The sequence below is a fragment of the Pempheris klunzingeri genome, chromosome 3 (genome assembly GCF_042242105.1).
Source record: "Pempheris klunzingeri isolate RE-2024b chromosome 3, fPemKlu1.hap1, whole genome shotgun sequence".
NCBI lineage: Eukaryota > Metazoa > Chordata > Actinopteri > Acropomatiformes > Pempheridae > Pempheris > Pempheris klunzingeri.
This window is the reverse complement of record NC_092014.1, coordinates 28,567,585-28,639,673: the sequence shown is the minus strand read 5'-3', so window position 1 is coordinate 28,639,673 and position 72,089 is coordinate 28,567,585.

Below are 72,089 nucleotides of genomic sequence, written 5' to 3'. Positions count from 1 at the left end.
GTTGAAGACCTCCCGTACAGGGGCTTCCACCAGACCCTCCCAGCACACACTTACTACATGTTTGGGTTTATCAGGTCTGTCTGGCAGCCTCCCCTGATCCAACTCACCACCAGGTGGTGATCAGTTGACAGCTCTGCTCCTCTCTTCACCCGAGGTTCCAAGACATACGGCCACAGATCCGATAACACGACCACAAAGTCAATCATAGATCTTTGGCCTAAGGTGGTCAGGTACCATGTTCTCTTATGAACCACCCTGTGCTCAAACATGGTGTTCATTATGGCCAATCCATGCCTAGCACAGAAGTCCAGTAACAAAACACCACTCTGGTTCAGATCAGGCAGGCCGTTCCACCTAATCAGCCCCCTCCAGGTTTCTCCATCATTACACACGTGGGCTTGAAGTCTCCCAGCAGAACCATGGAGTCCTTAGACAGAGCCCCTTCCTGGATGCCATTCAGAGACTCCAAGAAGGCCGAATACTGCTGTTTGGTGCATACGCACATACAACAGTCAGAGCCTCCAGGAGTTTGGTTCCAGAGCTGACACTATGCGTAGAAGCGAGCCCAACTGTATCTAGCTGGTACCGCTCAGCCTCTCGCACCAGCTCCTGCTCCGTCCACACCAGAGAGGTGACGTTCCACGTCCCTAGAGCCAGTCTGCAGTTCTGGGGGTCTGCACAGCCAGGACCCTGCTTTGGCTTGCCATGTACCTGTAACGTCTCCCGCGGGTGGTGGGCCTCCAGGAGGGGGCCCTGCTTTCCCTTACCCAGGCAAGAGAACACTGGCTCCACTTCATACAGGGCTTTTTGCCAGCCCCAGAAACCACAAGTTAACAGCACCTCAAGTTAGAGCCTCATAAATGAACTCTTCGCAGAGTTCAAGAAGCAGAGACATCTCAGCATCAACGGTTCAGAAGAGACTGAGTGAATCAAACCACTACTGAGGAAGAACAACAAGAAGAGAATTGTTTGGGCCAAAAAACACAAGGAATGGACATTAGACCAGTGGAAATCTGTACTTTGGTCTGATGAGTCCAAATTTGAGATTTGTGGTTCCACCCCCTATGTCTTTGTGAAACACAGAATAGGTGAAAAGGGCAGAGCATGATTTATTCAAACACACCTCCATGCTGTGTGAGGGCTATTTGACCTAGAAGGAGAGTGATGGAGAGCTGCATTAGCTGACCTGGCCTCCACTATCACCCGACCTAAACCCAGCTAAAATGGTTTGGGAGGAGTTGGACCACAGAGTTAAGGAAAAGCAGCCGACAAGTGCTCAGCACCTCTGGGAACTCTTTCAAGACTGTTGGAAAACCATTCAAGGTGACGACCTCACCGCCCCTAATGAACTTTTCATGATTGCAGTCCATCCCAGTCACACCTGGTAACAATTTTGATGAATATGTTTATTAAGTAGCATTTCCAATACATACAGTGAATGAGCCTATTTAAAGTCGGAGACGAGACTGATGTAGAAATTTGCAATCAAACATTTTAATGTAAGCAAATAGGAATTAAAGAAGGGGCACAGCATATGATATTGTAGTGTTTTGCCATGTGTGCTTGCATGCAGACAGTGGCTAGACCATGATGTGGAAATACATTTGGGAATCTGCAGGATTGAATGGACCGGTGAGAAGCAGTGGCAAGGGTCCCCCGTGCTCATTCATTCCGCTATGGACTCTATCTGCAATGCTCCTGTTATGTTTGAAAAAAGCCATTGTGACACAATTACACAAAGTTTGAATACCAGCAAGCCATTTCTTTAACAGACAGATAAGTCCAGCAATGTTTCTCATTCAATATCTGAGAAATTGGCTTTTACAATATATGTGCTGCAGATGTTACATAGCATAATATTGTGTATTCATCAAAACAGAAAATAAAAAGAAGTTAAGTAAAATGATATTTTCTTGTGGGTTTATCTCTCTTTCAGTCATGACCCCAGCAGTGCTCTTGAAGGGTAGCCAATGACAACATGTAATTTTCTTCCAGGGAGTGGATAAAAGACCATAGGCTTACGAGCATGGAAATCTGCTGAGTGGATATTTTTATGTGACATTTGGACATAATTTACATTTAGAATTTATTTGGAAATTTGGATATTTTTATGTGATATTTGGACATAATTTACATTTAGAATTTATTTGGAAATTTTGATATTTTTATGTGATATTTGGACATAATTTACATTTAGAATTTATTTGGAAATTTTGATATTTTTATGTGATATTTGGACATGGTGGTGCAACCGGAAAATTAACATTATTTTCATTAACAAATTTTATGAGAATCACAATTTCTCTAGAACAACAAACACCTGCATTTTGTGATCTGCCTATTAGCAGGAGGAGTTTTAGCATGTGACAACATTATGGTTAGGGTTTGGTAATGATTAGGCACAGTGCTGGTTAGAGTTAGGAAAAGTAAAAAAAAGTATTTTAAAAATTGTTTAGGTTGGGGGACACTCACTGTCAGGTTGACAGTTTTCAAAAAATTGACAAACAAAGACTGCCAGCCGGGAACACAAAGCAAACAGTAGCCTCCCAAATTAAAGTCTAATATTTCCCTGACCCATCCCTCCACACACTGCCTTTTTTGGCAAAATTCGTTGCCTTTCACTGAAGCTCCTCAGCAGAAAGAACAGCAGAGAATACAACATGTCAAAAATCAAAAATGTTGTGCATCCATAAAGTGTGACAGTGGCCCGGCTGGTAGTTGCAGATCTCTCTGGTTCTGGACTTGAGCGTTGAAAGGACTGAGAGACATTCCCTGCCATTGTTACTGGGTTACACAGTGGTTAGTGTCTCAGCAGCAAACACAGTGATAATAGCAGCAGAACAAGCTGTAATGTTACAGGCTCAGTTCGCCTGCAGCCATGTGTCCAGCAGAAGAATTGCTGAGCTAGACACTAAACCTGCTACAGGCTCAACGGAAGCTGCTCCAGATGAGGAGATAAATGCTTGAAATGTCAAATGTAAATGGAAAAAGTAACACTGATGGCTAATGACTGGCTGGCAAGGAAAATACACATCAACAACAACATAACAGGACAAGGGCACAGTACAATTGTAACTGACAATCATGTCAAAAGGCAAAAATGTGTTTTACTGCAGAGTGGAGTGACGGAGACAAGGCCAACAAAGGACCTGAAAGATGAAACCATTTTTAGTTCTGCTTTGCCTGAACATTTGTCATTCGATTTACTTGTAAATGAAGAAATCAAATCTGAGGCTGCATGCTACCATAGAGTTTCTGTTTGAATTTAGCCAATAATGCCCATGCATGGCAGTGAGTAGAGCAGAGGGGCTGGATGAGTCCCAGGGGGATCACTCAGAAATGTTGCCCAGGGCACCAGCTGTACTAGGACCAGCCAGATAACAAATCACTAATGTTGGTTTGATGTCAAACATCAACTCAAAGCCAAATGGGAAGATGTCAAATAAGCAATGTTATATTGCAAGTAAAGCTATTTACAGATTGAGTTTGAACACCATATATCTAGATGCCTTAGTTTTAAAGTAGGCAGTAGTTTGATAAGATGGCTAGCGTCCACTGAGAATCAATACCCAACTCTGAGACTTTTGGCAGCTTTTAGCTCATGCAGTGCATTGATTTTCGCAATGGCTCAACAATTTCTGAATATAAAATTGTAGGCGGTCTCTACCAGTACACAAACTCAGGCAAAGAGTGTAGGGTCATTTTCACCAGACTGTGACTAAAAGGACAGTTTCATACAGGTGACCACAAATACAATGCCAGATGGATGCCCATGTTGCTCTGTTTCTGCTGGATTAACTGCTCGCTAACACATTGAACCCAATAAAGCGGCGGTTTATCAAGGCTCTGTTCCTGAGTGTTTGTTTGGGGGTCTTTCTGGCCTATACTGGTCAAGAATCAGCTAATGATTATTCAAAACAGAGCAGACTGGAAGAGAAAATGGAGGAGGAAGGGCTGTGGACTGAAAGAACGAATACTGCTTTCCTTTACATATTATAATAATGGTTCCAGAAGAAAACATGTCTCCTGCATCCTCAGTGGTCGCTGGGCCAAGCTGGCCCACATCATAGAGGCATAACTGAAAGACTGACAACCAACACGATTTGGGATGACAATAGGATTTTAGGGACGACATAACAAAACAATTTACAGCTGGCTAAACTGCAGGGTGCCATATCAAAAACCCAAAGTAAAGAGACATGCCCACATCAATACATGCTACCACGCAGAGAGGAGAGCCTGATTCATGCTCTGCACCGTTCTGTTCATTGGTATTTGCACAGAAATATTGTGCTCTTGCACGGGAAGAAGACGTGTGTCAGGGGCTTCTTTCACCAAATCCGGACTATACGAGCCAATGAATGAGCATGCTAGAGCCCCCAAGCAAATGTATCTGCAATTCGCAACTGATCGTCATTTGTGAAACATGACATTGTCACCAATTGGTGTGAAGCGAGCCCGAGGTTGTCCACCAGGGAGGGCTCCCGGACACATCCAGTCCCCTGATTGATAAATCGATTCACAGAGAAACTAATCAGCAGATTAATCTGTTATAAGAAAATAATCATTAGTTGCTGTGCAATACAAAATAGTTCAAAATGAGCCCCACCTCAACCAACTCGATACATGAGGAGTAATAATCTAATGATTGAATATATAATAATGGAATAAAAGTCACAGGGGACATAATTCTGTATCGAGTTCTTTTACTTTTAAAACTTACATTAATATTTTCCTAAAAATACTTACTTTGATTTGAGTAACATTTTTAATGCAATACTTATTAATGCAATGTTTTTACAGAGCGGTATTAGTACTTTTAATTAAGTTAAGACTCTGAATACTTGAATACTGATCACTCTGAATAAATCCAAATGTTTGTGTGAGGTTCCATGTTGTTCAGCTCAGGTAAAGATAAAGAGAGTTGAGAGAGAGAGAGAGAGAGAAAGCTGATGGGCTGGACACATCGTGGGCTTTTGAATATTCCCCCTGCAGCTGTGCTTTTTCTCATCTACTAAAATTCTTCTTCTCCACCGAGTGAGCGGGTACAGCAGTGTTTCCACGCTGCTTTACAGCTAATATTAAAAAATAACTGTGAGTATTTTATAGCATCTACAGTGAGATCTTGATCGCATCAGCTGGAAAGCTCTACAGTTACCTTTGTCCTCGTACACACTCAGACAGACGTGTGCTAAACAAGGGCAACTAGCTCCTGTTCCAGAAATTGTTGTTTGTGTGTAAAATGCACAGTATTTTCAGGATACTGCTGTCAGCTCAGATCTTTATGGTTAGATGTCAAAAACCGCATTGAAATGAGAAGTGCAGCTATCACTTTAAATCACAAACTATTAAGCAGGAATGTCAGCCTGATTGGATTAGCTGAAACATTTGTAATCCTTCTGGGCACACTGGGCAGCAGTATGGAAAATAAAATTACAGAGAGGGACAAGACAAATATAGAGCTTTGACGACAATAAATCAGACATTACAGCAATAAAATGTCCTGAAGTTTATGACTTTACTAGTGTGTTTTGAAAAAGCCATAACAGATATCTATGAGTTGATACTGCCGTTTAACTTCCATATTCAGTGTTGTTAAATGAGAGCATTTTAATGCAAATGAGTTTGAGCCAGCTGACGTAGCATACAGTTCCCATAATGTTTAGAGTCAATCATTTACAACGATGACAGAAGCTCATTGTTCACAACACTGCTCACAATTTGGGTCTTTTTGTCACACTTTATATTGTCTTAAAAGGGTTAATGAGACAGGCAGGGGAGCCAAAAGAACATTCTCTAAACTACAGTTTTGCATTGGGTATTGTTTTTCTGTAGGTTTGGCACTTTGAGCGATATGATTTAATGTTAGTACAAAAAAAGTGCATTGCTCAGTCCATAACCATGTCACCTTGTCACACATCACCACACATTTGTAAGCCGCGACACAACTGTGTATTCTACCCTTTATTTTGGACGTTTTCTAAATCATTTGCAAGGACAAATCATGTAAAAAAAAAAAGTCTAATCAGCCGTATTTTTCTCCTAATTTTCCTCCCAGTTGTTGGTAGATAGAGCACTTGGTATGGCAGTCTGTGACCTTCACTGAGACCTGGCTAATGTGAGCTGACGACCCCTCTAATCTATCAGTGTCTAGTCTTAAACAGAAGTTTGTATGTGAGGGTGTGTGTATTCCAAGGTTGTGTATATCTCCTATGTGAGTGTATTCAGCACCCTGTTGAGCACAGCTGGACTTTGAATTATCGCCTCTCACCTGAGTTTGGTTTTATTTGCACATGCACACATTTAAGTACCCCTGCCAGAGCCTGAGCAGGAAGACTTCCATCACGGTGACGCCTGGTCAGTTGATACCAAAGTCGATGTCTTACTGGGGAGAACACTTGCAAAATAAAGCATTTCTGTCAATGTGAACACTCAAACTAATTACACTGCAGCTACAGTGAGTTTTTTCAGACCGCACTGGATACATGCTTGAGTACATCACCATTGTGATGATCTCTAATGAGATCAAATCATCCGTGCAGAATCTCCCAGTTAATCAGCATTACTCCTGCCTCTATGAGCAGCAGCACTTCACCTTAGGGATTGAAGGACCACATATCTTTTTGAACTTGGTCCAAGGAGCACAAACTTCTTTCATCTGTCCTTACAGGTTACAGGTTATGTATATAGACACACACACACACACACACATACATACATATATACATACCTATACCGTTGCACCTTTGGCCACATATATATATAAAAAGTTACACTTTCTTGGAAGAAATAATCAGTGGTGGTGAAAGGAGATGCGTTCATATGCTTCTATTAATCTCTAACCACATGTTCCTCTGACTCCTTTACCCATTAGTCTACATGTCCAAACACGGCCCAATATCCAAGGTTACGTTTAAGCATTTTCTCTTCCTCACTTAGAGAACACATGTGCCATGAGCATCCCATGGGGTTGAAGGGAGCTCGGACTTGTTGGGAGTCTGGGCACACTTTTGGTTTTTGCTTCACATGAGCTAAAAGTAGGACATTGGACATCAGGGAATGCAGAGGATCATCGAGGTAATGCATGCCATCAGTTATCATCCCCTGTGGCCTACAATGGGTGACTGGCCTGTGTCTGTGATGCTGAAGGTGTTCCCTGGGGCCAGCACTTGGGCTTAGAGACCCCATATTATTATTATTACAACGGCAAGGTTTGCTGAGCACTGTCTTTTTCAGGAACACCCTGCTTTGCATGCAATGGATGCTCCAGCCCCACGTCTCCAGTATCTTTTAGACAGTACTGCTGCTGTATTCTCCTCTTTCACTGTATGAATGCAGTGCCACCTACTACCACCTAAACTCTTACACTCGGAGAGAAATTGGGGGCAATTCTATTGATATTCATCGGTTAAAGTTTCTACTAAAGTCTAACGTAATACAATACTCACATGACATATGTATAAGAGAATTATGGTCTCTGTAATCATTCCTGTCCATCTTGGCTCTGAAGCAAATCACAGGACGACTTCTCTGTAAGCAACAAACAAACACTAAAACACTCTTACCTGGCATTCAATAGTGGACATAATCTTTTTACTCAATGTCTAATACTCAAAACTTTAGTGAAATATGATACTGAATTAGACTGTATATTCATTCTGAAAGCCAAGTAAGGCTTCACAGACTATGCTCTGCATGGCCCTTGACTGACAAGTGTCTCAGCCTATCAGGGTCCATCAATGTGTTTGTGATTTTCTATCTTGTCAAAGCTTCCTTGCCTTTATTGCCATATTTAAGATGAAAGATATTAAAGAGAATGGTGCCTTTGTTTCCAAAGCGCCCAGTTTGCATCCCTTTTATTTCAGTTTAAAAAAGAATGATGTGAAATTGCTGTAGGTGACAATACCTTCTGATGAGGTTAAAAATGGTAGGCCCTTGTATTAATCTGTAATAATACATTACAATCTGCTCATTTTATTATATGACATGATCCTATTTAGATTCAACACCACTGAACAGAGATCTGAGTAGGTAGACACCCTGAGAGACAACAATAACAGTCATGAATATCATTCAGGATCATTTTCATTCTGCTGTGTTTTAGTATATTATGGTCTTGGCTGGCTGTTCAGCATGCTCCTGTTTAAGGTTCATTGCCATCCACCATAAGTGCTTCATATTAGGTGGAGCAGTAAGAGATTATTCAACACAGCAGTAGGATTCAATATTTTGATTTATAAAGATGAAACTACTCAATTTGATTTTTGCCATACATTGTATTTCTCCATGGTGAGCCTCTGAGATGTCTGCAAATATCTCAATGCAGGTATCGGTGTGAATGTGAATAGATTTTTGTTTGTGATGCGGTACTGTAAAAACGACAAACCCGACGGTCCTGGTTACTCTGAATAATCCACAGACATTGCTGTGAACAGTTTTCTTGGAATAGTGGATATAGCTACAGATAATACCTATGAAAACTGTCCAAGGTCTGTGGATTAAATCAAATTCTTTTAAGCTCTACAAGCAACATTCCATTCAGCTCTGTTGTATTGGCTTGGCAGAAAATGTAAGATAAAACCAGAACTGTCTGCATTGCTGTAAATGGATAAAGTAAGGAAATATATTTGATTAATAATATATTATATATTTGATTAGGATGACCTGACCATTCAAAAATGTGGGGCACAAACAGAATCATGAATGAAATAGTTGTCATTCAGTTTGATAGTACATTTTTTGTGGCACAATGTTCAGGAAACTGGTCACATCGTGACATGACGTGACTTCAGGCGTCCAGATGTGTCTACTGCCAAAACTACTGCTGAAATGCAACACATTCTCACTCCAAACTCATCAAACACAGCAGCTGGTTGCCTTCGTTGGCATTTTAACAAAATAAACACATGATTAACACTGTGAAACTGCAGTTTTGTCAGGTTTAGTCACCAAAACTAGTAGTTAGAAGAAGATCGTGGTTTGGCTCAAAATATTAGTTATAGAAAAAGAACTCAGTGTTGACTACTGGTTTCACATAGGAAAATGCTGCATTTGAAACATCCAAGCACACTGGCCTCTGCAGACGTTTCTTGATTATGCTACGTCATATGTCTTCGGCAGTACATCAAAATACTACGCTAGAGATTGGCCATTGACCAAGCTACCGTATTTGACATGTTGGGAGTAATATGCATCTCACCTTCAGTACTGAAACTGCCCATAACTCTGGTAGTGACTTTCTCTAGAGAATAGAACTCATTACCCTTAAAGGGATAGTTTGGATTTTTTTAAAATGGAGTATTACCTACAGTAGATGGTGGTCTCCACACCCCACTGGTTTGGAGAAGCAGACAGGAGTCCTCGCACGGACGCTAAGCAATGTGTGCGTTTCACCTTGCAGAATGTGGGAGTTGCTGGTCTACCGCTGTCCTGATCAGTTAAGTTGAATTGTGTTATCGACCACAGCAGTATTGCTTAGCCTCCATGCCCACTCCTGCCTGCTTCTCCAAACTGGGGACATACCAACCGCTATCTACTGTAGGTACTACACTACCTCAGTTTAAGTACCTCATATAACCCAAATTCAAATAATCCAAACTAACCCTTTAACTAAAGTAAACCTTTAACGAAAAACCACCAGCAGAAAATGATATAAGAGCGTGTGAGTGTCCTATAACCTCTGGAGATTGTCAGAGAGATGAGTGTCAGACACATTGTTATCACCTCTCTTTATGGCATCACACCGGGGACAGCAGCTGCTTGTCTATGTATGTCTGTGTGTTGGAGGGAGTGTGTGTACAACCTCTTTAAATCAATGTCAAATCACGATGAAGGCTATATATGACTGTGAGGCAATTATCACATAGGAGGGACACCTATGTAGACATACAGAGGGACTGGGAGTCAATTATCGCTGTGTGACTGCTTAATTTTCACTCTTGGTCTGACCTAGCACCTGACATTCCACAATGTGGGAAGAAATGGAGAAAAAGGGAGCTACAGATTGTGGAAAGTTCTTTTATGTGCAAGAAAGGTGCAACATTTTTAGAGTGTGACTAGTGTGAATAGTGGTAGTTTGGGATGATTTCCAAAAGTTGTACAGGAACCATCACCAATTGAAAAAAAATCCAGAAATGTAATGTCAATTTATAGCGAACCAGTTAAAGAAATAGTTCGATCTATATTGCCACATGGTAGCCTACAAGATAACACTATTCATTTATTTATTATTAACGACCAAATACCTCAAATTAATATCCTTTTGGTTACAGCAAGGAAATGTATGACTGCAAAATTAGCTGTATGGACAATTAGATTATAGCAAGTGTATGTAATGGGGAAAAAGTATCTGCCGACGGTAAATTGGTAAATGTTGTTGCATTTGAACCATCAAAGACTTGCTATGAGATAACCTCATCCCATTAACATGGTCTAAACAGGGTGGATTTTCCTCATTTCTTGAATGCTGACAATCTGGCCACTGATAATACTGTATGTATACTAGCTGTAGTAAAGGTTGGAGTTCATTTCATGCGTTTCCCACCACTCACTAGGTGGGTTTCCAACTTTTCTTGCACACTATGACTATATATATATATACATAGATAGTATAGGCACAGAGGACAGGAGAATGAATGTAAGAATATGATGTACCTTTGCTTGTCTGTTCACTTGACTTGGTTGTGACAGGAGGCAGCTTAAACTTTTATTCTGGAGGGTTGAACATACAGGACAAAGAATGCAGTTCGTGTTATGCAACTTTCTTGTTGTGCAACTTTCTGTGTACATGAAAATGCACCATTCGTTTCAACATTATATTGCTGCTAGATGTATAAAGAAAGTATAAAGCAACATCACAATGTACACATTTGCTTTGTTTTTGTTCCTGCTCTGTGTGGAAATGGATGGGCATAAATGAGTATGGCGTGGTTGAAATGAATGACAATATATGATATATTTAATGAAGTATATACAGCCTCTCCCACCTCTGAAACTTCCCTCAAGATTGTGCAAAAACCATTCCAGGTGACGACCTCATGACGCTGACTGAAAGAAGCTGTCACCAAAGCAAAAGGTGGCTACTTTGAAGAATATAAAAAATAAAACATATTCTGGATTGTTTAACACCTTTTTGTTTATGTGTTCCTTCATAGTTTTGATGTCTTCAATATTAGTCTACAGTGTAGAAAATAATAAAAATAAAGAAAAACCGTAGAGGGTGTGTTCAAACTTTTGGCTGGTACTTTATTTCTGGGGTTACATTTTCAAAACTATGACAATTACATAAATGTATAATAAATATCTGCTGCCATAGACACCAGTATTATAATTTGGTCAATTTTAGTGCTTGTTCTTAATGGGTTTTTCAATTGATCAGTCAATCAATCTTTATTTAATTATTATTTAATCCATGGTCGATAAACTTGTGAGGCAAGAATCCATCTTGAACAAGCTCCAAGTTCTGTGGCTGAACCACAGTGGTTTAAACCAATCAATGTAAGCTGCAGGTGAGGTTTCAGGTGTGACAACGGTGAAAGGCAGCTGTTCGTGCGATGCAATGGCAGCTTCCAAAGAAGTTAACGTAGATTCTTGTAAAACATCAGTTATACCTGAAATGAAGAGTATTTAGGGGCAGCAACCCCACAGTCCAAAGACATGCAGGTTAAATGGTGACTCTAAACTGCCCGTAGGTGTGAGTGGTTGTCTGTCTCTATGTGTCAGCCCTGTGATTGACTGGTGACCAGTCCAGGGTGACCCCGCCTCTCGCCCAAAGTCAGCTGGGATTGGCTGCAGCCCCCCCTTGACCCTTAAGGACAAGCGATATAGACAATGGATGGACTGAAAGAAGAGCAAAGAACAGCACATCTCCTGATTTGCTTCAGGAAGATTTTTTAACTATGTTGCATAGTTCATTGAATGGTTGAAGTTACCCTTTGATAGACAGATGGCTCATGCGATCAACTGCAAAGCTTTTTTTACCTGTGCGCTTACAGTTTCCACGGACAACTTCCCAGATGGTTTTGTGTAACAAACCATCTGACGCATCAGATTAGAGCTTTTCGGAAGTTCTCATAATAAATAAAGAGTTCATGTTGTTGGAGTTAGGCAAACAGCTCCATCAGTCCATTCAGGTGTGAGTAAAACAGCAGACGGTTGCCAAACACTGGCTGGTCACACATTTCATCTAACACAGTTTGTATTATGTCAGTTAAACCTGGATATTCATCATCTGAACTCTCACTCTCTCACATTATGTCTCAGAGTCAGACGTAGCCATTTTAACAAACACCTTCTCACAGATTTTTGTTCTACTGTCTATCAGCTGCGCTTCACAGACTCTACAGTACTGTAGTCTATAATGACAATGCCCTGCAGACTGGTGGTGTAGAAGCTGGATGTTTGAGTTGGATAGCAATTTATTTTACACAACATACACACGCACACACACACACCATGACACAGCAAATAGAAAAATCTGTTGTTCATCCACACAAACAAACGAAACTACCGGAGACGCTTGGTTTCACCTATTTCACCTTAAGACCGTATAGGTATTATGTATCCTTGTGTGTGAGCATGTCAGTGTGTGTGTGTGTGTGTGTTCTTTTTGTATAGGAGAGAAAGAGTGAATCTATGGTAACTGTGTCTGTATGCTTGTGTGTGAGTGTCTATATGAACAATATGTACCACCATGACGCCGATACATACATACGGATACATAAAACATTCTGTCACATTTTGTTGTAGCACCAATCATTGTTTTTATGGCAATATTTTTAGCCATGTGGACATTGCTTTGGGTTGGTATGTGAATATTTTATTACAGAACAATTTGTGCCATGCCGTGATATTTATTGTTATCTGGATGAAATATGACCCATATTATATCATATATTATATTATTATATATGAGATTTTGGTTATATTGCACAGCCCTGCTTCAGCACACACACACACAGACCTTCAAATCGAAGGAAATACTAATAAATAATTAACTAACAATACTAATACTAATTCAAAAAAGCTCCTCACTTGACTGTATTCAATAAGTAACCATTGTCATTGTTTATGTAGGCGACCATTAGCGGCCGCAGTAATTACGATGGGAGCAAAGGGGGAAGTGAGGTGAAGAGTGACACAGTCCACGTAAGAATCAGGTCAAAGTGGATGGACGGATGAAACGCAGAACTAGGATCACAATGCATAGCGCTCACACCGCTCCCTCGTGCCTCCCTTTGCTATCTTGTAGCTTAAAACATCACACATCAGGTGGGACAATGGCAGGACACTGATAGGACCTCCACCACCTTCAGCTGCTTGAAGCAGCCGACCCAGTGCAGCTTTATGAAATGAACAAAAAAATATTTGAAAAAATTCCTGTGAGAAATCCAGCATAGAAACGTGGATGTGGAAATATCCTCCCCAACTGCTGTACAAACAATCAATTTCTCTCTGGTTAGGCATCCATAAAAAGATCAAAACTACTCCCTCAAGAGTTAAAAAATTCCATGTCTGTGGCACCTTTATAAATCCAGCACTGAGTAGAATCCTATAGTAGGCTTTTTTATAATTCTACCGAGGCCAGGAGAGAGAAGCAACACAATGAGGCCTGTCTGGTCAAAGACTGTTTGTTCTTCCACACACACACACACACACACACACACACACACACACACACGTAGCTGGTCAGCAGTGTTATGAGCAGGGTAACACAGTTATTGATTTCTGCCTCTTGTTGTCTGGAAGGCTAGCTTGTCATAGCTGCTCTCCAGATGATGTCCAGATAGACTGCACACAGCAACAACAAAAGTCATTTAATGTGGAAGGGATGAGGAGCTGATTTAAAGATAGACCACTCAAAGGCAACACTTTCAAAGGTTAAACCTACAGCTGGCTCCAGGGTAATCAAGGGGACAGCGCTGCTTGTTGTTGAGACGAAAAAAAATCCTTTCCAATAATGTCACGGTGCATGCTTTTTATTTATCTATTCTTAGTTTGTTCTACAATCACTTCTTAAAATAATGAGGTGTGTTAGTATAACAGCAGCTGGCTGGTGGGAAATCAGCATTTTAATACCCACACACATTCACATTATTTCATCTCCAAAGCTTTTTACCAGCACAATATACCATGAGTCTATATGTCCTAAATTTCAGCCAGTGTAAAATCTAAATCTATATATTACAAGAGGAGAAGCATAATGTGACTTAAAGTAGGTTTTAACATAACTACTTTGCACTTTTCTTACAATAGCTAGTTAAAGTGTCTGCAGTTCCTTATCAGTTTCCACACTGGAAGCATTCAGCCACAGGTTCACTGTGCACTGAGAAGCACTTTGGCAGCGCGGAGCAGTCTCTGCAGTTTTGTGGGCAGATCATAATTATAATGAAGATTATGGATCCGTGCATGTAAAGCATGACTGAAGCCTTTACGTGACCAGCAGCGTGCATGAGGTGGAAGACTGACATCAGATCAGCTGTAAACAATAGCGTAACGGCTGGTGCAACTGAACTGCATATTATTCAGTCATTCATTATATTTTCCCCCCAAATACATATTCAGTTATTATCTACTCACGCCCATGTCTGTCAGAAGCAAGTGACTGCCACCGTGGTTGAGAGCTGAAGTCACTGCAGTTCCACTAAGATGCTAAAAACGTCTGCTCAGAAAGTCTCCTTTTTTTTGGAACAGATTCTTTAACATTGCAGCAGTTTGCACCTGCACAGCAAATTTCTGGAGTGAAAAATCTGGTAGTGGTTAAATTATGTTTATTCTTTAACTCTAACTCTGGTTTGTGTTGAGGGATACTAATTGTCAGAGTAATATTTTGGAGTTCATTCAGTGGTGTTTTTTGCTTTTTCCTTTAACTTAACCATGACTCATATGTATGTGATGGGAGTGAAATTATTCATCTAATTTGCACATTATGACGTCACAAGGTGGCGGCCAAATTGAAAAATGTTCAATTTTGATATCAAGGTTTCAAAAGGCTATAACTTTAAAGTGGTTTGAGATAAAGGCATACTGTAAATGGGAAATATCTTTAGTATGAAACGAAATTTGGGATAGAAATAAATTCACTGATCCAATTTGTATAATCTTTTAGCACTGGTCGGCGGCCATATGGAATTGTATTATTTTTTCAAAGACCTTCAATGATCAAGATGGCACTGCTTGTAGTTTTTCAGTGTGTGATCAGATGTATCAACTCCTCCCATAAAGGAGTTGTAACCGTCCACACACACTGGTTTCATAATTTGACGGAACCCAGTCACATTTTCTTTTGTCCAGATCCGTTTTTGGGTGACTGTGTTGCCATGAATGGTGGACAGCAGAGTGAGACGCTTTGTGTCATGCCAAGCACAAGCCAGCAGTTTATCGTGCCGCATGAACACTGGGTCATCTCCCCTTCTCAGAGGCAACTGGGCTGGTTTCAGCCCCTTTGGCATCCCTCTCCTGTTGCAGTCCACTGTCCCGCACATTCTGGTGTCTTTAGCAGCTAACTCACTAGCTAAGGCTGGTGATGTGTAGTAGCTGTCCATGTACACGTCATGCCCTTTCCCAGTGTGCTGGGCAAGCAGCTGACGGACAATATGGTGTGTTGCCCCTAAATTGTCCTCATCGCTTGTATTTTTGCCATTGTAGATGCACCACTCTAATACATAACTTCACTCAAGACAAATGCTTTATAGCCATATTTGTCAGGTTTTTTGGGACTGGTGGACATATCTGTTTGTTTCATTGGTGATGAGGCTCCAGAATTCATCATTCAGGAAAAGAGAGATGAAATCAATGGGCTCAGAATTTGTCAGACCGTCTCCACAATAACCAACAGGCTCATCAAAATTTTGGATCCACTTTTGATACTCTTCCTCTTCTCTCAAGAACTGCCAGCCATCATCATCATCATCGCCGCTGTGATTTACGGTGCGGCAGTGAACGCCACCTCCGCCGCCATTAGCGGTGTGTTTTTTCCCCCTGCCACCTCGACCACGTCCCCTGCTTGGCGTTCACAGAATGCTTCTACCCCGGCCACGCCGAGGTGAAGCATCCGCTATACCATGTGCTGATTCTGGACTATGGCGCGCGGACTCACCGTCACTACTAACGTCAGTTTCTGCTTCACTGGACAACTGCATGTCTTCCTCCTCGGAATCGGAGTCAGCCAGTACCTGACGAAGTACTTCGTCGACGGTAAACCGACCTCTCGGCATCGTGAGTAAATGAAAAAACACTCTTTCGCTCTCGCTACGCTCTGCACTACTACTACTGCTTCGCCACCGCGTCTCTGAGCCGGAGGGTGTTTTACAAACTCTTTTTACTCTAAAACTTTGAATAGAACCACGCCCACAAATGCTGCTCAGATTACAGGCACACATGTCCACCATCTCCTGGTGAAAAGTAGTAACAAGATTCGGCACCACATTTATAGATGCAGCCTGTTTTATTCAGCAATGTTGCGACTTTGGTGCTTAGTGTTAACTATTATAAAATGTTCGGTAGCCTACACAGCATTTTTGTTGAAGCTGGTACACTAAACTATGTGTGCTTGTTTTGAATTTGGTATTGAACGGAGCCAGCTCTGTATTTCCTGTATTATTCAGAGTATGCTGCATTTGGTCTTTGGCTTTTTGCTCGCTCTGCTGTAAAGGAGATAAAGTTTAGGCAGCCATTTTGTCTGTTGAACCTTTCAGAAAAATACGTCTTCCCTCCAAACTACCGTGTGCACGCTGATGGTGAAGACACGGAGCTTCAGTAGCCAAAGGAGTGCTAATGCCCTACTGCTAACGCTAGAATTTAATAAACTAACTGTGGATTGTGACTTTATTTAGCAATGCAACTGTGTTTTTCAGTGTAACAGAGGAGAGTCAGGTTCATCAGGTTGCTGGTTGTACGCCACGGAGCTCTGGGGAAGTGAAGGCGGCAGTGTTTGGCGCTAACATAAGTAGCCGCTAACCTACATTAGCTAACAACTCAACAGCAATGTCACAGTGCTTGAGGACAGTGAATGAGCTGTAAACGCAGCACTGACTTATTATCCGTTATAAAGTTATTTTGATGAAAAGGTGAGCAAACAGTTGCCAAATTCCAGCAGACAGAGCAAAAAAAAAGTCCAGCATTTCCTCACTTTTTGGTCTCTACCAGCTCCTAAGGAGAATATCTGGCTACTTGGCTGCCTAATGTTACACTGTGTTCGGTAGCTTACACAGCATTTTTGTTGAAGTGTGCTTGTTTTGAATTTGGTATTGAACGGAGCCAGCTCTGTATTTCCTGTATTATTCAGAGTATGCTGCATTTGGTCTTTGGCTTTTTGCTCGCTCTGCTGTAAAGGAGATAAAGTTTAGGCAGCCATTTTGTCTGTTGAACCTTTCAGAAAAATAAGTTTTCCCTCCAAACTACCGTGTGCACGCTGATGGTGAAGACACGGAGCTTCAGTAGCCAAAGGAGTGCTAATGCTAACGCTAGAATTTAATAAACTAACTCTGGATTGTGACTTTATTTAGCAATGCAACTGTTGTTGAAGTGTTTTTCAGTGTAACAGAGGAGAGTCAGGTTCATCAGGTTGCTGGTTGTACGCCGCGGAGCTGTGGGGAAGTGAAGGCGGCAGTGTTTGGCGCTAATGTAAGTAGCCGCAAACCTACATTAGCTAACAACTCAACAGCAATGTCACAGTGCTTGAGGACAGTGAATGAGCTGTAAACGCAGCACTGACTTATTATCAGTTATAAAGTTATTTTGATGAAAAGGTGAGCAAACAGTTGCCAAATTCCAGCAGACAGAGAGCAAAAAAAAGTCCAGCATTTCCTCACTTTTTGGTCTCTACCAGCTCCTAAGGAGAATATCTGGCTACTTGGCTGCCTAATGTTACACTGTGTTCGGTAGCTTACACAGCATTTTTGTTGAAGTGTGCTTGTTTTGAATTTGGTATTGAACGGAGCCAGCTCTGTATTTCCTGTATTATTCAGAGTATGCTGCATTTGGTCTTTGGCTTTTTGCTCGCTCTGCTGTAAAGGAGATAAAGTTTAGGCAGCCATTTTGTCTGTTGAACCTTTCAGAAAAATAAGTTTTCCCTCCAAACTACCGTGTGCACGCTGATGGTGAAGACACAGAGCTTCAGTAGCCAAAGGAGTGCTAATGCTAACGCTAGAATTTAATAAACTAACTCTGGATTGTGACTTTATTTAGCAATGCAACTGTTGTTGAAGTGTTTTTCAGTGTAACAGAGGAGAGTCAGGTTCATCAGGTTGCTGGTTGTACGCCGCGGAGCTCTGGGGAAGTGAAGGCGGCAGTGTTTGGCGCTAACATAAGTAGCCGCTAACCTACATTAGCTAACAACTCAACAGCAATGTCACAGTGCTTGAGGACAGTGAATGAGCTGTAAACGCAGCACTGACTTATTATCCGTTATAAAGTTATTTTGATGAAAAGGTGAGCAAACAGTTGCCAAATTCCAGCAGACAGAGCAAAAAAAAAGTCCAGCATTTCCTCACTTTTTGGTCTCTACCAGCTCCTAAGGAGAATATCTGGCTACTTGGCTGCTGAATGTTACACTGTGTTCGGTAGCTTACACAGCATTTTTGTTGAAGTGTGCTTGTTTTGAATTTGGTATTGAACGGAGCCAGCTCTGTATTTCCTGTATTATTCAGAGTATGCTGCATTTGGTCTTTGGCTTTTTGCTCGCTCTGCTGTAAAGGAGATAAAGTTTAGGCAGCCATTTTGTCTGTTGAACCTTTCAGAAAAATAAGTTTTCCCTCCAAACTACCGTGTGCACGCTGATGGTGAAGACACGGAGCTTCAGTAGCCAAAGGAGTGCTAATGCCCTAATGCTAACGCTAGAATTTAATAAACTAACTCTGGATTGTGACTTTATTTAGCAATGCAACTGTTGTTGAAGTGTTTTTCAGTGTAACAGAGGAGAGTCAGGTTCATCAGGTTGCTGGTTGTACGCCACAAAGCTCTGGGGAAGTGAAGGCGGCAGTGTTTGGCGCTAACGTAAGTAGCCGCTAACCTACATTAGCTAACAACTCAACAGCAATGTCACAGTGCTTGAGGACAGTGAATGAGCTGTAAACGCAGCACTGACTTATTATCCGTTATAAAGTTATTTTGATGAAAAGGTGAGCAAACAGTTGCCAAATTCCAGCAGACAGAGCAAAAAAAAAGTCCAGCATTTCCTCACTTTTTGGTCTCTACCAGCTCCTGAGGAGAATATCTGGCTACTTGGCTGCCTAATGTTACACTGTGTTCGGTAGCTTACACAGCATTTTTGTTGAAGTGTGCTTGTTTTGAATTTGGTATTGAACGGAGCCAGCTCTGTATTTCCTGTATTATTCAGAGTATGCTGCATTTGGTCTTTGGCTTTTTGCTCGCTCTGCTGTAAAGGAGATAAAGTAGCCAAAGGAGTGCTAATGCGCTAATGCTAACGCTAACGCTAGAATTTAATAAACTAACGCTGGATTGTGACTTTATTTAGCAATGCAACTGTTGTTGAAGTGTTTTTCAGTGTAACAGAGGAGAGTCAGGTTCATCAGGTTGCTGGTTGTACGCCGCGGAGCTCTGGGGAAGTGTTTGGCGCTAACGTAAGTAGCCGCTAACCTACATTAGCTAACAACTCAACAGCAATGTCAACCAAAACATGAAAAGTTGTGGATCATGAAGCCAAAACAGTGCAGTGAGATAAAAGGTGCTAAAAGACGGAGGAAAACTGCTGAGTCGGATTCTCTCAGGGTTCAGTACAGGTAAATTACAAAGTCACTTGAACCTTCAACAATACCGAAAATATTGATTAGAGCAGCCTTATGCACAGTTCTTGATAAATGGACTTTCGTCAGGCCAAAATGATGGACAGACAAAAAACAGGCAAAAACAAAGAGGATGCCTCCTTTAAAGGGTCTAAAAAGTTTAACCTTTAACCTTCTATGCACGGTAGTGGTGGGCAGATCGATCTAAAATATCGATAGATCGATGCCAACATTGGTATCGGTATTGATCGATACTTGCATGATGAGATCGATACTTAAGTTTCAGTTTCTCTTCTCTACGTTCAGTACACAACTCCTGTTATATCGTAGTGATTGTGCATGTGCAAACACCGCTCCTCTCACTTCGATCATGCTCACTTTGCCCCCCCCAGCACTCAGCAGTGCAGAGGGATCCCCAGACCAGAACCAGACCCCCACCGCACTGAGACAGAGGTCACTGGCAGAGGCCTGTCAGCAGATTTATAGAAGTGAAAGTAGAATGTAGTCATCTCCAGCATTAGTTAATGTCATTTTTCATAAATTATGAAGCATTGTTCTCCCCTACACAGAAGTAGATAAGCTGTTTTTCTGAGTAAAAAGTATCGGTATCGGCAATACTGGCCCTGTATTTACTTGGTATCGGATCTATACCAAATTTTGCAGTATCGCGCACCCCTAATGCACGGTAAGTCCTGTGTTTCTAAATGCATCAGAAAGCATTAGGGAATGTTGTTTGGATGCAATGTGCTCTTTAAGGATCAGTTCCCACTCAAGTACATCACTGACTCTGCTGGTTTGTAATAGTAGTCAACTGATTTTTTTCATAAAGGTCATTTATTCTCTCTGCCGCAGGTACCAATGTAATTCTTGATGATAATGAGGATCAGGGTCTATTTTCAAGCACTTTCCAACTTTGAATGAATGTTTGATATATTTTTTACACTAATTTGTTTTGTAAAGAGATGCAGTCTGTGATTAAGCCCCCCCCCCCCCTCACCCCCCACCTAAGTTTGTGTTCATAACTCAAACTTGCTGGTGCATTCAAGAGTTGCTTAGAAATAACAGGCTCTATTTAAGTATTTATTTGCTGACCTGCTCTTGCTTGTTTATCTGTTACGTTATTTATGTATTTGGTAATTCACTGACTTATTCAACATGTATTGGACCAGGAGAAGACTCATTGGGATCCAAAATGGTTTCTTCAACACACGTGGCCAAGGGGACGGCAAGACGCAGCACTGCAGACTACACCATGCACGTAACATCATCTTGCTTCATCTGAAGTGTAACGAAAGGGGACCAATGGGTGACAGGAGGAAGGAGAGACCGACTGAGACGGAGCAACAAAGGGATGAGGGAGAAACAGTGAGTCACACAGCACAGACTTCTGTCTAACGTCTGTCTAGCTTCTGTCCGTTGTGTGTGAATGGAATAATGATGGATATTTGCTGTCTCGTATCTTCTGACCGACATTTAGTTTACCTGCACAGCTAATGTGTTTAACACACCGCAACACCGAGCTGACGCTGAGAAACCCGTGTTGTTTTTGGGTGCTGCGGATCTGAGGGGCAAAAGAAGTCATCAACTGAGGTGAAATAATTGGTGTACACCACATGGGAGTGAAAGGAGAGTGAATACTGGACAAATGAATGATGATATTTCTTTAAGTCTGCAGAATGTGTAAATAATCAACCTTTTCCACCGTGTTCTGCACAACAACTTCCTGGCCTGATTATATGTCACTGCTGTGTTTCCACATTGTCGTGCTGCCCCCAAGTGGCCAAAAGGATCAATGAGCGCAGCTTTAAGTTAAGATGCAATTTCGCCATGATTATAAAGGAAAGTTACAAAATACCTAATCTACAGATCAGCACAACTTTGTCTGTTGCTAAATCCCACTTACCTGGACTTGTGTCATGGCTGAATTGAAATCACTTAAACAGCATCACTATTTTCTTCAGGTTCCTTAAAATCCCTTCATGTTTAAGCACTGATTTTTTTTCTTTCTTCTATTCTAACAAGTCTTTCCTCTGGGGGTACTAATGAGACAAAGTCTGATTAAAGATAGGAGGCCCTCTTCAATCAGCACACTCCCCAAAGGTCACACACACACACACACACACACACAGACAGACAGACAGACAGACACAATTTAAGTCTTGCTCAAAGCTCCCAGCCTAAAGGTTATTTCGCGTTAACAATCAATAAAACTTTAATCCTTCACATCTCCACAGCGTGTGCATACGTGGCTATGTGTGCTTTTCATTTTCACGCCATGAACTCTCTGCCCCCCCCCTCAAAAAAATTAAGTTTGGTTCTGAATTGACACATCTGGTTAAATGAAGGTTACACGAAAAAGACAAAAGGCACTGGAACAATCCTCCCACGCTTCTGTAGAAAAATACGGCCAAGTATTAGGGCCACTGAGATTTAAAGAATAAAGTCAGAATATTTTGAGGAAAAATTCCTGATGTTTTCAGAATAGTGCAAATGTGATTACCTTAGTGAATAGATGTAGATGTGTGTGTTGCCGTGTTTTGAATTCTTTAACATGTTTGGATAAAAAAAAAAAATCATCAGTGTCTGTGTACTGGAGTGTTTCATCGTTGAGGTAACTCACAGCTCCAAGCACACACTGACAGGTGATGCTCTCTTAAATACTTAATATATATATATATATATACAGTATAACTACTTATTTCTTTTAGGCAAAATACTTCCAAATCATTAATAGCACTAATTGTCTTTACCAACAAAGGCCGCAGAGTTGTAGCTGCCAACTGTCAGCTAACTAACCCTGGGCTGTGATTGAATGAAAATCAGTTTTTGGCTGATCCTCCAAGAACAGACACAATTGGAGCTGTCTATTTCCATTTCTTAAGCAAAGCCAAGATAAAATAAAAAATGAAAAGAAAAAAGAAAAACTCTCAAGTCACAAAAGTTGTGGATAAAATTGCACCTTGTTTCTTTTCTGAGAATTTAAAATGAAATACAGTGAACACACTCTCGAGTCCCAACTGCAGCAGAGACACTCCCACAACAACACAACACAAAGGTGAGATTAAATCTAAAACCTAGAAGCAAGCAAAATAAATCTTGCAATCTCACATTTTAGAATGTTTTGAACAACAGAAAGCAACGATACACTTTAATATAATATATTTATAATATACACTGAGGGTGCAACAGTTAAAAAAATTGGAGTGCAATCAGAACACAACCTCTTTAAAAATGTGTAAACTCTAGCTGTCAGCTTCATGACATATACTGTATATGCAGCCCATAGGTGGTTTCTGCATGGCAGCAGAACGGTGACTGATGGGGTGCACACAGACTAGTGGACGCTGACTCGTCTCCTCTATGCATGTTTAGATTCAGGGACACGTGAAAACGTCTCTGAAACATTTGCACATCAGAAACTCCCGTTTCAAATATATGCTGCAAATCCTCAACCCGCCAAAGGAAAGCATTGTTTGTGTCAATGAGTCTGCGCCTTAACCAGGGCCAGCAGCCTTAACCCTGCCCTTGAAAAGGTTTGGCTGAGAGGAGCAGTCAGTTTTTCTCTAAAACTACACCATGTAAAAAGATGATGCTTAGGTTTTATACTTATCAGGGTCCAATAAGCCCAAATAGCAAGGAGAAATAAAAAATGCATATCAAACAAGAGCTCGGGTCTTAAGAGGTTAAACAGCCCCGGTTACTCTGCTGTGGGACTGAATGCCCAGGCTGTAGGAATTGCAGCGTTTACAGCCTTCGTTCCCCTGCTGTTTTCATCAGGCAAACACACAAACACACATTCTGATGATGAATCTATTCAATAAGAAACTAATTATCCCGTTTAAGCAGAGGACTCAGCCCTGTGAACCTCTTTCAGCTAAACACACGTTACAGCAGGGGTGTCCAAACTACGGCCCGCGGGCCAACTGCGGCCTGTTGTCCAATTTTCATTGGCCCGCAGGAAATTCTAAAAATGTATTGGAACACGGCCCACACAGGGAACTTGCGCTGGACTGTGTTGTACTTCTTAGTCTCACCACTAGGGGGAGTAACTGTCTTGAACGAGGCAGCTTCTCTATAAAATGAGTAATAGAAGAAGAAATGTGCTACAGGTGACCCAAAATGGCAGAATTAAGGAAACGTAAGAGAGCAAGTGAGTGTAGAAAGTTTCAGACACGGTGTGCGATGAGAGCACAGCTAATAACTAATGAAGATCACTTCTGCATTACAGAGGAGCTGCTTGATGTTAGCAGGCTAAAGAGCACCACGACGGGTGAGGATGTTTTTGAAGCTGTGTGGAGGTACGACGGATGGGGCTCCAGCTGGGACAGGCAAACGCAAAGGAAGGGCCTCTACGTGTCCGCCGAGGAGCAAGAAAGTGGAGGTAAGGCTGTTAATTCGAGCACCAGGGCTCTAGCACAGACTATTTCAAGCTTCCCTCTCATGCTGGGGTGGGGGGCTGCTCTACCGTTCTCATGTGCGCTGGCTAAGTCGTGGCTCTGTGCTGCAGCGGTTTTATTCCCTGAGATCAGAAATCGACCAGCTCAGTGACCCTCTCTGGTTGGCATTTTTAGTGGATCTCACTGATCACCTGAACACACTGAACAAGAGCCTACAAGGCAAAGACCAGCTTGTACCACAACTAATAAATGAAAGCCCACTAATGGATTTTTTTTTCTTGAATCATATTCAGTTATCAAGCAGAATTTACCTACATTTGATTGATTTTGCCAACTTTAATCCACTAGAGGTGAGGCGATATACATCACCTCTAGTGGACTAAAGTTAGCAATATAGCTCACTTCTAGTGAGTGGCCCAGCCCTTTGTATGTTTTTCTGTATGTGGCCCTTAGTGAAAAAAGTTTGACACCCCTGCGTTACAGCATCACGTCTCTCCGTAACCTCAGTCCGTCTTTACACACTTTAAGATATTAGAGTCACTCTCTGTTCAAAATGTCCTCCAAGAACAGATCCACGCTGACTCTTCTCCACAGACAACACATACTGGAGGACACATTAAAAAACATTTTAGGCGACAAAGAAAGGAGAAAAAAAAGACATAAAATCAATCAGGACACGTATAATCAGCTATTTGTTAAGGCTAATACCAGTGGCTGCATGTTGTTTCACTAAAATATCCAAAATGTAAAATGCACAACGAGAGCAAAGAGGAACTATGGGCTTCTCAGGAGAACAAGAGGGATGTGCTGAGGAGGATACGGATGATATATGTATTACATTCAGTGTGTATTAAGTGTGAGCACACACCAACATGTCAATAAACCTGGCAGAAATGTCAAATGCTTTCTCCAAGTTAAAAGTTGCTTTCTCCCAAAAGGCCTTCGAGGGTCAACTGGACATTTCAAACCATGTCTTTAGGGGATTTCCAGCACAAGTCAGGGAGGAAAGACATGAATCCCTACGCCTGTGTGTGTGTGTGTGTGTGTGTGTGTGTGTGTGTGTGTGTGTGTGTGTGTGTGGGAGACAGGAGGGCATGGGTAGAAATCAATAACTACCCAGGAGGGGCTGCTTATGTTGTATTGTGAGCTGGACATGAGGGAGTGTGCATGTTCAAACAGACTGAGAAAGAGAGAGAGGCAGCGAGGTGTGTAGCCCCAAAGTGTTCAATACTAAAAATGTAGTTAAAATAAATACAATAATTAATGAAATAATAAAATAAATTGTTAAAACTCATCCTTATTTTCAGAATTTAATATGATCTATTTTTCAGAAACTGTTTCTGAAATCTCTTTGTATTTCATAATAGTGTTTTTTCCTATAACAACCTTAACGATTATTTCCTAATGTTGCTTTCTTGCCTCTAAGGAAGACAAGCGTAACAACGGCTTCCAGATTTAGCCAATTAGCTGGAGCAAAACCAAAGTAGTATCTGTATATAGCTGATGCTGTAAATAAAAGCAACACACTGGCGCAGAAACTAAAGTAAACATATGTTTGTCTCTGTTTTTATTAATTTGGTCTTGCACACTTTGGGGTTCCTTAAGGAGAGAGGATATTGTGTCCATTTGAGTGCATGAAGGAGTGTGTGCGCTGCAAAAAGTCATCTATTCTGAAATTAATTTACCTCAAGTATTTAAGAGAGAGATAATTCCACTTGTCTCTGGTAAAATTCACTTGTCCTTTTGTGTTACAGTTGTCTCAATATCCTCTAAAAACAGCCCACTCAACTTGTAAAAAGACTGACTCACCAGTGAAAAAGATGTTTGGCACGCAATGATCCATGGAAATGACTGATAAGCTGAGGTCTCTGCACACTAGGCCTTCTGAGACTTTACATGGCACACAAGTGAGGGAGAAGGTTGTTTTTGTCCACTGTGGGTTTGTCTGGTAACACTTTAGTAGCAGCTGCATGAGAAGGAGACACAAAATGAAACAAACAATAAGACTCGTAAAGTCAAAACATGTCCAGTAATGTTTCTGCCTCTGACTGAGAAACAGGTTTTTATGGTTAGCCTGGATGCTGTATCAGAGTACTAGGTATGATATTCATTCCAGTGAGTGTGTGTGTGTGCGTGTGTGTGTGTGTGTCATGTCATGTTCCATCGCTGTGTTCTTCATAATTTAGCAGTGTGTGTCCCCGTGCCGGTGACCTGACAATGAATAAGACATGGATGCCAGGACTTCACTCTTCATCTCTACTCTATAGTCTCACATATTTTCCTTTCTGTCTCTCCTTCAGGATCTTTTGGTTTATATAATTCTGTTACAGCAGAATTATAAGTTTTGGACATAATGTCTGTTGGTACAAATGTATTTTCTTTACATTACTCTTCGCTGAAAATGTTTTATTTATTTTTTTTGTTTAGTTTTCTAAAGTTTGGTTTAGTTTCTAACCTTATGCACCACTTAGGAGCCTACAACAAGAACATGAACATTTTTTGCCATAACTATAAGTCAAATGCAATGGTTTATTTTAATGTGACACTGAAGAGGCATTTACATTTACATCCCGCTCTGTAAGCCAGGATGGGATCAGCGGTGGCTTTGCGCACGCGCGATTCATTAGCAGTGTGGACGCGGAGTGGTGATGGTCTCCTCTCTGCTCTGACTGCAGCTGGGACTGCTGCGTGAGGCCACTGTGAGACTGACGGCAGCACCCGCTGCTCGCTGAGGACAGTAACTGCAGAGCGATACATGCTTTCACGTCAGAGTCTCCAAAACACCAGAAAAGTCTCCAGTAACACCAGAAAAAGTGGCTAGATTTGTCGCTAGTAGCTTTTGACAAAAAAGTCGAGGAAAAAAAGGAAAAGTCGAGAAGAGGATTTGGAAAGTCGCCAGATTTAACGAGAAAGTTGGCAACACTGATTGTGTTCATGATGAAACAGTGAAAATGTTTCTCATTTACAGTGCTGTGAAAAAGTATTTGCCCCCTTACAGATTTCTTCTGTTTTTGATTTTTTGTCACACTTACATGTTTCAGGTCATCAAACAAATGTTAATATCACACAAAGATAATCTGAGTAAATACAATAAGCAGTTTTTAAATGATGATTTTATTTGTTAAGGGACAAAAGCTACCCAAACCAACCTGGCCCTATGTTAAAAAGTAATTGCCCCCTAAACCTAATAACTGGTTGTGCCACCCTTGGTGGCAACAACTGCAATCAAACGTTTGCAGTAACTGGCAATGAGTCTTTCACATCGCTGTGGGGGAATTTTGGCCCACTCTTCTTTGCAGAATTGTCTTAATTCAGCCACATTGGAGGGTTTTCGAGCATGAACGGCCTGTTTAAGGTCATGCCACAGCATCTCAATCGGATTTAAGTCCGGACTTTGACTAGGTCACTCCAAAACCTTCACTTTGTTTTTTTTGAGCTATTCGGAGGTGGACTTGCCGGTGTGCTTCGGATCATTGTCCTGCTGCATAACCCAAGGTCACGAACTGATTTTCTGGTAGAGAGCAGAATTCATTGTTCCATCAATTACGACAAGTTGTCCAGGTCCTGAAGCAGCAAAGCAGCCCCAGACCATCACACTACTACCACCATGTTTGACTGTCGGTATGATGTTCTTTTTCCCAAATGCTGTGTTAGTTTTACGCCAGATGTAACGGGACGCACACCTTCCAAAAAGTTCCACTTTTGTCCCGTCAGTCCACAGAATATTTTCCCAAAAGTGTGGGGGATCATCAAGATGTTTTTTGGCAAATGTGAGATGTGCCTTTGTGTTCCTTTTGGTCAGCAGTGGTTTTCACCTTGGAACTCTCCCATGGAGGCCATTTTTGCCCAGTGTCTTTCTTATTGTTGAATCATGAACACTGACCTTAACTGAGGCAAGTGAGGCCTGCAGTGCTTTAGATGTTGTTCGGGGTTCTTTTGTGACCTCCTGGATGAGTCGTCGATGCGCTCTTGGAGTCATTTTGGTAGGCCGGCCACCCCTGGGATGGTTCACCACTGTTCCATGTTATCTCCATTCGTGGATAATGGCTCTCACTGTGGTTTGCTGGAGTCCCAAAGCCTTAGAAATGGCTTTTTAACCCTTTCCAGACTGATAGATGTCAATGGCTATGTTTCTTGTCTGTTCTTGAATTGCTTTAGATCGGGGCATGATGTGTTGCATTTTGAGATCTTTCAGCCCACTTCATATTGTCTATTTAAGCGATTTTCTCGATTCTACAGCTCTGACAGTAATCAGGCCTGGGTGTGGCTAGTGAAATTGAACTCAGCTTTCAAACATGTGGTTAATCACAGTTAATTCATGATTTAACAAGGGGGGCAATTACTTTTTCACATAGGGCCAGGTTGGTTTGGATAGCTTTTTTCCCTTAATTAATGAAATTATCATTTAAAAACTGCTTTTTGTATTTACTCAGGTTATCTTTGTGTGATATTAAAATTTGTTTGATGATCTGAAACATGTAAGTGTGATAACAAAGCAAAAACAGAAGAAATCTGTAAGGGGGCAAATACTCTTTCACAGCACTGTATATGTCAAACATTTGTAAGTTGTATCCAGAAATTGGTGATTTGCCCCTTAAACAATACACATTTCACACTAATAAAAGCTTTAATAGTAAGTAATGAGTTTAAACAGACATTGTTTCATGGTTGATCTTTTTATTTTCCCAGGTGCTGAACAACAGATATTATCATTTTCACATTGAAAAGACTGATTTGTTGCACCTTACCGTAATGAAACGGATTGATGGGCACCTCCAGTCTATCGAACAACTGAAAGAAATGTGTAAGGGGGGCAGAGGTAAACTAAAGAAACAGTAAACTGTTACACAGAGAAACATCTTGGACCTCCAGGCTAAGGGCCACTATGAAGCCAGGTCTGAACGAAGAGCTAGACCATGGTCCACATCCGTGAATACATTTGTTGTGACAAACAGTGCGTGTTAAACAGTGCGTGAATATAACTTACAAATGTTTGACATATAAGTGAGAAACATTTTATGTTATGTTGTTATGTTGATAGTGTGTATGCGCGTGTGTGAGCCTGTGTGTGTGTGTGTGTGTGTGTGTGTGTGTGTGCGCGTGTGTGTGGCATAAAACACCTTATGACAATAACAAGGTTTGTGTTCCACTTGCCAGTCTGCCATTAGCAACAAGGGCATCATGGGTACAGATGTTTTTTAACAATCACTTATCACACACAATAAGTTATTTCAAATAAAGTTCTTAAAGACGAAAAGTGTTTTGTGTGATCATGCACTTGGTTTGGTCACACAAAAGTTAAATTGCTGTTTTATGATCTCTCAAATCTTTGCTTATTTCGATCCACCTAGTTGTTCTTTTTAACAGCTGTATTAAAACTCAATCATCAGGTTTAGGATTATTTTCTCACAGAGAAAGTGATGATACCGAACTTTGCTGCAGTGCTATGTTTTGGCTGTTGCACATGCTGCTCCTGCACTCACGTTACAAATAATTTCAACATGATCCATCCACCTAAAACCCTTAAAAGTCAGAAATCTGGTCAGATTACAATTTAAACCACTTTTTTTTTTTTTTAAATGTCGTACTCAAGTCACTTAGTAAGCATTGTTAATATTCCCTAAATCGTTAATAAAAATCATCAATCATACATTTACATATTTATTTTCCAATTTTATTGAATACAGTTCATACATTGTTTAAAGAGAAGTCTCCTTAAACAACATAAGCAGAATGTTTTAGAAGTGTGAGGGGAAACCGGAGCACCCGGAGTAAACCTCACGATGAAAAGTCGAAAGGGGAAAAGGTCAGTTATTTGAATAGTTTAGAAGTGTGAGGGGAAACCGGAGCACCCGGAGTAAACCTCACGATGAAAAGTCGAAAGGGGAAAAGGTCAGTTATTTGAATATTTTAGAAGTGTGAGGGGAAACCGGAGCACCCGGAGTAAACCTCACGATGAGGAAAAAGAGGAAAAGGTCAGTTATGTGAAGACGGACACCAGTCTCGTCCTCATTCGACGAAAGAATTTGCGTGTCCTCTGAAAAAGGTTTCTTCTTCTAGGGGCAGCTGCAGCTCCCTCTGTGTTGTCGTCATCTGTGCTTGTAGAGCTGTCATTGCGAGGAATAGCAGCACCTGAGTCTTCCTCAGTGGCAATACCAGTGTCTCCTACTGGCTCGCTGTTCCAGCCTTCGTCATGAGTGGGAGGGCTGTCATCTGAGGAGACACTGTTGGCTGGCATTATAGAGTCTTTGTCACTGGAACTTGGAATTGATGAGTGTCCATTAAAGATGCAAATGGCCGGTACTGCATCTTGGTTACGGGAAGTGTCAACGTCAGTATTGGTACCACTGTAACCCTCAGTGTCTGATTCTCCAGTGATGGAAGTCTCAGTGGCTGAGGATTCATCAGCGACACACTCCGAGTCCTTTACCGAGAGCCTGGCAGAAGATGGCTCTCTGTCTGTGGAGACCTTCAGAGCTCCAAGGTCTGCCTCCTCATAGTTGGAACTATGGGTGTCTGAGGCTCCAGCCCTTGAGTCAGAAGCCTGGTCATCTCTGTGATCCTCAGTGTCGGAGAGAGGATTATCTGTCTCATTCAAACTGTGGGAGAGGGTAACGGTCACGAGTTTAAGGCCAGCATTTGCATACGAGATGGTCTCATTCAGGTGAGCCATTGTGATGAAAGGGTGTGCTAGGGCTTCCTTGGGTGTGATTCTCTTTCCAGCGTCCATATGCAGAATTGATTTTAGGAGGCTTAAAAATGCCATCCTATCCTCATATTCTAGAGTGCTGCTTTTCTCTTGGAAATTCTTCACTTCATGTTCCAGATTTCCCATCTCCTGGAAAAACTCCCAGTCAACGTTAGGCTCTTTACCAGTGGCCTGCTTGTACTCCTCTGGTGACTTCAGTCTCCACCCTGGACTGCTGGAGCCCTCCTCTCTGCTGAAAAACGATGAGGTGTTCTTGCCAGCACTCAGCAGGAGGTCCTCTGGTTGACCCAGAATGTGTATCATAGCTTTCATCCTATGATAGTCACAGTCTCCATCGAATATGTCAGCACAAAAGTACAGGCAGGACATGATGCATCCCACTGACCACATGTCAACAGCCTCTGACAGGGGAAGGCCCAGGGTCACCTCTGGAGCCCTGTATGCTGGAACCTGTATGGTCATCCCAGTGTGTAATCTTCTGACTGGAAGGGCCAGACCGAAGTCGATGAGCTTCACCCTGAACGGCTGATCCCTGTGGTCGACGAGCATTATGTTGTCAGGTTTTAGGTCCCCATGTACAACGCCGATACCTTTCAGGGCGTCAAGTGCTACAAATAGCTGCTGCATCACAGGGCGAATTTCATTAAGATTCAATGGCTTTCTAGTTGCCTTCAACAGGTCCCAAAGGCTCCTGTCCAGCATCTCGAAGGCCAGGCAGGAGAAGCTGTGGTACGTGAAACTGTCAATGAATCTTACTATGTTTGACTTTTCTGGGTCAAGAGCACTGATTGCTTTCAGCATCTCCATTTCCCAGCTGCAGTCATCCCTGTCCTTGAGGATCTTAACTGCCACCAAGTTGTCTGTTGTCATATCGGAACACTTGGCAACTCTTCCAAAACCTCCCTCACCCATAAAGTCCATCACCAGGTAGTGAGTGGACTTGCAGGGGAGGATATCAGACCTCTGGACCTGAAATGGTTCAGAAGGTGTGTCCTTGTTCTCCTCCATGTTTGTAGAGCTGTCATTGCGAGGAATAGCAGCACCTGAGTCTTCCTCGGTGGCAATAGCAGTGTCTCCTACTGGCTCGCTGTCCCAGCCTTCGTCACTGGAACAAGTGGAAGAGCTGTCATCCAAGGAGACACTGTTGGCTGACATTATAGTGTCTTTGTCACTGGAACTTGGAATTGATGAGTGTCCATTAAAGATGCAAATGGTGGCCGGTACTGCATCTTGGTTACGGGAAGTGTCAATGTCAGTAATGGTATCACTGTAACCCTCAGTGGTTGATTCTCCAGTGATGGAAGTCTCAGTGGCTGAGGATTCATCAGTGAAACGTTCCGAGTCTTTTGCCGAGAGCCAGGCAGAAGATGGCTCTCTGTCTGAGGAGACCTTCAGAGCTCCCAGGTCTGCCTCCTCATGGCTGGAACTATGGGTGTCTGAGGCTCCAGCCCTTGAGTCAGAAGCCTGTTCAGCTCTGCGCTGCTTGGTGACGGAGAGAGGATTATCTGTCTCATTCAAACTGTGGGAGAGGTTAACAGTCATGAGGTCAGCATTTGCATACGAGCTGGTCTCAGCCAGGTGAGCCATTGTGATGAAAGGGTGTGCTAGGGCTTCCCTGGGTGTGATTCTCTTTCCAGCGTCCATATGCAGAATCGATTTTAGGAGGCTTAAAAATGCCATCCTATCTTCATATTCTAGAGTGCTGCTTGTCTCTGTGAAATTCCTCACTTCATGCTCCAGATTTACATTCTCCTGGAAAAACTCCCACTCAACGTCAGGCTCTTTACCAGTGGCCTGCTTGTACTCCTCTGGTGACTTCAGTCTCCACCCTGGACTGCTGGAGCCCTCCTCTCTGCTGAAAAACGATGAGGTGTTCTTGCCAGCACTCAGCAGGAGGTCCTCTGGTTGACCCAGCATGTGTATCATAGCTTTCATCCTATGATAGTCACAATCTCCATCGAACATGTCACCGCCAAAGTACAGGAAGGACATGATGCATCCCACTGACCACATGTCAACAGCCTCGGACAGGGGAAGGCCCAGGGTCACCTCTGGAGCCCTGTATGCTGGAACCTGTATGGTCATCCCAGTGTATAATCTTCTGACGGGAAGAGCCAGACCGAAGTCGATGAGCTTCACCCTGAACCGCTGATCCCTGTGGTCGACGAGCATTATGTTGTCAGGTTTTAGGTCCCCATGTACAATGCCGATACCTTTCAGGGCGTCAAGTGCTACAAATAGCTGCTGCATCACAGGGCGAATTTCATCAAGATCCAATGGCTCACTAGTTTTGTCCAGCAGGTCGTAAAGGCTCTTGTCCAGTATCTCAAAGGCCAGGCAGGAGAAGCTGTGGTACGTGAAACTCTCAATGAATCTTACTATGTTTGACTTTTCTGGGTCAAGAACGCTGATTGCTTTCAGCATCTTCAATTCCCAGCTGCAGTCATCCCTGTCCTTGAGGATCTTAACTGCCACCAAATTGTCTGTTGTCATATCGAAACACTTGGCAACTCTGCCAAAAGCTCCCTTACCCATAAAGTCTATCACCAGGTAGCGAGTGGACTTGCCGGGGAGGATATCAGACCTCTGGACCTGAAATGGTTCAGCAGGTGTGTCCTTGTTCTCCTCCATGTTTGTAGAGCTGTCATTGCGAGGAATAGCAGCACCTGAGTCTTCCTCGGTGGCAATAGCAGTGTCTCCTACTGGCTCGCTGTCCCAGCCTTCGTCACTGGAACAAGTGGAAGAGCTGTCATCCGAGGAGACACTGCTGGCTGACATTATAGTGTCTTTGTCACTGGAACTTGGAATTGATGAGTGTCCATTAAAGATGCAAATGGTGGCCGGTACTGCATCTTGGTTACGGGAAGTGTCAATGTCAGTAATGGTATCACTGTAACCCTCAGTGGTTGATTCTCCAGTGATGGAAGTCTCAGTGGCTGAGGATTCATCAGTGAAACGTTCCGAGTCTTTTGCCGAGAGCCAGGCAGAAGATGGCTCTCTGTCTGAGGAGACCTTCAGAGCTCCAAGGTCTGCCTCCTCATGGCTGGAACTATGGGTGTCTGAGGCTCCAGCCCTTGAGTCAGAAGCCTGTTCAGCTCTGCGCTGCTTGGTGACGGAGAGAGGATTATCTGTCTCATTCAAACTGTGGGAGAGGTTAACAGTCATGAGGTCAGCATTTGCATACGAGCTGGTCTCAGCCAGGTGAGCCATTGTGATGAAAGGGTGTGCTAGGGCTTCCCTGGGTGTGATTCTCTTTCCAGCGTCCATATGCAGAATTGATTTTAGGAGGCTTAAAAATGCCATCATATCTTCATATTCTAGAGTGCTGCTTGTCTCTGTGAAATTCCTCACTTCATGCTCCAGATTTACATTCTCCTGGAAAAACTCCCACTCAACGTCAGGCTCTTTACCAGTGGCCTGCTTGTACTCCTCTGGTGACTTCAGTCTCCACCCTGGACTGCTGGAGCCCTCCTCTCTGCTGAAAAACGATGAGGTGTTCTTGCCAGCACTCAGCAGGAGGTCCTCTGGTTGACCCAGCATGTGTATCATAGCTTTCATCCTATGATAGTCACAATCTCCATCGAACATGTCACTACCAAAGTACAGGAAGGACATGATGCATCCCACTGACCACATGTCAACAGCCTCGGACAGGGGAAGGCCCAGGGTCACCTCTGGAGCCCTGTATGCTGGAACCTGTATGGTCATCCCAGTGTATAATCTTCTGACTGGAAGGGCCAGACCGAAGTCGATGAGCTTCACCCTGAACCGCTGATCCCTGTGGTCGACGAGCATTATGTTGTCAGGTTTTAGGTCCACATGTACAATGCCGATACCTTTCAGGGCGTCAAGTGCTACAAATAGCTGCTGCATCACAGGGCGAATTTCATCAAGATCCAATGGCTCACTAGTTTTGTCCAGCAGGTCCCAAAGGCTCTTGTCCAGTATCTCAAAGGCCAGGCAGGAGAAGCTGTGGTACATGAAACTCTCAATGAATCTTACTATGTTTGACTTTTCTGGGTCAAGAACGCTGATTGCTTTCAGCATCTTCAATTCCCAGCTGCAGTCATCCCTGTCCTTGAGGATCTTAACTGCCACCAAGTTGTCTGTTGTCATATCGAAACACTTGGCAACTCTGCCAAAAGCTCCCTCACCCATAAAGTCTATCACCAGGTAGCGAGTGGACTTGCCGGGGAGGATATCAGACCTCTGGACCTGAAATGGTTCAGCAGGTGTGTCCTTGTTCTCCTCCATGTTTGTAGAGCTGTCATTGCGAGGAATAGCAGCACCTGAGTCTTCCTCAGTGCCAATAGCAGTGTCTCCTACTGGCTCGCTGTCCCAGCCTTCGTCACTGGAACAAGTGGAAGAGCTGTCATCCGAGGAGACACTGCTGGCTGACATTATAGTGTCTTTGTCACTGGAACTTGGAATTGATGAATGTCTTTTAAAGATGCAAATGGTGGCCGGTACAGCATCTTGGTTACGGGAAGTGTCAACGTCAGTATTGGTACCACTGTAACCCTCAGTGTCTGATTCTCCAGTGATGGAAGTCTCAGTGGCTGAGGATTCATCAGCGACACACTCCGAGTCCTTTACCGAGAGCCTGGCAGAAGATGGCTCTTTGTCTGAGGAGACCTTCAGAGCTCCAAGGTCTGCCTCCTCATGGCTGGAATTATGGGTGTCTGAGGCTCCAGCCCTTGAGTCAGAAGCCTGGTCATCTCTGTGATCCTCAGTGTCGGAGAGAGGATTATCTGTCTCATTCAAACTGTGGGAGAGGGTAACGGTCATGAGTTTAAGGCCAGCATTGGCATACGAGATAGTCTCAGCCAGGTGAGCCATTGTGATGAAAGGGTGTGCTAGGGCTTCCCTGGGTGTGATTCTCTTTCCAGCGTCCATATGCAGAATCGATTTTAGTAGCCTTAAAAATGCCATCCTATCCTCATATTCAAGAGCGCTGCTTTTCTCTCTGAAATTTTTCACTTCATGCTCCAGATAACCTTTCTCCCGGAAAAAATCCCAGTCAACGTTAGGCTCTTTACCAGTGGCCTGCTTGTACTCCCTTGGTGACTTCAGTCTCCACCCTGGACTGCTGGAGCCCTCCTCTCTGCTGAAAAACGATGAGGTGTTCTTGCCAGCACTCAGCAGGAGGTCATCTGGTTGACCCAGAATGTGTATCATAGCTTTCATCCTATGATAGTCACAGTCTCCACCGAAGATGTCACAACCAAAGTACAGGAAGGACATGATGCATCCCACTGACCACATGTCAATAGCCTCGGATAGGGGAAGGCCCAGGGTCAACTCTGGAGCCCTGTATGCTGGAACCTGTATGGTCATCCCAGTGTATAATCTTCTGACTGGAAGGGCCACACCGAAGTCGATGAGCTTCACCCTGAACGGCTGATCCCTGTGGTTGACGAGCATTATGTTGTCAGGTTTTAGGTCCCCATGTACAATGCCGATACCTTTCAGGGCGTCAAGTGCTACAAATAGCTGCTGCATCACAGGGCGAATTTCATTAAGATTCAATGGCTTTCTAGTTGCCTTCAACAGGTCCCAAAGGCTCCTGTCCAGCATCTCAAAGGCCAGGCAGGAGAAGCTGTGGTACGTGAAACTGTCAATGAATCTTACTATGTTTGACTTTTCTGGGTCAAGAACGTTGATTGCTTTCAGCATCTCCTTTTCCCTGATGCAGTCATCCCTGTCCTTGAGGATCTTAACTGCCACCAATTTGTTTGTTGTCATATCGACACACTTGGCAACTCTTCCAAAAGCTCCCTCACCTATAAAGTCCATCACCAGGTAGCGGGTCGTCTCGCCGCGGAGGATATCAAACCTCCGGACCTGAAATGGCACAGAAGGTGTGTCCTTGTTCTCCTCCATTGAAGATTTCTTTGTAACTAAGGTCGTAGTAGAAGTTGGGGAAGACATTTATGGCGTCAAATGTTTCTAAATCCTTTCCAAACGCAGTATAGTTGTACACTCTGGCTCTCACTCTGAAGGGAACAGAAGGTATCTGACCAGCTTTACCTACAAACTTTTTCAAGATGTCGTCATGACATCATCCATGACATCAAAGCGTTCCGGGGGATCAAAGCCAAAATAGAATTCTGAGTTTCATTTTGAAAACAAACAAACACAAATCTATTCAAAAAAAAACTTTATTGTCATGGCAACTGGTTGATTGTTTTCAGTTCAGTTCAATTCACTTCAACAGGTTTTCCTGAATTATTGTGAATTATTTAAATAATTAATGATCAAATAATTCTTTACAGGATTAAAATAATAATATATACATAACTCACTGTCATTTTAGTCACTGTTTTGTTGTAGTGTGGGATACAGTCACTTAAAGGTTCATAACATGTTTGGCTTGTGACCCTTCAACACCATGTGTCTATTCTCGTCTCTCGACAGAAAGCAGATTAATGAAAAATCCTACTGAGTCAAAAGAAATCAAAGTATTTTTTGAAATCTATTGCTAATAGTATTTCATCACTTCATCATTGCATTTTTCGCTGTGTCTCACTAATGAATCTAAATGATGAATTGCTTTGAGTTTTTGTTCAATCAACTAATCAGTGACTGTGGTTCAAGCTCTCCTCCAGCAGAGATCAGGAACACGAGACTAAAAAAATGTAAGACGTAAAGTTTTCCCTCGTGCAAACTGAACAGACAACACAGGACACCTAATTCACAGTATAGATACAGCTACAATTTCATCAGATTTTTTACATGTACCGATCGATAATTTTGTTATTAACATGTAATCAAATGACTGTGTAATGTGTAGAGTTAGCTTGCCTTGTTAGCATTTCTCCTAATCCTGTAGTATGAAGTAAAGTATCATTTTCTATTAATATCACTACTCACTGTTTCTTCAAAATACTACTGCAAGGAGGACCGTGAAGCCATGCCATGTCATGACATTGCTGTGCATCTTCTGAAACACACAGGGCGCATGAGAAGCATCTGAATCCAGTCTGTAATTGTAGGAACAGACTATGTGCTGACTGTTCAGCCACGTCAGAAATGTGTTCCACACAGTCCGATACGTACTGTTGCTGCAACCGGGGTTTGGGTTCTGGTCCGGGGGGCCATAATGCTAATATTATGTCACAGTGGCAAATTTATTTTGGAAGGGTGAAAAAGAAAGGAGGGGTAATTTGTCATCTTATAAATCTTGATGGCTGACCGCACAACACAACAGACAGCTGCATCTCTCTGGCTGTCTGCTCTTCCCCTCTCTCTATCTGTCTTTCTGTCTGCCTCCCTCTGTGGTGTCAGAGCCTTATGACTTCAGGGTTCACAGCCTGAATCCCTTCTACAACAGGAAATGAATAGGAGAGTGCTCCTGCATTTATATTAATAACTTTATCAGTATTCACAAATCACAGCAGCCATCTCTCATTCATTTAAAAATGTGTCATTTGCATCATGGATGTGCACTGAATGCGGACGTCCTTGAGAAAACGCTCTGGAATCTATAGGTATTCAGTGATTTAAGTAAGGTTTTCAGTTTTACTTTGCTCATATTTTTTTCATTTCATCTTCAAAAAGTTCAATGAAAAACTAAAAGTACACAGACTCACACCCACCCACACACAAACAGACAGAGTTCAGTCATTGTGAAGGAAAGTGGTGTGTTGAGAAACTCCTATTTTACTTTTGTAATATACTTCTTTGACCTTGAGCACTGTAAATTTGCCCCTTGTGCACAACATTTACCCTCCCAGAATCCATTCATACCTACTGTATTTTTGTTAAATCACATCATCACAGAACTTGAAAAGTGTTATAAAGCCCAAAGACCCTCAGCTGTCTACGTGTGTGAAGTAGTGTGGTTAGAATTACAGATTCACTGGAACAGTCCGCCTGCAACATTTGAAAGTAAACACTGGCAACTGGCCCACAAAGAATTTTTGAATCAAAACATGTTTGAATCAAAACATAAATTCAAGTACATTTGTGGGCAATGTGATTGGAGGAATGGTTTACAAATAAATCCATGGAATGTGTCTTAATGAAAATAAACTATGTGCAGCATGTTCTTCCTACAGTGCTAACCCTTGTTGATGAAGACATATTGAAGGATTCACAAATTGTGGTTAAAAATGAAAATTCCAGTGCCAACTGTTTGTAGAAAACTGAAAGTAAAACTGTGCCACCGCCGTTTACTTCACTCTGCACCTTGTGTACTTGTGTGTGTACTAGTACTAGTTGTGTGTTAACCTATTCCAAGACCACTGTGTTGCACTATGCAGAGCAGCGATCTCAGCTCCCTCAAACTATCTCAGGGAAGCTTGAAGCCTCTGCAAACCCAATACTGAAATGAAAACATGAAAAACGTTTTCAAAATGTGAACCCTCATTGGGTGGCTTGGCAAACCGCTTTGGCAGTCATGGGGTGGAAAGTGGAGTTCTGAGGATCTCCAGAGTGAAACACAGTGAAGTAACAATTTAGTTCACGGCGTAGCAATGAAGTTTAACATCCTTGGCTTGGCATACATACGGACGGTCCTTTAAATCACTGCTACTGTCACACTGAATCATTTGCAGTGAAATAATTCACTTAAAAGGTAAAATGTCAATCCAGTCAATGCAGTTTTATACAGTTGTGACTTCATCTTTGGGCTGAATCACAGCCTCTAAAATAAGAACACATAAAATTCATTACTACTTGTATTTAACCAGGGTTGCTTCAGACCGCGTTCTGGCTGCGATCTCCTGCATAATCCTTCTCAAGGCCAAAATCCAAATTAATCAGGACTCACATCAGGTTGTTTTTGTCGATTTGAGGTGTTGCTGCTGCACAATGTTAATTTAAAGTAGCAGCATCCCAATCTATCAGTGACGGCTGATCACTTCAGCCGCGAGCAGCCTCGTATGCTCCAGCTGTGGTCATTCTACAGATACAAATACGAATATTTGGTCCATCTTGCTGTGAGCTGACTCTTGAGCTACCCATTAACTACTTCACATTTTAGTGATCTAAGAGTTGAAGCACATTTTCCTGAGGTCTCAAAACTGTATCACACAAACTCATAAAGAAATATAAAAATGTCAAAAAAAAAAAAAAGAATCCTTTCAATAAATCAATCAATCCCACTGCTGCCATATTTATGTGTTTGGTAATTCTTCTTTTGCTACATTTCCACAGGAACAAAATAATGAAATTAAAAAAGGATTAAAAACGTAAACACAAATAAATTAAATAATGAAACACACACACACACACGTCTACATATATATTTGATACCTTTTTCTCTTTACTTCATATCCTACTGTGTATAGTGTACAGATTACCTCTAATCATTTATGTCTGACCTTCCCATCACAGACTTGATCATCTTGCACTCAGGTATATTTGCATCCTCCAAATCCTGCAGGATACATGCAATCCTGAAATGCTTTTTTCTGGCCTACAGATATCAATAATATATCTCAGCCACATTCGTCACCCTGTCATGCTGTTGATAATTTATTAATTCAATCTAATAATCTAATAATCTAAAACTGCAGTTAAACTCAAGCTATCATGGTAAAGTCACTCCTTGTGCCCCATTCTGATGAATTACCTGTGACTGATTTAGATGGCAACACTAATAAGGATAAATCACATTAAATGTCTCAGTCATTAGTCGGAGCCCAAACTAGTTATTAGTAATTATAAAAAATAATCTGTGTTTAACATGCAGGTCAGGGTTGAATAAGTATTAACGACTGATCCCTTCATTTCAAATCAGTATCCGCATCCTGCGAGGTGGAAAGGATCCGACTGTGTGTGATATTTTATTTACTACAGGCCACTTCCCTTTCATTTCAGCCAATTTACAATCTGAAGGGAAAACAGCAATTCAGGGGATCTCAAGTACAAGAGTTTGTTTTCAGCCAGAGTGAATCCACAGTTCTGATGAAGCGATCAACCCCAGGGAGGCGGCATAAGAATGAAAGGAAAGGTAAAGTATGACCTGCATATACGTCTGCAGCACAGGGAACATGGAGAAATATATGACCAGCATTCAATTATATGCTACAGTGTTTCGTGTGGAGTTACATCGGCAACATTTATTTCTATAAGTTTGGGAAACCTCTCGTTATCGACCTGATCATCTGCACTCAGGTACATTTGTCAAAATCGAAATTTAAAGGTAAAAAATAAACCTCTATAACCGTTGAGCAGGAAGTGATGATCACCAGCCTGCTTGGTAACAACACGACCTGAGCATCAATGCTTGGATGTTGCTTCATATTACACGTGAAATGTTACATATTAGTATTTTTCTATTCATTTTCATTCAAAAAGTCAGGCATACATATTCCATTGAATCTATCATTTCGGCATGATTACCACAATGCAAACTACACACTGAAGTCTCCAGCAGCCACCTATATGCTACAGAGCAGACAACGGTATCCAAGAGTATTCAGCAGCATCCACCATCTTTAGACGTGCAACCATGCGCCCATTCAAGCGGCCCTCAGCGAGTCATTACCTCCTCACAACTACTCCACATTCATTAACACGTTTTAAGATCCTTAAAGCAGTCGGCCTGGCTCTCCATGTCGGCGCCCATTCACCGCGCTCTCCAGCGACAAGCTCAACCCTGAACACTCAGGTGTCATTTAGTCAACAAATTCTTCCAAAAACTCGGCTCCATTTAACACAACATGTGGGAAAGCGGTCACCCTGTCACAGTGCCCTCAGGCTACACTTCTTTCCTCCAAGCAGCACTCATTTCCATAATTCACTTTGTAGTGGCTAATATACTCATAATCCTTTCTGTTAGAAGCACATATGTGTATTTTTAACGTTCAATTGCGCTGATAATTTTGCAATGATAATTTAACTTGTTTGGATGGAGATATTCATGATTTGATTCAAACTGTTGATATAATGAGGACAGGACCGCTATCAAATAAAAACAGGTTGATTTGTTGATTATGGAGGGGGGGGGGGCTGACCTTTTAATTACAGCGTCCCTGGTTCGAGTCATGCCAAAGCTCTCTGTTGCATCTTATTCCCTCTCTCTCTCTCTTCACTGGTTCCCTGCCAACTGTCACAGTGTAATTAAGGCGAAAACGCTCCTCAGCCCCTCGAAATAAAAGATGAAATAGTTTAAAAAAAGACGAGGCAGTGACACTTCTCCAGTGACACCCGTCGCAGCGCAGACATGATGTCAGTCAGCCCACCTGTTGCTAACTTAGTTAGTGTGCTTTCATCTCGTCCAGTCCTTGTGTCCTCATGGATGGACTTCATGCATTTATGGAAAAGCCACAGGCTGACGAACCAAAGCCGGCCTTTAAAGCGCAGCGTGAGAGTGGCACCGATCACTGAGAGCTGTGATTAGCGGCCTGTGGCTGACATGTTGCACATGTTTAATGACACGAGTGTCTGCCGTGAAGATGTGGAGATCAGATTCATGAGGGGATGAGTTTGTTTATCAAATCTGCAATTTAAGGCTACGATTTTAATCATCACTTTAAATGGAAATGTATCGGTTCAGTTATAGTTAAAAAAAAAAAAAAAAAAATCATTTCATCACTTCATTACATCACTGATAACAACCAGGTGAAAGTTTGGTCGGTGTGCAACAGTAGGATGTAGAAGCACCTTTGAGCAAACTGCTACATCAGCACCCCCCCACCCCCTCCCCCATGCAGCAGCTCACACAACATGCACACAAAATGGACTTTTCCAATTAACAGCAGCCAATAAGAGGAGAACATCCTCCTCCGTCCGCTCCTAATGAAGCCAAAGATGCTCCGCTCGCCGGACAACTTCTCAAACACGCACGCGCACACTCAAACAAAATCATGTCCTCCTGAGCATCCACCCGAGCCTGCCCACCCCCCCACAAGAAAAAGTCCTTACCTTGCGCCGCGCGCCGGTCGCTCCTCTCCGCCGCTTCTGCGCCTTGAACGGGAGACCAGATGCTGCTGATCCGCCGCTCCGTGGCTCTGCCCCTCAGCCGGCAGGAGTGTGTGTGTGTGTGTGAGTGTGTGTGTGTGTGTGAGAGAGAGAGAGAGAGAGGGAGAGAGAGACAGAGCTGGAGGCTGAGGGCGTGCGTGTCACTGAGTGTGTGTGCGTGGGTTACTGGGGGGAACGCGAGCCTGTCGGTATCTGGATGTAGTCTGGAGGATAACGGAGGGGGAGGGCTGTGTTGTTATGAAGGCTGCTCCTCTCCCTCTCCCTCCCTCCCTTCCTCCCTCTCTCTCTCCCTCCCTCTCTCTCTCTCTCTCTCTCTACGGCTCTCTATTTCTCTTTAACCCTTGTTGAACCAAAGATGAGACGCACCTGACCCCCCCCACCCCCCCACCATGTCCTCATGTTGAACAAATTATTTCTATGTGTCTGTTTGTATAAAACGGAACTTCTGTGGCTAAAATAAAGTGTAAACAAATCAGTTTTGTACCTTGTAAAAGCCTGTTTATTCATCACTGTGACACCAATTCATTTCAAATCAGTTTGGATTCACGTCATAATGAACTGAGTCTAAAGCAGACAAGGCCCTTCATTTGAAATTTTACTTCCTCTTCTTTCTTTCGTTCATCCTTTTATTACATTACAGATCAGCTGTTCATGTCTGTTCTATGTCCCTTTTTTCTATTGTTTTCGCTACCATTGTCTTTTTCTATCCTCTGTTTATTCCAATTTTTTTTTTTTACCAACTTTCTATCAACTTTTTCTAATCTCTTTTCCACCATTTGGTTTCTCTCTGTCCATTTTTTCCTTTCCCCTCCCTCTCTCTCTCTGCTGCACGCTTTTTCTTTCTACTTTCTTAATGCACAAATGCATATATTTAAAACCAGTTTGTGTGTGTGTGTGTGTGTGTGTGTGTGTAAAGGGGAGGTGCAGGAAAATAGGACTTTGTGAGCCCAACGCAGGAACCTGCAAATACAGAAGCACTGACTGTGTGTGGTCAATACGGTATATTACATTGCTTTATGTCGTATTGTGTTATTACAGGCTTGAAGATAAAAATGTTATCATCATCATCAAAACCATCATAATAATAATGATGATGGTTTTACAAAGATGTAAGAAAAACCCTCTGCATGGTCCGAACCACACTTGGATCTGCTGAGCACGCTTCACTGCCTGGACTCTACAGTAACTCCTGGACCTTAAGCCTGTTTTCTAGTGTCCCCAAATTAACTAAATGTTCTTTCTGTTGTCTTTGGTATGTCAGATCTATGACATGATGAGCATTATCTACGAATCAAACGGGGAAACCAGTCACTTAAACCTTCAAAGATTTTAAATTCCAGCACCACTTCATCACTCTGACTCTGTAGAGTTCACATTCTTCACCCAACATGACCACTGCCATCACATTTTCACATTAAGGAATTATTACTCATAATTGGTTGAAGTGTAAAAAAAAAAAAAACGTGAGAGATAATTGCATTCCTGTCTGTAGAATTAATGATTACAGAATAGTTATTCACCTCCGTGGCCACACTGAGGACTCATTTTTGAACACAACTAAATTACATTTGTTGAAAACCAGTATTTTATGTAACTGCACCAGGTTTAAATAGTGTCGCTGAGCGGACCTATAACCCAACCTCCACCATCACTCTCTCTGAGAACTGTCTGTCTTTATGGTGTGGTTAACTTTACAGAGATTCACAATGGATTAAAAAAGATTTTTGCACAGATGAAGATGTGCTTTTTGATTGTGAGCGTTTGATGGTGATTAATGTCACAGTAGCAGAAGCCTGCAGTCGGGCCACTGAGCTTTCAAAGGACGTTAATCAGGTTTGATGGTGACAAATAAAGGCCCCCTTTAATATTTTAATTTAACTGATGGAGTAGTGCAGAGGTAGTCAAAAGAGAGCACAGGTTGATGCACTGAGCCTCAGAAATATTTTTGATATATTTGACACGGTGCAAAAAAGGTGATGTTGCAAATGAAGAGGACTTTTTTTGTCTCCACTTTTAAATGTCGCTTCCATGAGCTTCATGCATGACTTCAGCTCAGGGCCTGTCTTCAAAATGTTTATGCCCAGAGCTCTAAATGCATTTTATAAGTTCATCAAAAAGAGAACCATATAATAATCCCTGTATCTTACCTGTGAGTGCATGTCTTAGCTGGAGCACAGTCTGGATCACTGTGCAACAGTATTGACATTATTGTCAGCAGCAGCAACAAAAAGATTGTTGAAGTTTGTTCAGGACAAAAGTGTAAAAAAGACATATTCAAACAGGCAGAGTGCATTTTGGGAGCAGCCAAGGACAGAAAAGCTCACTTGTCTTTTAAAGTAATTGTGTCTCTACAATGATGGAGTGGGTTAGGGTTAGGGTTTTACACCCATACATCCAGTGGCTTCCTCATCCATCTTCAGATTAGAACTAAACAATATACAACCTCAACAGTGTAAGGCCAAGAATTGTGAGCGAGTGTCAAAGCAGCTGGAGACGTGTATTTAACTCTCAAGACCTTTTCTCTTAGTTTATTAAGTCTGTCCTGGATCAAATGCTGAGCCACAGGCTGACTGCAGCATTTATTCTATGTGCTCAGCTTATGGTCAATCAAATGACCACCTCAAAAAACCAGAAGACTGTTATTATTATTATTATTATTATTATCATATCCAAAAGTAACATGTTTGGACCTTAGGTACGTAAGATGCAAAGGATGTAATGAATATCATAGAAGGACAGGAGAAGGGTAGATTTCTGTGTGTGTGTGTGTGTGATGAAATGAAACATGGACTCAGAAAAGTGTTGGGAGGTGAGCTTGGTTTAATTCACTCTAATAACACAAAGTCAAAGCAATTTGTTCATTATCATTCAAATGAACACGGTGAGCTTATCACAGCGATGTAAATTAAACGAAGGAAGCGGTGGGCAGATAAAACCTGAAACTAATCATCTGTTGTGTCTTTACCTTTACTGGGTCCTGGCATGGCGAGGAAAGAAACGATTACAAGCTCTCTCTCCCTCTCTCATATAGATAGATAGATAGATAGATAGATAGATAGATAGATATTTAGATAGATATCCCATCTGTATGCATGTTTTCAACCTGTAATAATAGTATTTAATTAGGTTGTTTTAGCTGTGTGATACAATTAGACTACACAAAGAAGGTTTTTAATTATTGTTTAGTTTTGCAAGAAAAATAATAGAAAATTATTAAGTAGTTTTATAAGTACATTTTATAGATGTTGATTCCTTAATATTCATTGTATGTTTTCACACTAATTAGTTCCATTTACTTACTGGTGTCAATTTCTACATTTTCCTTTCTTTTCACAAATTGACATAGATTTAATGAGAATGCCTTTTTGGATGAGCTGCACACTTAAACGGTGAAGTGAGAACTGAGTTAATATTATTTTGTTAAAGTCTAAACCTGCGGAACTGATTTTATATCTTCATCCTTCATCTCTTTAGTTTTTCTCTCCCTCTGTCCTCCATCTTAGCATCCATATACACTGAATACTCTGGATGTAATAATACACAGTACGTTAGATGAGGAGCTTCAAAATGCCATGATTTTTTCCAAAGAAGCGTTTTTTAAATTGTAATGATAATTTCTGAAAAATATATATATTTTTTTAAATAGTTTTAACAGAACGCAGGAAATAAATCACATGCACCCTCAAACCTATTTATGTCGACATATAAATGATCTACATAAGTAGCTTGATAATACACAGCATGCTTGTCATTTAATATGGGCACCATTTCAGTTTAATCTGAATTTAGTGATATATATGTATATATATATAATCTGTTTTTGAGGTTATTATCATCTCCTTGACTTATTAACCAAAGAGAATGAAATGTATGTTACCCATAAATCATCCGTTATATCATCAGAAATTAATTCAGCCTCTCTGGCCTATTATAAAGCTTAATCTCACATAACCTAAACAGCTTGGTATAGTGCTCACTAAACAGTAGATACATGTATTCTTTTTTTATTTTCTGTGCTACTGCTGCTGCAGTTAATGACAGATGATCATTTCAGCCATAATAAGAACGTAAACATCAGCTGCATTTAAACCAAATGAATATGAACACGAGTTCAATTTTCTGCGGTCGTTTTACTTCATCAAAGTAGTAGTAAGTCAGTGACTGGAACAAATGCGATATGAAATTATGAAGATTTAATATAACTTGATTAAGAATGAAAACTCTTATTGATCATTGAAAAGAAACAGCACTCTCGTTTATGCCTCCCAGGTTCATCCTCATAACCTGCTCTGCTGGAAGACAATAGAGGTAAACTTCAACGCTCTGATCATATTTTACACCTGAGATTCCACCTGATATTGTTTGACAGACATAAAGACGTCACGCAGACAGGAAAAAGCATGTTTTGAGACGTGCGCGCTGGCGAGCCTCGATGGTGTGCTGGGAGTAAGGGAGATTTTTAATATTGTGTGGGTAGCACTGGGAGAGTGAATGGGTGCTGAGGAGGAGAAATTGCCAAGATGGAGTTTCATTTAGTCAACAGAGAGTGAAAGTAATGGGATGCACACACACACACACACACACACACACACACACACACACACACGAAGTTCGAAGTTTTGGATGAGCAAGTGTGTGCACAGACTCACGCAGACACACGCGTCTTATTGTGTGCTAATGAAAAACTGTAACTCATAAGCAGACACACACCAGCACGGACCTGCATAGATTTCTTGCAGAAAAAGGTCTTTTGTGCATGGACACACACACACACACACACACACACTCACGCTGTGGATGCGCACATGTGCACACACAGGCAGAGTCCATATGCACAGCAAGTGCTGTGTTTCTGTAATCAGCAGTAAGTGTACCGCAGTGAGTCATTGACAATCCCTCCACCCATTTAGGTATGAGCCTCAGCAGACTACAGCTGCCTGCTGTGTTTATTAAAAATATAACAGCCCCATTATACTCATTAGGTTATTTCTCGCACTGACACAGATAGCAACACACACACACACACACACACACACACACACACACACACACACACACACACACACACACACACACACACACACACACAGAGCAGGCAAAAATAAAGCAATACATTCCCAAAATGAACAAACTGGTGCGCTGCCTCGATACTGGTCTTTGATAAAAATCAGACGAGGTCCGGTGACTTCCATGTAATGGAAGATGGAACCGCAGACAGTCAATATGTTTTTTTATTGTTATGTTTTATTACATGGTATCGGACCTGAGAAATCGCCTCAGAGTGATGTGGGAGAATTTAATTCACAGTCTGTAAAAGCTGGCGGGGCGGGCCGCTGGTCTGCTTTCAGTGGGGAACACTTGTGGTGTCCCATGAAGGCCCAAATCAGGGTTTAGTGGTCTCGCAGAGTCCACAGCTCTCAGACTCCACCGGGTCCGCTCTCAGTGGCAATCCTCAACCGACGCCAATAACTATGTCGCACATGCACTTCCAAATGCAGGGGGATGATGTTTGTGACACGGGCTGGTTTTCATCACCCTGTTCTTTCTGAGATGATGGACATGATGAAACTGCTGCACACCTGTACTCTACTTTCAAATTGAAGCACATCAGTTCCACACAGACAGCTTCACGTCACAGTTCACTGCGCGGTGTCACACCAACCTGAGGACTGTGGCTGGATGTCAAACGCCATCTTTTTTTTTTTTATGGACAGAGAAACTGTTTGACTTGCTAAAAAGTTTTGCCCAACAGTCAGTTTGTCAGGCAGCAGTTGAGACGTGTTCATGTTGACAGGGTTCAGTGGAGATAATATTTAATTGTGCCCTCTGGTATTTAATGTAAAAAATAATACCCTTTGGGAGTCATAACTGATCAGAACACAGTGACCACTGTGATCTTTTGGTCAGCTTAATGATGAACATTATCACAGTTTTGCATTGAGATAAAGTCTCACTTGGCTCCGGTTCTATGCAGCTCAGAGCGCTTATCATATTCAGGCAGTCTGAGAGTTCTTCAGCCTTCTCTCTCTCTCTCTGTATATATATATATATACATATATATATATATATATATATGTATATCTGTGTGTGTGTGTGTGTGTGCATGTATATGTTGGTGACAGCAACTGATAAATAGAATATAATAATTGAAATACTTTGGTGCTCTAGACTGATGTGCCTGTAATAGAACCACAAACCAAAAGCAATCTGTCATTCCTAACATTTTTGACACAAATAACAGCTCTGGCCGCATCTTCTGTATTTGTCTTTGACAGCCTTAATGAATCTATTTTTCCCTTCATATTTGAGGCTCATTGATGACTAAGGTTGGAATCGATTAAACCGGTTATGTCTGTTATCTGGGTTCATATGTAATCTCAATATGGAACTGCTCTTTATGGTTCTGTCGTTCCTCCTCTCTCTCTCTCTCTCTCTCTCTCTCTCTCTCTCTCTCTCTCTTACACACACACATGTTCGCCTGCTGTGCTTATTAAATAGTTGGTCTGCTAAGTAGTGCGGGACCCAGTGGCCTATCTGCTGATAAAAAGAAAACAGCACACACACACACACACACACACACACACACACACACACACACACTGACATGAACACTGTCTAAGTTGCTGTCTATGCTAAGTATTGAGGGACTGTGGAGGGCTCTCAGCTCATAAAGTGAAAATGTAACAAGGCAGACAACACTCCATGTAATAACTCTGCCGATCGCCCTGGCTTGCTGAACTGCACACGAGAGGGTTTGTGTGCGCATTTGTGTGTGTGTGTGTGTGTGTGTGTGTGGGGGGGGGCTGAGCGGGTTGGAAAGTGGCGGCAAGGGGGAAAGACAGTCATCTCACCTCAAACAGAGAAAATAAAGTAGGTTTTATGATTATTATTGGAATTCCCCATTCTGCTGCTACTAAGGCTAAATGAGTGTGGCACACACACACACACACACACACACACACACACACACGCTGATGTTTCGACTGTAAATGCGTGAGCTTTTGACAAACACACTCCGTCACTTTCATGCACACACAGACACACACTCACATATTCACAGTCCAATATTTTGAAAGTAAATGAGCATAGTCTATGACACACACATCGTCTTTAGCTCTAACCCACCCTGTCTCACACACACAAACACACACAAACACACACACACAGACCAATATTTTGAGTGTAAATGAGCGTAGCTCATGACAAGCAGAGGAGACATTCACTGGAGACAATTACCATTCCTTAGCATCTAAAGGACGTCACACACAGTCACACCAAAACAAGTGCACACACATATATGCATGTGTACACACACACACACACACACACACACACACACACACACACACACACACACACACAGCCCACTATCTCTCCCTGGCTGTGCTGACAGGACTGTCCGTAGTGGGCCTTTGTTAGTTCTGGTTGGGCAGCCTTATTTATTGTGTGTGTGTGCGCACGTGTGTGTGCTTTCTATGTACCAACAACCTTGTGAATCTTGACAGCGACTTTTGCAGAATCGACGCTCGTTGTATTGTATTTTCCCTGTGGCCCATTTAAACCGTTATGTTTCACGCTTTCACATCGACATCGTGCTAATTAACTTTTAACAGAAATTTAAGAACATGCATTTTCATGTTGGAATGAAGTTTATTCTCAAGATAATCAACGTTTTAATCACACAATCAAACATGGGGTCACTTCATTAAATTCAAATGTAATTTCAATGAAGCCATAGTCTTAATAATCAGCAAAACAAGTCACCATTCTTCTGCAGCTGTTATTAATGATAATGAAATACAATTTACACATGTCAGTATGTGACTAATAAATTCAGTGGTGCTCATTTAATTTCCAAATTTAAAAAAGTGCCATCGCAATTGAGGTAACAGAAAATAATGGCACATAAAATATCATTTTCTATTGTGAAGTCAAATTTAGTTGAAGCGAAGCAGTGAAATCTTACTGTGAAAAGAAACATTTGTTGTATTTACATAAAACAAGACAGAAGATGATCAAAATAATGAGATTACAGCAGCATCTTGAAACAATCAGAAAGAAAGCAAACATTTTTAGAGAAGTTGTGATTCATTTAGAACACAATGGGCCTTGTTCACAGATGGTCCCTAATTGTTTCCTGGGCCTTTTAAAACTGAATGAGAGAAACATAAGAAACCCCTACATGGTGTCATTTAAAGTTAGAAAAAAAAAAAAAAAGCATGTGTAGGTTCTCTTTTCTGTACAAACTGCTCTGGAATGAAGGACTATATATATCTGGTGTTTTCCTGATAACTATTATCACCTAGATTTCACCACAAACCATAAAACTGCACATATTAATTTATAGACATTTTAGAAATAAGAAAACATCTGACAAAATGTCAGCATTCATAGGTAAAATGTGTGCTAATGCCAGTAGTATTCAGAATCCTTGGACACATCGTTTGATCATAAAAAAAACAGCCCAACAATCCACATCAGGAGCACGTGTGTTAAAATGTACTATTAGAAATAAATCGATAGACCATGATGCTCGTGCTGTACCAACTCTTAAATAGGAACGTGTGAGTTAGCAGCTTAAATGTAACGCTGATGCTGTTTTTGTTGTTTAAGTTTCCGTGTTCACAGCAGCAGATGTTCTCTGTGAATGAAGCAAATTCCAGCTCGGGTGTTACAGGGTGAGCTTGCCTCCTTTTGGAGAGTGTTGATTTATAGGCGGTTTGTACCTTTAATGGCGCTATCTCTTTGTCTACAGTTTGTCAGCCAGGTTAAGTCGCCCCCTTCCCAAAGGGCAACGCCTGCCCAGTCAGTCACGTCATAACAGCCGACTGTAAACCCAGAAATTCTTGACAAATTCTCTCCATGGTCCCAAAAATCCCCTCCAGAGTGACTATGTGACCGAGAAACACGAAGAACGAATGAGCTTTTTCAGCAGAAACCTTTTGGATTTTCCCGTTTTAATGCTGATTCAACAAGAAATAAGCTTCCTCATATTTCATTTATTAATGACAGTGATCTGCTGTAATCAACTCCATCCAAAAGGGAGCGCTTCACATTATCATCAGGGGCCTCTTGTCTTGGGGACAGCCTGTGGAGCGCCCAGTAGAATTTAGGAGAGGAGACGCTGATCTGATACTGATTAATTAAACCGATCGGGTATGTGAGCGATCACCTGCCTCACTCAGTCATTATTGGACAGTAACAACACAACATCATTGACCCTTTGAAGCCTAAAAATAATGTTTAACAATGAAAGGAGGGACCTCAAAAGTGAGCTGGACTAAATGCTGGTGTTTAAACATTCACTAGTAATATGGTGATGTGTAGTAATGAAAACTAAACTCAACCACTTGTTTTAAATTATAGATGCAGTCGGTGCTCAGAGTTAATGTAGCTGAAATGATACCAGGAGAGAAAAAAAGGTGAGACTGCTGCATTCTTTGGGGCTTTATCAGAATAAAGCTTGTTCCTACAGCTCCCACTTTTGTGGCTGTTACTAATATGCACTTGAGCGTTTGCAGATATTTCTGATCCATGCTGCAGTCTTTTTTTTGGTCCTTCTTGATCTGTCATTCATTCTGTATTGAATATTTAGCACGAGCTCTGCTTGTGGCTCACGGGTCTCCTTTTAGTTTCATTTGTCTCATTGTTTTTTCTTGATGAACAAAAGTGCCTCATCTCTCTTGTCATGTGGTCGTTACAGTAAATAATATTCAGGTTTTTGCTTAATTTTGTCTGTTTTTTCTGTATCAAATGGTATTCAAGATGATATTATTCTTCCTTTTGGTGTTTTAATTCTAGTTTATTATTATTATTATTATCATTATTATTATTATCATAATATATAGTTGATATAAACCACAATAAATGGAAACATTACCATGCTATATGTGTATGTAGAGTGTATTGCATGGTGTATATACATACTTTAAACCTGTATTTGTGTGTTTGGTTGTGTGTGAGAGCATGTGACAAACACACATACAGTATGGAGTACAGTATGCTATTCTACGTTTTACACACACACACACACACACACACACACACACACACACACACACACACAGACAGCAGTAATTGCACAGAAGACAAGGTGTCAGATGATGATATGGGGCTTAACAAACATTTCAACTGTTGCTGTGTTTCACAAACACACACACACACACACACACACACACACCACGTCTCTTACCTAATTGTGCCTCAAACACCATGTCAGGAAATGATAGCTGATTTACCAAACATTTGCATTATTCCCCTTGCCTCCCTCTCGCTCTCGCTCTCTCCAACACACACTCACAGACAGACACACAGACACACAGACACACTCACAGACACACACACACACACACACACACACACACACACAAACACCAAAAACCACTTCTGGTCAACTAAACACTGCCTTTCAGCTAAGCTCAGAACTGTGAATAAATCCATAGCAATGAGACACTTAGTCAAATTAACGGCTTGATTCTTACTGTAAGATTGCACAGAAGAGCAGCAGCTCAAATCTGTTCATCCTGGAAGTTTAGACACAGTAAAAGTTTAAATGGTATTTGGTGAAAAAAAAACCCAAAAAACAAGGTTAATATGATTTTCTTTTTTCGGAGAGATTTCCCATGGCTCTCCTTGAATACATTATTCACACCAGCTGCACTTTTTGGAACTTCTGTGGGCTGGAGCTGATATTAGGAGCTTAGTTACGCAGCGATTAGAATGAGTGATAATGGTGATATTTTATGTGAAATTATGTCATTAATTTTCGACTCTTACCAAAAAGTCATGAAAAAAACCCCACATTTGGTGAGGACATTTTTTCTTGATACTGTAGGCCAATGATATGAACATTCCTTTTCCTGTGTGAACTTATTAGCACCATTACATTTGACAATAGATTAATAGATTTTTAATTCATATTTTTCTACTTCATTTTTTTTTCTTCAAAAGAACCTGTGTCTAATATGGACTTTGGCTTTATGTTTGTGATTATCTATCTGAATTAATGAGACACCAGGTTCCACTGTCTAAGTTGTGTTGGCCGACACTTGGCTCAAACAGGGTTGTGTACAATGTATTAATGGTTCAGCGACAGCACATGCCGTTACTGTAGCAACCAGAGAACAAGCCCGGCTGAGGTTTGTTTACATCCTCTGATAGAAATGGAAGGCCACAATAAAATACTGGATAGTTTGGAGGAGGCTTTCTTCCTCCCTCCTCTGCTAAATGTTCAGAGAGGAGGAAGGAGCACAGAAAAAAGGAGAGGTGTTTCCGATGGGTTATCTCTGGCCGTCTGCAATCGGATCCCTTTTTTCCCAACATTATCATTTTACTGATATATAAATAAATAATCCAAACAACGAGCAGCAAGCGGAGACCAAAAGTCTGAGGCCATCAGACCCTGGAGGCTGCAGTCTCTAACACACCCCAGTGTATCCTTACCGGATAAATGCAGAGGATTTCCTCATCCAAATAAATCCTGTAACATTTGTACTCATCATCTAAAATCACGGACAGGTTCTAAATCGGTATAATAATCTGGTATCAGACTTTTCAGGCAACCTGTATTTCTTTCTTTCTAAAAAGATGTCGAAACCATGGGTGTCCTAGACTTTTCTTTTTACCTGTGTAACTACGTCATCTTGCCATTAAAAAGCATGGTTCTCTTGTTGGTTCTCTTTGCAATTGCATCTATGTATTTTTATTTTTATGTCCTGTTGTTGTTATTTTTCTTTCTCTCTCTCTCTCTCTCTCTTTCAGCTCAACTATTGAATCTTTTGGATATGTTATAATAAATAATATGATACCATTATGGTGTTTTGTGTATTTTTTTTTCTGATTTATGTGTTTGTGTCTATGGAAAATCTAAAAAGAAAAAAATACTCAAGTCACACAATCAGTATATATTCTACGGAGAACCTCTGCGTCCGTATTACAATATGCACTGTGTGTGTGTCAGTGTTTGCATGTGAGTGAGTGTGTGTGTGTGTGTGTGTGTGGGCTGCTGTGTGGTGAGGAGAGCTTGTTATCCTCTGACAGGGCGAGACCATCGGAGTGAAATGCATGATGGGATTCTGTGATGAGCAGGAAGGAGTTTGAATAAACATGGTTGATTTCAACTCACCCCCCTGTGTGTGCATGTGTTTGTGTGTGTGCATGTGTGCGTGTGTGTGACCATCAGGCCTGTCTGTTTGTGCTGTGTTCACTGAAGCTTTTTATTGAAGCCCTCATGAATCTTTTTCCCTCTCAAATATTCAGTCCGTCCCTCGCTCCATCCACCTTCCTTCCCCTGCTGACTCCTCAGCTGATGCACTCTTCAGACTTCATCACTCATTCCGTCTTTTTCCAACACCCTCTTCACCACTTTCTCCATCATTGTCTTGGTCTCATAAATTTGTCATCCTTTCTTTTTTGAGTGTTTTTCAGTCAGGGGCCATTGTCTCTGCTTAATTTTGGGGGAAGCAGAAAGAAAGAGAGCGAGAGAGAGAGAGAGAGAGAGAGAGAGAGAGAGAGGGGTGGCTCATTTGCATGTCCTCCTCGCTTCTCATCTCTTCCCATTTACAAGAATAAAGAAGACACTGAGGACGGTGGAATTGTATTTACCAAATGTCATTTTTGAAGAGATGATTATTTCCAGTGGTGTGCAGCTCTCTGTGCTGTCACGGAGCTTGTAATAGATTACTTTGGCATACTTTGTTTCACCACGGCTGGGATTAGCCTAAATAACATGATCGGGCCAACTGTTGCATCGGTTTTTCTTTAGGCTGCACTTATTTTATTATGTGTTTTAATTAACTTCCTCCTCTCCAAAGCAGATTTGAAAATAAACAGATGTGATATAAAACATGCTGTCCCTTAATATTACTGTACTGCAGTGGCACATGTGCATATATAGATGCCATGTCAGAAGCACTGACCGACTTTTTTCTTTTTTTTTTTTTTTTTCCAATTTGTTTTTGGCACTGTCAGCACTTTGGGTTGGGGTACAGAAAGACCATGCTTTTAGTTAGATACTAAAAATATAAATATAAATGTAACCATATTTGATATTCAGAATATCAAAGTCTGGCACTTTGTGACTGTGTGTGTGTGTGTGTGTGTGTGTGTGTGTGTGTGTGTGCGGCACAAACAGTCCTTCACTCAAAAAATAAAAAAACACAGCCAGTGAACATGCTCCAGGCAGCAACTATTCCTCCCCCCAAAGCTGGCAAAACAAATCTGCAATCAACATTACCTCTCGGAGGCTGAGGTTTGGAATATCCGTTCTGCAGCACGCTCACTTAACCCCTATCGGATCTAAAATATATCAAATCAATATCAAATTTGCCAGGAAGCATTTTTTTTTTTCTAAAATCATGTTTAAAATATGGATGCTATTTTACTGAAAGTCCAGCACATTCCATTTCTCATTGACCATTCACATGGCCGCGTTGGTTAAGATTTTATTCATGTAGAAATTCAAATAGCCAGATTTATGAACTGCGACTGAATATAAATAATCTGTGCCAATAATTCATCATTGGCTCTTCCTGATCCCATTCCCATCTAATTTAAGAAAAAAGGAATGAATGCATGCGCACTAGGTTGAACTTGAACAGGTCACCAGTATGCGACAGGGCCGACACACTCGCATGTACGACTACTCATGTGCACGGAAACGTAGTCTCAGCAGCAGCAGCAGCCCGTTAATGTTTAGTATAAACAACTAAGAGGTGTTTCTATCATTACATCTGAAACTTTAATGGAACAATATTCCATCGAATCAATATGATCTGTTCATAAGCTGTATATGATATGATCTGTTCATCGCTGACTCGGCCAAAACTAAATATCTAGGTGGAAATAAAATGGAAATAAATGATCCACTTGCTCAGAAATTGTGAAAATTATTCTTATGAGATTATTTAAAAAGGTAAGATGATATTTCCACTGGGTTTCACTCCTCAACTGAAAAACAGTAAATTAACTCTTGCAAGGAAAACCTTAGAGTCCAGATTCAGAGTGTGTTAAAAGATGAGTGTGTTTTGTTTATGGATGGCTGCCCCCCCCCCCCCAGCAGTCTACTGACTAGCTGCTTCACACTGAACCAGAAGGACTGACACACGGCAAGCAGACGCCCCCAGTACCTGTGGCCTCACATGTTGGCTCTGAATATATCTGAAAATATTCATTAAAGCACCGGAAAACATGGTTTGAAGTCTTATGTATATCTGTATGATATAGTATAGTATAGTATATATAGTATATATATAGTATAGTAAGTATTTATGACAAAGTAAGAGTGAAAAAACATCAGTAAATCATTAGTATTTATTAAATATATTCTATTCAATGGAAAAACCACTCACTGCCCTCAGCATTAGATCTGGGAAATGGTCTGCTCTTAGTTATACAAAAGGGATTCATACATCGCAGTTTCTGAAATGTCATCAGGTTGGGTTTAGCCACAAAAGCGACCTGGTTACAGTTAGGGAGAGATCATTTTGACTTTCAACGGTTTAGTACAGCTCTCGGTGATGTTTTTGTTAGAAATAACTCCCTTATTAAATTAAGGAACCTTTGTCTTGATGGGTGTAAGAAGAAACGCATGGTTAAAGTTAAGGAGAGACTGTAGTCATGATGCCAGCTCCTCTCTGGAGGATCACTCACCTGCAGGCTATTCAGCTGCACACCTGATGCTCTTCTAATCAACCAACCCACGTGGTATTTAACCCCGGCTCAGCGCTCCACTCACTGCATGTTCGTCAGTTGTCTTTGAGTGGTACAGACGCTTTGGCCAATCCTCTAGTTTTATATTCCAAAGATACTTACCTATGCTCCAGGTCTACCATTGTAGCCTGCTACACAAGACCACAGCCTCTAGCTGCTCCTCTGCCTCCTGCGAGCTGTCTCCCCCGCCTGCCCTGTGTTCCACCACTTGGAATCCCCTTGTCAGCCACATCCACTCTCGTACAGTAAAACCCTGTTAAAAACTCTCCTTTGGCACTCCAGAGTCTGCATTGGGGTCCAGCCTTCGAACTAAGCTTAACAGGAACGCTTCTCTACCAAGTGTTGTGACTCTAACAATGTTGCTCTGTACATGCCTCTGGAGCTTCTGACCAGTTAAAGATGATTAATGATTGGTTATATTTGGACATTTGAGCATTGGGGAAAAAAAACCTCTAGCCTCCATGCCACATTTTCCATTTTCACTTTCTGGCAGTGACACAATGTCTTTTCTTTGCTCAGCTCAGTTCAAGTCAGTCCAGTGGCTGCTTCACCGGAGTGGTACAGGAACGCGACACATTGCCAATGCAGACATGGGCCAAATTAAGTCCATTCAATTACAACAAGACCAATCAAGCCAGAACACTGGTGGCTGGTGAATTGACTGTTGTTAACAATTTTCCTCAGTATACCAATAAAGCAGTCGCATGTTGCAGCTAAAATTCTCACTACACAAATGAGGGATCCCTCAAGTGTGGTAAATGTATCTCATTAAAATACAAGTCAGACTTTCCCAGTATAATAAAGTGTTAGATTTTGCACCAACCCTCCTGTCAGTCCAGGCTTCATTCTCATAGCAGAGCGGGGCTGATGTGCTTCCTCTGAGCCCTGGTGAGCTGAATAGTAGCCGGTTTCCCTCGTGTCATCCCCACTGAGCTGAGGGCAGCAGTCTGATTCTCCTCATATGACCCCTACTGTGACTTGAACTTGGCTTGATTCCCCCCGAAATGAGTCCTGCTGGGCTCGTTTACTCGGGGCAACAAATGTCAGACATGGTTAAGTATATTTTTGGTAGTGGTGGAAGATAAACAGTGGGAATAAATACATATTCCCATTATTTGGATCTTTCGCCATCCTTTGGTTTTAGATTGCTTTCAAACTAAAAAAAAGACCCAACCACACAGCTCTTACAGAATATTATTAACCGGCATCATATAGTAAAGCACAGACGGAGAGGATCGGTGCAAGTCCATATCCCTGGAACAGTCTACTAACATGCTGGAACTATGCAAAAGCAGGACTTATCAGCTGTGGTTTGTGTCTAGGTTTGTGGACATCCTACCCCCCCCCACACACATTTTCACCGTTGGACTTTTTGAAACTGCCAACTTGACCTTTACACCCATTTCGCACCATACTTGGCCAAATATGTGGAGGTGACAAAACCAGAGTTTCAACTTCTCTCTCTGTTTGTTCATGACACTTTCCCCGTGTACCACCGAGTGCAACGCAATTTGTGTCTTCCAGGACAGACTCTCAAAACGTGTTCTCACGCTGACTCTGGGAGGGACTGGACCCTCTCCCAGTTGGGGAAGGAAGTGCTCTCCAGGTTGACAGTCTTGGTGTCTGCTCTGACTCAACGGTAGTATGGTGTGTCATCACGAAGGAGGAGTTGCTGGAAGCCTGGTGACGTAGCTTGGTGTTGTAGGCTGTTAAGCACGCTCCATCTCTGGTGTGATGCGGTTCATCCTCCTAACCCAGAGGGGTGGAAAGTACAACATGATACAACTCAGGCTTGGTTCTGTCTCACGCTGCACAAACAAGTTGCAAAACACACAGTTTGTGAGGCGTTAAGTGAAAGTGCACACTCACAGCTCTCTCCAAAACATCTTCCATGTATGTCGTCACACGTTGTACAGCAGCAGTAGCTTCATTTGTTATTCATTATGTCACATTCAGTCTCCTGGTTAACCTTCCACTCAACTGCCAGCCACTCCCACCTTCCAGCCAGCTCCCACCACCTGTTCCACTCACCTGCTCCTGATCACTCATTAAGCCTTCACTGCTCACTCACTCAGTGTAAGACTCTCCAGCTCTCATTCCCGACCCGTCTCTGTCTCTGTAATCACCTCAGCCTCCTGTCTCTGACCACCCTGTTCCTCCTGGATCCCGTGTGCTCGTGGCTTCCTGGGTTTCGGCTGCTTTGGTTGCCAGGGCCGGTTTCCTGATCCTCCGCCTGGCTCCGACTCCCCCTCTGCCTGCTCCCTCCCAGTTCATCTGTCTCTCCCAGTGCGCCTTAGAGCTGGTCGCTTCCTAAATCACTTTGGGTTAATGATTTGAATCTTCGTACTGAATCAGGAATCCCGAGTCCGAGGTCTCCATTAGCCTGGATCCTGTGAGTCCTCTGGCTGGCTGCTGCTAATTATACAAGGAGAGTTAGCGGACTCACGGAAAGACAGTGGACTCAGATGATTCGGTTCACTGACTGCACTCCAGTCAGTGAATCCAAGTAATAAGTTAAATAGTGCAATAAACATGTGGTTAAACATACTGGTGTTCGTTATGTGGCTGATATATTTTATGCACTATGATGCTATGATGATGATAATTGTTAGACAACAGAAAATGAACCGAGTTCACCTCCACACTAGTGCAAACACAAAGAGACTCTGAACCAGGTTGCTGTTCTGAACTGCATACACCTGCTTGCCAAGTGTAATAAAAGTGACTTCAAGGTATCACTGACGTACTATATACTGCATTTGGGTCCTAAACATTCCTGTTACACATCATGAATTATCCCCAACACGGAGAAAAGATCTAATGATACTTGGCCTCCTGCACTATTCTACACTTCAGACACATAAGCTGCAACACACAGGTTTTAAAGTTTGTCAGATTTATCACAACTGTCTGCAGTTTGAGTCGTGAGCTTGATCAGAGCTGTTGATTTACTGTTAAAGTTTGATCCATTTAGTATGGACAGTCTTCATGATTAAAAAACTTAAAACTTAATTTTAAAAAACAGTTTTGCTGCTTACATTTAAAGTCTTATAATATTTACATTATTGGCATTACTGCACGCATGGATGTGTTCCTGTATACAGGACACGACCTCTCTAATCTTTTAAACTGGTGACAGGATGTAAAAATAAACACGTTTTCTTACCATATGTTACTGTAGTTCAGTCAAAATGTTTATTACAACAGCAGTACATCGTTAGAGTTTGGTGTCTAGACTCCGACTTCATCGCACCCCGTGGATATGTTTACATGAGATATTGGGAAGTGATGATTAAGTATCTCCCCCCCGCGGCGGAGCCTGCAGGTGGATGCTGGGTTGGTGGTGGCGCTGATAGAGCAGGCAGTAATGCTGATGCAGAGCAGCAGCAGCATTGACAAGCCAGAGGGAGAGATGGGGAAACTTTTCTGTGGCTTAAATAGACCGCCAAATTGGGAGGGTATGTTTGGTGGATGATATGGAGAGCGAGGCATGTCGGACGATATGGAGAATGAGGCATGTCACGTGTGCATGGAGCAGTTGCGGCTCAAGTTCACCACCTGAACGAGCTCACAGACATGGCTCTGTGTAGATAAAGTCATCATTACACGTGCACGGGGATTTCAGTGTTTAGGAAATGATAAATTCAACTCATGAAACGATTTTGTCAACAATGCAGATAGAATATTTGGGGCGATTCATACATTCCTGATTTGAGGTATTACTGTGTTGTGAGACTTAATGCCTCCCCTCAAATACACCGCAGCCTCTCGATTGAAATATTACTATTTTCTCCATAACCTCTGGCTGATCTCTCAAACCGCAGCACTGTGTAAATGGTTCGCAGCTGGTTTCCCAAAGAGTAACTTGAAAGCTGCTGGCAGCTTGGTCCACTTTGAGCCACTGATCACAGTGATTCCATTGATTTTGGTCTGTTATTTAGCAGCGTGGCTGTAGCAAGAATCCAACAGCTAAAATGACTTTTAAATTTACACAATCCATCCACAGTCATTGGAACTGTGAAGGAAGCGATCCCTTAAGCAACTTAAATGATCAATATATTAATATCTGCACATGGAAATGATTGCACGGTTCAAGTTAAGAACAGATTAGTAATAAGTCTGTTTAAGTAAGTACATATGAGCACAGCACGTACACCACTACTGTGCTCTGTAAAGTTGGAGGAAACATGACAGGAACCAGAACAAGCGACAACACTGCCATTTCTTTCTTTGTTCCGCACCAAGTGAACCCAACTACAGGTGGAAGTGAGTTGACTAACTAGGGATAGTTAAAACGCTTTTGGACTGTGAGAGAGAGAAAGAAAGAAAGAAAGAAAGAAAGAAGAAGAAGAAGAAGAAAAGTCATGAGGACAGAGATTTGAAGCTCGTGGCTATACTTACCACTGAGCCTCAGTTCAATGTGCTTTTAATGCCCCTTTAAATATCTTCACACTTCTAATATTGAATCAAACTATCTAATATGTGTCTGTTATTGAGCCTTTGAGTGTGATATATTGCATTTCAATAAGCAGTTAAAGGTTATTGCTCTCATCTTCAGCCTGACTTCAGATCTGCTCTCTTGGCATTACTTCAAAGGAATAAAGGAATAATAATCCAGGAGATAATTTGATGTACTGGTGTATATACTGTACAGTCAGATTTATGTGTGTGTGTGTGTGTGTGTGTGTGTGTGTGTGTCATTGTGAGACTGAGAAAATCTATGGGATTTCCAATAAAATAATTAAATATTTGTCTCTACACGATATCTTGGCCACGATATATTACCGCTAAAGATAAGCCAGTCAAAGGTTATTGCCCTCCTGACACTCCTGTCATGATTTCAATATGGTTAAATTTCCTCTCATTTTATATAAAAAGAAATGTTAATAACAGATAACAATAAATGTTATTATCCTTTGGAGTGGTGCCGGTGTGAAGGGAGGCAGCTTCATTCTCTCTGTGCCCAAAATGTCAGTGAAGGAATGTTTCAGAAACTTGTGGATCTCTGTAGAATCCAATGGAAAACATTCATCTTTGACCCGTTTGGCTTCATGATCTCAGTCTCTTTGACTATGAGCTGAAGTGTTCTGAGTGGATGGATTTATGTGTGACACATGGGCTGAGAAAGGTCAGAATAACATCGCAGTTGTTAGAAATGCACTTTTATACTTGTTACACTTTTACCACACAACAAACGATGACAATGTTTGCTAGTGTTTGCCAATGTTAGCTATTTAATAATGTAATAACAGAATCAATTTGTTTCTGTGTCTGTGGCCTCTGAGCTCCTAAGTGTATCTAAGAGTGAGTGTCTCCAGCTGTTGGTCGGGACTCAGCACAGCTTCTCACTGGGAAGACAGTGATCATTTGTGTTTATGGTTCCATCTGTGGACTGTATTATTTAAGGAGTGTGTGCACATTGATCGTCATCATTGGAGGAACTCACTAAGTTTGGTTTGCTTCTTACTCTTTCATTTACTAGATCTCACGTATCTCTCTCTGGGTGAACTCTAATGTTGTTCAGTGGGAAGATCAATACATTGTGTACCATAAAATATAGCCCAGCAATGTGGATATTTGAATCTAATTCTTATGAATTTGTATCAATGATGTGTTAGAAATACACGCATCGAATCGGTGAATCAGACAATGAACCCTGCAGATCATGCAGAACTTGGAAGGGAAAACCAAGCCTTCACATTCCCAGTCTAACATCACTCTAAATCCTAATTGCATAATTTCAAAAATACAACAGAATTCTGACAAACTCACAGACACTTTTTAAATCTCCTGACATTTTTCTCAATTGGAAAGTTATCTAAAAACCTCAGAGAGCTGACAGACATAAAAACATGAATAATTAAACATCCATAAACTCCAGGGATGAATCAGGCATGTGGACAGATCCTGTCCAGGTGGACTGTAGGAGATCAGACAGTGTGATGTGGACGAGAACTGGTGGCTGAATGCAGAACATGGGGTTGATGAGCACTGTTGAATCATACATACAAGCATGATTAGAGTGTTGTACTGCATTAGATTTAATTATTATAATAAGATATAGCATAATAAATCATTTCTTTAATTACTGTAATTACTTTAGTATGTTTGTGTACTTGGCATTATCCTCTGCAAAATGACAAAAAGCTTATTGAAGCATATTCCAGCATTTCTGATTCATCTCTGTGGCGTTTAATGTCAGGAGGAGTGAAGAAGTGGCCATATTTTTGTTGGAGGCTTGTGTTATGCTAGCTAAATGAATGAATTGTGATTCTATGGTCAGCGTATGATGACTGACAAAGTGTTGTCAGTGTTCAGGTTCACACCTGAGATGTATTCTGAAGTGTTTTGGATGCATTTCTACGTTTAGATCAGAGCCGTTAAGTCCCAGTCCTGGAGGCCCTGCGGCTCTTTGTTCCTCCCTGGTAGTTAATGAGCCGCCTCTGTCCAGTATCTACCTGAGAGCAGGTGCAGCTTATTACCTGCTCAGGAGAACAAAAGCCTGCGGGGCTCTTGGAACCGAACCTCTCTGGTCTTTTGGACCACTCAGACACTTCGACGTGAGCCAGGGATCGAAGCGCTCTACCTCTGAGCTGCAGCTGCCCACGCAGAGAATTGTGTAAAGAGTTTTGAAACAATTAACTCGGCACAGAGAAATGTGACTTAGTGATAAAAAAACAAAAACAATGTTAAATTCTTTATTACAGAACTTTGGCACTAATCTGTCAAAGTTGATACTGTTGCCTCAAGTAAACTTGGCAAATATCATAGTAGACAAAATTCAAGAGAGAATGCAGAGGGGTGGGAAATGAACCGGACCAATAATGGGCAGAAGAGAGACAGAGAGACTGTTGTGAGGAGCGGCGAGAGGTAATTAAAAAGAAAAGAAGAGGAAAAGGGAGTGAGGCACAGAGTGTGTAATTCGGGATAAGGTTGATGGCCTCTCTCTGGTTGTAAATATGGTTTGATTTGGTGATTTATTCATGGTGTTGATTTATTCAGCTGCGGTGCAAAACATCGCCCTCCGACTGCTTCTCTATCAATAATACAGTGTTTCTGGAGACAGGCAAGCGTGTGTGTGTGTGTGTGAGAGAGAGAGAGAGTGTGTGTATATGTGTGTGTAGATATAAGTCCCATCATGCATATACCAGTAAGATGAGATCAGCTTTCCTGAAACCACCCAGAGAGCAAAGGAGTTTTCATTGACAACCAACAACTGGAACTTTTCTCTGGCCTCCAGTGTTTCAGCTTCAACTTCTGACAAAGAAGTTTTTCCAGCAAAAATAACTCCACACATTTATTACTGCATATGACTCCATCTTCCCTCCCTGTCATGAGAGGATTGTTGAAGCTCACACAAGCTCCTAGTAATGACATTTGGAATCGTATTTATGAGCGTAAGAAGTCGAAGTCGAGAGTTACAGATGAACTTGGCAGCTTCTGCGCTCCGTTTTGATGAAGAAACCGTAGAAAAAAATAGATATTTTAATCATATGTGTGTCTTGCTTTGAATGTGTGATGGGCATTTAGAGCACAGGAAAAGATTGTTTACAAGCAACACGGACCACAATAATTATATTCACTCAATTATTATTTGGCAAAAAATCATTTTATTTAAGCTAATAAAATGAGATTCTTTGCTCAGTAATGTGTTTGCTGCTATGCAAATCGCCTTCTCTGTGTTGTCTGAAAAAGATAAAATAATTTTATTTAAAACATCAATCAAGACCAAAGTCGCTCGTGAATACAGGAAGCTTGTTGTCCATTCATAGTTTTTGCCTTTCAGGATTTATTTTTTAGTATCATCATCACTGGGACTGTTGTTGTCAACTGTTCGCTGCTTCAGGGGCTTCTTTTCACTCTGAGAGTGAAAGTAAAACTCTGTGAGAAACTGTGTGAAATAACCACTCATCCCTTCCAGCTGATACACAAAGCTGCTGTGAAGCTCTCGCTAAATCTGAAATTACACTACAGATGTAGTGTAAATCAACCCTCATTTCCCACAAGCGCTGTTTTTTTTTTTTAGTTTCTCAGACAGTGTCTGGGCTTTTTTTTTTTTACAGTATGTCAGTGGAAAAAACAGAAGATGACCGGTTGCTGCACAAGTGATGAAACTCTCTTCGCTTTTTGAGTTTGAAGAAACTATTCTTGGATTTCACTTGTGCCTGACGACATGTTTACTATGAGCTGAGTGTCTGTGGGACTGAGCTGTGGTGTCCTACAGGACCTACATATTGATTGAATTTGACTTGACACCTCTCCTTGCTTTCATTAGAGATGATTTAAGGTCTATACTGATTGTAGTTACTCTGTTATTCTGCCCCAGAGTCCAGACTGGCAGCTGGCAGCAGGACCACTAGTTTTTTTATACTTGTTTTATATTTTTATTGAATGTATTACGAATTGAAGTCTTTTTTATCTCATTTTGGCAAAAGGTCTTTGAGATGTCATTTGCAATACATAATTCAACTTGAACGCACACTAGGCTGGTGAGGAGTGAGCCCATTTTCCCTCAGATGGGACTTATCGGGGGCCCTCCTTATTGCCCAGAGTGACAGGGTCTTTGCTATCAGGGCTCCTCAGCTGTGGAGGCCTCCACTGCCCCATCTCATGCTAACAAAATCATCTTTTAGTCGCTTATAACTCACTTACTTTTTTTTTTTTTTATCTCTGTCTATGATTCTTTTAAGCATAGTAGTCATTTTTATGTTTTTTCCCATGAAACCTATTGTTTCTTTGTCTACCTCTGTTATGATCACTATTATCATTAAGTGTCAGACCTGAAGCAGCATCTTTCAGAGGCGTCGCTCTGCAGACATCAATCTGGTCATCACCTTCAAAGATCCTCATGCCGTCAAACCCCGCTCACGTCAAATGCCATCATGTTGCTTGTGTGTGTCTTTGTGTGTGTGTGTGTGTGTGTGTGTGTGTTTGAGGGAAGGAGCGAGATGGGATTACTCTTGTTATGTGGGATCAGATGTGCTCTGTTTGTCTGCTTTGTGTCAGTGGGAGAGGCTGGTCCCAGTCAAAATGTGGGATCAGTGTCAGGATCAGTCAGAATCTCCAGCAGCTATGATCGGACATGGCCAACTTACCGCTGCACGCTTTCTGTGTGCAGTTGTGTGTGTTAATGTTTGCGCTGGTGGATATGTAGTATTTGTCTGTCTACTAGTCTCTATAAGCTTCTCTCTCAGTAACTATTTGTCACTGTGTTTGAGTGTAAGTCGGATATCTCTTCTTTGAGGCTTTAAATGTGTCACTGCCTGTTGTTTTTAAGTCCGCCTCTCTCCGTGTCCCAAAGCACACTGTAAGTCTTTAATGTAGAATTCTGAAGTTCTTTCTTTATCTTTTTTCTTTTTACTATCCTGTGTGTGTGTGTGTGTGTGTGAGAGAGAGAGAGGACCTCAGCTTGACCAGACACTTCCTTAGGAAAGAGACAGACATTCGCTATTGTAGGGATCACTTACTGAGCCATTACCTGGGCTTTCAACTGGATCCCATGTTTTTCACTGTAATTGTAACTGTGAGGGCGTATGGTCAGTCCTTCTTGCATGTTCGTTATGTGGAAATTAGATAGAACCAAAAAAGTGTCTGAGCTCCACAGAGCCATGTAGCCTATGTGCAAACCACAGGATGGCCTCATTAGCCAAGCTTGTACCACTGAGCTCTAATAAACCGGTGCAGTCTTAATGGGCACTCAGGCACCGTTGGCAGTTTATCGGAAATACATCACACAAGTAGGCACTCAACTGCTTACAGATACTGCAAATGTGAGTGCAGATCCTTGGTCTGTTGTTCACTAATAGCTGATGTTGTTTGAAGCGGCCTCAGCTACGATAGCACGAGGTTATCAAACAATTAACAAAAAGACAATCATCAGTCAGTCTTTATTTATATCGCGCCAATTCCTAACAAATGTTATCTCAAGACCCCTTCCATAAAGAGCAGGTCTAGACCAAACTCTTTAATTAAGAGGAATTCAACATTAAGGATTCAAGAATCCCCACATGAGCAGCATCAGATATTATATTGAACAACAGTGGAGGAAGAACTCCCCTTTAACAGGAAGAAACCTGGAACAGAACCAGGCTCTGAGGGGACTGGGGCTTTCTGTCGGAGTGCACGTTGGCTGGAGGGGTGTGACGGGGGACTGGGGGGCAGTGGGGTATGCACAGCGAATGACAACCATAACAATAGTAAAACCAATAATAATAGTAACAATATTACTGATAGTTGGAATATGACTAATATTGACCCATATTACAAATGTGACAACAGTGAATAACATGACTGTGAATAGTTAATATCTGAAAAATAATAACACGACTAATATCAGTAAAAAGTGGCGGTAGATGACGATCCTCAGCAGTGATTCATGAAGCCAGAGAACCACAGCAGGAGAACCAGGACCAGGATCCACAGGAACCTGAGAACCACAGCCAGGAGAACCAGGACCAGGATCCACAGGAACCTGAGAACCACAGCCAGGAGAACCAGGACCAGGATCCACAGGAACCAGAGAACCACAGCAGGAGAACCAGGACCAGGATCCACAGGAACCTTTAATCATTTAATCCCTGCACTGCCCATTTTCATAGATGTCATCAAACTTGACTTTAGACTGTGAATTGCATCCAACCTTCATTGTTACATATTTTAATTATTTATCAACATGTCACGTTTAATTTTTGCTTTTGTCACCTTCATGCATTTGATAGACCTACACCTAATCTGTCTATCCATAGTGCAGTGCATATTTCCTTTCTTCAAAGTGCTCTCTGAAACTAATCATGGCATGTGTTGTGTCCATGAAATTAAAAACTTTGTCATAGAGCTAAACCAAATTATTAGAAAATTACTATTCTGGAAAATGATTTTTTTTTTCAGGTTTTGGATTTGGTAGTTCATACCAGCTACTTTAAAGAACGTAGGCAGATAGCCTGTTAGTAAAGACCGGTTGATCTCATCCAGAAGAGACATCTACTCGGCTACTTAAGGACTTTTTAAGTAACTCCTGCCCTCAACAGGGCAGGAGGTGATGAATTTAGTCTTGAATAGTGAGAATTTTATCACTAAAGCAGCTCATGAAGTCGTTGCTACTCAGCTCTAAAGGGACACAAGGATCAATGGAGTTCTGGCTCTTTGTCAGCCTGGCTAACGTGCTGAACAGGAATCTAGGGCTGTTTTATTTTTCTCCATCAATGAGGAGTAATAGGCGGCTCTGGCTTTACAGAGGGCCTTTCTATAGATTTTCAGACTATTTTAACAGACTGTCAAGTTCTTGCAAATTTCACGGGTCTGGTAATTATACCAAGGAACTTTTAAAAATTACTTTTTCACTTCTTCTACTACTTTTTCAGAGGGGCGATGGAGTCGAATGCCATTCGCAGTGAGTCTGCAGCACTATCAACCAGATAATCAGTTTAGGAGGGGCTAAGATTAGCATAGTAGTCATCTGTTGTATTGAGACATGGCATTAACTTAAATGCTGATGGAATCGCTTCCTTAAATTCAGATAGGCATCTAGTGAAGACAGTTTGTCGCTTGGCGTGTAGTCCAGTAATAGGAAATCAAATGTTATTAGATAATGGTCAGATAAAATAGAGTTTTGTGGGAAGACTGTCAAATGTTCAATTTCAATGCCATATGCCAGAACAAGGTCCAGGGTGTGGTTAAAACAGTGAGTGGGTTTATTTACGTTCCAGTCATTTAGCCATGTAGCACTCTTCTGTTCACTGTTAACTGTCAGCCAGTGTAGCATAAACCACACAGATAGTACACTGCATGTGTGGAGGCACATGTGATAATTCTATTAATGAAGATTTTTTAACTTCTTGTGCAATGTATTTGGGAGGTTATTTTAAATAGATAGGAAGCATTAAAGTCTTCGCATTAGGCTACTTTCTCTTGCTTCCTTTATCACCTGTCCTCCATCTATCTAAAATCACTTTTCACTCTATACTGTCCTTCCATACTTTCCTTCATTTCTACTTTTCTTCTCCCTTGACGATGATGAAGTTGCCAAACAAGCGCAGCGCCTTTACCTTTTCCTCTTTTCTCTGCTCCTTCTGCCTCAATTGTCAACCACTCTATTGGCATTTAAGTAGCCTCTTCTGTCTTTCTCTATTTTATCTTTCTGTTGCTCTCTCCTTCTCTTGCCAGTGATTGTCGGTCTTTTTAGACTCTTGCTGGGCACCAAATGAGAGCTTTTCACGGCACAAATGACAGGCACACAAGAGGGGGCTCATTCCATCCGCAAACAATGATCTGTAAAAGCACATTGGATGAGATGTAAAACAAGCACTCTGCAGAGACCGCCTGGGCGGACCTGGAATAGACAATTCGACGCACCACTTACCGACAGATTCAGACAATTTGTACTTAAAGGGAATATGTAGAAGGTGGAAGCACTATGAGCAACAATTCACTATTCTATACAACACTAGGAAATTGTTCCATAGACTTTTATCAACTTCAATCTTGATGGGGCTGTAAAAGAGGTGTTTAAGCCCTACAGAAGATAAGGAGTTTGTCTCACAAATTCAAAAGTCAGGCAAAAGGAACCCAACAAGAACTCACAAAGTGAGTGATGAAACACCACCTGATGCAATAATTTACATAATAATAATAATACAAATATACAGACTAATGATGCTCGGACTGGCTCTGATCTTATCAGAATCTACTTGTGTGCATAAATCAATCACCAACCCAGCCACTTTCTTTTCTTCCATGTACAGACACGCCCATCCACACATGTAGTCGTTGTTTGGCTTCCCAGCTGGTAAAAGGACCAGGAGTCACTGATAAAATCATCAGGTCATATAGCTAGTTAGCGAGCAGGTGATGTATATTGTCCAAGACGAGAGGATGTAGTTCACCTCTACTGGTTGTTTTACGAACATCAAGCACACTAGTTATTAATTTATTTTCATTTTTTGGTGTTCAATAAAAGACCAGGCTTCTTGGATGGTTTTTGCACGTGTATGTCCTCTGCACACATTTGAACATTGATGTATTTACATGAATTAGGTAGGCCATTAATATAGAGTGTAGTTATAAGTGTCCCAAGATTAGAGCCTTGTGGGACCCCTACAGTACAGTCAAGGTAAGGAGAATTGAACACAAACACACTGCTTCTGTTAGATAGGTATGAATTCATTCACAGGGAAGTTTTAAAATATCCTAAATTAGACAAGAGAAACTGGTGGTCAGCAGTGTCAAAGGCCTTAGATCCAGACTGTACCAGCACAGGAGCTCTCACCCAATAAACGTCTTACTTTTTCCAAAAAGACAGAACTTGCAGATTCTTGCAGGTGGGCACGGAGCCCAATCTGCATCGGATGCAGAGAGGTGTGGCCTTTATTTAGATGATCAGTCAGTAGCTTTGCTACCCACTTTTCTGCAACCTTATAACTGGGAGGGTGCTGATTAGCATCATTAGACATGTTTGTTTTTCCCCAGCTGATGGAACAATCAAACAATTGCCTGAATGATCATTGAACCAGATGTCTAAACGGGCATAGTCTTTATGTGATTTCAGAAAAATGGTGTCAAGCCCGTAGGCATCCTTAGCTTTAGAGCTTTTTAGTTCACCAATAATGTCACCAATTCTGTTATTTCCTCTGTTCTAAAAATGGGATGTGCATGACTGCCAGGACTACTTGTAATATCAGGAGAATTAAAAAGCTAGGTTATCTCATGGACAGAATTTAAATAAAGATACTGAAATAGGTAACTAAGGTGGTCAGAAGTTTTATAGATACATTATTAATTTAAATCTTTATTATCCTGTTTGTTTTGTCTACTGATTAGTTTGTTAATGTCTTTTATGATTCTTTCAGGGTGATTTGTAAACAATAAATCTATTCTTGAGTTCACCCAATATAAAAAAAAATACACTTCCACCTAGTGTAGTTTATCAGTTGAAATAATTTTGGTGTGAGGATTGAACAGCCAACCTGAAACACCTGGCCACTGTTGGCTGGTGTTTTTGGAAGGTTGGATGCAATTCACAGTCTAAAGTCAAGTTTGATGACATCTATGAAAATGGCCAGTGCAGGGATTAAATGAGGGATATGAAGTGCAAAATCCAGTTTGATAATGCCATCTTCATCCCGTTTATATGGCCGTTCACAACAAGCTTAATTAACAAGATTAGTTGGTGACAGAAACCATGTAATTATTTCACTGTTGTTTAATTACAGTTCGAACATTTATTTTTAAAATTTCAAACAAGCTGAATGGCCAGAGTTAATAGCTTGGTGCTAAAGTCCAAGTTAGAAATGGAAGAAATGTAATTTGTCTTTTAGTTTTCCTTAGCATAATCATGCATCTGTTACTTTTCACTAGAATACTTCCTCTGAAGAAAGAGCGTTCAGAGGTGTGCTATCATCACCATCCTTGAGTTTGATGATGCCTTTAATATCACCAAATGTACAAGACGTACGTGGCTGTTGTGTTGGAAGGGGTCATCATGCTGCATGAACTACCAGACCTCCGCACAGCTTCTGCACACATCCTCATTCACCCATTCACACATCATTCATTCAGGAGGAATCTAATTCTTTCACACACAGCTATGCTCAAAAACTCAACAGC